Source organism: Ruditapes philippinarum, unplaced genomic scaffold, assembly GCF_026571515.1.
Source record: "Ruditapes philippinarum isolate M1 unplaced genomic scaffold, ASM2657151v2 ctg2618_1_1_1_1, whole genome shotgun sequence".
Taxonomy (NCBI): Eukaryota; Metazoa; Mollusca; class Bivalvia; order Venerida; family Veneridae; genus Ruditapes; species Ruditapes philippinarum.
Genome location: NW_026856738.1, coordinates 50402 through 122490, shown reverse-complemented (window position 1 = coordinate 122490; position 72089 = coordinate 50402). Strand labels below are relative to the sequence as shown.

Here is a 72089-nt window from a genome sequence, read left to right as displayed (position 1 = left end):
GAAAGCTCCCTCATGTTGCCTTCAGACTGCAAAAAACTTTAACCTTTACTACAAGTAGGAACATTTATTATACAAACATTTACAGTAAAATCTTTGTAAAAGTATTGACAATGAGTGCTTGTTAACTGAAAATGCACAGTGAAGCTTTAACAGTAAAAAATTGTATGAATGCTAGAATTAGATGGAAAACACAGGCTTCCATCTAGTTTTGTGTGTGTCTATATGGTTGTGATAATCTTTGCTTGTTAAAAGTGACATTTCATATTGTCCAGAAACGATACAGTTAACTGTTCAAAGATTATATATTATGTAACGCAAAAGTAACTTCATTGGAAAATTAAGAAGTGAAACCTAAATAATGTTATTCTAAATGAGGAATATGAAAGTATGTCACACACAAAAGTAACACATAAATTTGTAAAATACAAAACCACATTATAGTACCTTATATTCCAACTCCTCTTTGAACTTTGACCTATAGTCCGAGAAAGCTCGCTGGAAGAAGCCATGAGGCTGTAGTAGGAATACCACCTGTATATGACTAGGAAAGAAACTCTGAAATATAGACAAAATATTAACTAACACCTGCAGTCCATTCTAAAATATACGGATATCAAGATGAAAATTTGAAGTGAGTGAGCCAACAATATAGAGCCTGGTCAAACTGCATAGACTTTCAGACTCGCCTGGCTCATTACCGGTGTGACAGTCCTATCACTTTCCCTTCCAGCTAGGCACGGGTTAATTATTGTACACAGACTATGTTTTATAGATCCTATTACATAATATTAATCAATCACTGATCTAATTTTGTTTTAGTATTGAATTTCACACCCACATCAAAATTATTCTATATATAATATACCATAACATAGTACCATCTGTGTATAATATAGGCATATAATAGTAATATGTGAGAAAAAAAAATTCATTTGTAGACAACATTTGATATGCTTAATCTCAGGATTCACATTCTCATAACAATTAGACATCATTTATGCAAGCTTTCATTTTTAACTCTTAGCCTGTTGGAAACAAGCAAATTTTACCCATGCAACTAGTGCAGACCAAGATCAGTGGTGCCATCTAATCATGGTTTGCACCCTATTCAGTTAGTTACACTATTTTGAAATTTCCTCCCAAATAATGATGAATGGTTTTGTCCAGATTTTAAGATGGACAAGTCTATTAAAGATGTACAGTGTAGAATGGATTGAATTTCAAATATCACAATTCAAAGGAAAAAACAAACAGCAATAAAGGAATCTTGATACTCTTTTTATATCTTTGAGTACATGATTATCAATTACAATGGGTCTAAATCACATTTATTGATTGAACCAGGCCAATCTCTACAGTAAGCTTGAGCTAAAAACTCAATTTTGTATAAATTTTTATCTTTAATTTTCTGATATATCATTAAACAATGCAATATTTCAAACATAACTAGTTTTAACCTGTTTTGAGAACTACTTTGTGTTGTTAGGTTCGTCGGGAAGCGCTGTTCCAGATATTAAATGTCAGCATTGTATTTCCTGTTCTGCGATCAGAAAATACAAAAACTGAAGAAGAAAAAATTAATCTAGAGCAACGGTGGGTAATGTCGACCCTCGTATAATATCGACCCCCTCCCGTTAAACTTCATTAATGAGTTTACAATTAAGGTTATGTTTGCTGTCGATCAATTATTATTGATGATGTCATCGATTACGTTTTACGCGGCCATTTTGAATGTTCTCTGAGCAAACAAGATTCACGACATTTTCCATTGTAGAATCGAACAAGTTTTAAACAGCTCCGTTAAGGTGAGGGAGTTATTATTTCATGCTTTTTATATTTGTAAAATGTTGTTTGTTTAGATATTTTTACATCCGGATAACTGTATATAGTCTTTAAATGTGATTTAAAATGATCTCAAGGTTATTGCTTTTACTTACAGAGGATCACGCGGGGGTCGAAATAAACAGAATATTATTTCAAAATCTAGTTATATCGACCCCATCGTAAAATATTACATAAACTTGTAATCGAAAAGATTCTTTGCTGGGGCAAGATGATATTTCTTAGTTGCATGACTAGATCTAAACATGTTTAAAATATACACATTGTGACATACAATTTATATACTGCATTGACAAAATATAGATTTTTTTCTATTTTCTTTTTTTCTCATTTTCAGGTATATGTTTGAAAAAGAATGTCATCGCAGATTTTTGCTAAGAAAAGGGTGCAGTACAAGCCCGAGGCAATGGCTTTAGCTATACAGATGGTTAGAAGTGGCCAAATGAGTAGGAAGGGGGCGGCAAAGGCTTACGGCATACCTAAGACAACGCTATTGGACAAACTTTCTGGTCGAGTACCTGAGTCTACTTCTCTTGGACGGAAAACTGTACTCACGCCGGCAGAGGAAAACGTACTTGTAGCTTACGCTAATTTGATGTGTGATATTGGTTACCCGCTTACAAAGAAGGAGTTTGTTTATGAAGTCCAGCATATTTTAAACCTCGACGGACGTGAAACACCTTTCCGTGATAATCTAACGGGTAAGGACTGGTTTGTTGGCTTTCAAAGGGGTCATCCTGAGATGGCATTTAGAAAGCCTATGTCTCTCGGGCATGAGCGCGCGGCAGTTACAATAGAAAAAGTAAATAATTGGTATACTGGTGTATATATGTATTTACAAAAGGAGTTTCCTGACACTTATGATGCATTATTAAAAGACCCGCGCCGTCTTTATAATGCTGATGAAAGCGGTTTCCCGCTGTCAGTAAAACCTGGCAAAGTTTTGGCTCCGTCTGGTGCAAAACATGTATATAATATTGTAGCTAGCACTAAAATGCAAATTACTGTTATGGCTGGCTTCAATGGCTTTGGGGAATACCTGCCACCAATGATTCTTTTTCCTGGGGAAAGACTCCGTGATGTTGGTTTAGCAGGTTTCCCGGAAGCCATTTATACGACAACCCCTAATGGTTGGATGACTTCGGACACTTTTGTTGAGTTTCTAAAAGTCCTTGACCAGTCCTTAATTAAAACAAATATTGCACGTCCTGTACTCCTCTTTGTGGACGGACATTCCACCCACATGACACTAGAGGCTGCTCAATTTTGTAAAGATCATCAAATTATATTGTATTGTCTTTTGCCAAATGCTACACATGTCATGCAGGCAGCCGATGTAGGACTCTTCTCACCCTTGAAGTCCGCCTGGCAAGCGGCTGTGAAAACCTGGCAAATGTCAAACATTGGCCAGGCGGTCACAAAGAAAGACTTTCCAGGCATATTTAAGCAAGCTTGGAGTAAGGTAGCTACCTTCCAAAATGCTGCAAATGGCTTTCGTAGATCAGGTTTGTTCCCCTTTAGTCCCGAAGGTATAGACAAGAAAAAACTTGGTCCTGCAAGATTAGTTTCCAACACTCAAACAGTAACTCAAAACACTGTTACTGATTCTGAATCAAACTCTGTTGAAGCTGCAAATTCAAGCCATGTATCCGATGTGATTGTCAATGTAGTAGGCTCTTTATCAAGCACGGTTCCCCTTTCTACTGTCAACAATGATATTTCAATTACGTCAAGTAACACGTATGTAAAACCCGACGTAAATTCCCGATTTGTTGACACTGCACAACAACTGCCTGTAAGCACTCATTCAGTAGTCTTTCCTGCCAGTTCTATTTCTGCTATAATACAATCAAACACCCTTGTGTCCCCTGAGGTTAATACTTCAGATGCTGTATCATCAGTCGTTTGTCCTTTACTGCCTATTCCACAACCTTCTTCATCCAAAGGTCTATCAAAAAACCCGGCAACGGTATCTTCTGCATTTCAATACTTACGTGTGCCAGAAGTAAAACCAAAAAAGAAAATTGTTCAGCTCCGGCATAAGTTGCCGAAAGCGTTATCAGGGGATGAAGCATTAAGTATGTTGAAAGAAAGAGAAGATCATAAGAAAGAATTAGCGAGGTTTAAGGAAGAAAGAAAGTGTCAGAGAGAACTTAAAAGAAAACAGAAAGAAGAAGAGAAAGAAAGACGCAAGCGAGATAAACAGGAAAACCTTAAAAAGAAATTATCATCAAAACCAAAGAAGCAAAACTCAAAGAGTAAAAAGGTAACTTATAGCTCTGAATCTGATACAGATATGTCAGATAATGATATTCCATACATGGATCACGACAGTGATGATTTTGAGGAGAGCTTTGTCGATGTTTGTCCTGTATGCAAAACCTGGAGATCTTCTGAAGAATTACAAGAAGGATGGATTTCTTGTGAATCATGTTGTCGGCAATGGCATGTAGTGTGTGCCGGCTACACAGATTAAGAGGTCAATGAAAGCACGTTTGTCTTTGTGTGCAATGCGTGTGAGTGAAATGTACTCGTGCATATGCAACTGTTGTTTTTGTTGTTGTTGCTTGAAACTGTTATATTTAAGATAAATTGAAATTGAAAAGAAAAAAAGAGAATGAAATAGATATCTTCAAGTGTAATTTGCGTTTGTATTCTAATTTTTTAAAAAAAAGTTATTCATCATGTTTTAGAGGTTTATATTTAAACTGCCTGATATGTGTTAAGGCCTTGTTTATATTTAATAAACATAAATTATGTACATGTAGTATAATTATAATGAAATAGTTGGGTTGATAATCGCACTGTGTTATTAACGATACATTTTCTTTTAAATCTTATAGCCTTGAATTATGTTTATTTTTAAAAAATCGAAAGGGGGTCGATATTAGCCGAAAGGGGTCGATACTGACAGTGTCACGTGTATATTGGAAACATATGCCACTGACATTAAGAAGGTAAAACGGGCGACCGTATTGGTTGGAAACAACCAATAGAAAAAGCTGGTTCATATGCTTAGGTCATATGCTACTAAATTCTTAAATCAACATTTCATTGAATAGTATCGCGTTAAAGGGTCGATATTACCCACCGTTGCTCTATTTAAAAAAAAATCTGAGGAGATTTTTAAATTGGATAAAGATAAGATGCTTCATTTTTCTATACAATTTACACACAATCTGATATTTTCTTCACACATAGACAAACATTTTACGATACTTACTGAGAATCTCATGAGGATTGTCTTGACCGAGCCCCAGCCACTTTGTCTACGATCTACCAACAAAACAAACCCCATCTGTGTCTCATGTAACCTAAAATAGTATTAAATATAATCATTTATACTCCTTAGTGTTGTCTGGCTAAAAAGGATAAAAAAAAAACAATCTGCCTATAGGAAATATTGTATACGATAAATTATTTCATTTTATATTGAAGAAATATGATTTGGAAGTGTAATGAAAATGTTACAAGTTATAGAAAGAGCATCAAAACACAATTTAAGGCTATCTGATTTGTACAAGGTGTGTAGCCCCTGAGCATAAATTAGACTGCTGAGTGTTTTGATGTTCTTTCTCTTTTGTATCATAGGCAAAAATAACAAGAGCTGTCAGAAGGACAGCGCGCTCGACTTTTTTAGTGCTTGCCTATAAAACAAAACTTTGACAGTTAAGGGCACACAAGACTTTAACTAGGAATTTCTAAGTACAAATCAAGAAACATTTTCACAGAGTTATCTTCTCTTGCTTACAGATAGGTCTCATGATGGCACATAAGAACTCCAACTTCCAAAGTAATATCTCAAATGGTTAAGTCAACAAGTGGACAAGAATGAAAATCTTAACTGAGTTTCTAAGTCAAAAAGGGCCATAATTCAAATAAAATCCTTAACAGAATTACCTTCTCCTGCCCATGTTTTGGGACCATGATGGTAAACAAGTATTCCAACTTTCAAATTAATATCTCAAACAGTTCAGTCAAAAAGTGGACTGGTACTAAAAAACTTAACCAAGATTCTAAGTCGATAAAAGGCCTTAATTTTTAAAACAAATCCTTGACAGAGTTACCTTCTCTTGCGTACAGATGGGGGTAATGATGTGAAATAGCATTAAAAGTTTCAAAGCAATATCTCAAAGGGTTAAGGCAATAAGTGGATTTTACCCATATTCAATGTATTTTCTAAGTCAAAAAGGGGCATAATTCTGTCAAAAACCTTGACAGAGTTATGTCCTCTTGTCTGTTGATGAAGGTCGTGATGGTAAAGAAGTATGGTCAGTTTCAAAGCAATACCTCCAATGGTTTTGAAATAAAGTGAGGTGGTACAAAAAACTTAACCAAGCTCAATACACTTTCTAAGTCAAAAAAGGGCCATAATTCTGTCAAAAACCTTGACAGAGTTATGTACTCTTGTCTGTAGATGGAGGTTATGATGGTGAACAAGTATGGTAAGTTTCAAAGCCATACTTGTAATACTTCTGAAATAAAGTGGGGTGGTACGAAAAACTTAACCAAGGTGTGACGCCAACGCTAACGCCGACGCCGGGGCGAGTAGGATAGCTCCCCTTTTCATAGAAAAGTCGAGCTAAAAACCAATTCTCTGCCGTCAAAATTTGAAACTCCAGAAAAAGTAAGCAACGTACAAGCATCTGAACATGTCACTTTTCTATCTTATCCCTTTCCCTGTTGTCCCCAGAAAAAACTAGAACTGCCACTGTCATGGCATGAATACCCCCAGCATACCACTTTGTAAGAATCAACAGTGGCCATTTAGAGCTCAAGGACAACCTCCCTGCCAAATCTGAGGTTACTAAGCCATTGCATTGCTAAGTTATGTATTCTACATGCTTCAAATGTGGAAATGTCAAAATCAATACACTGTGGACAGGCATTCTTAAGCAATTGAGGAGAAAAGCTTTTTTTAAGTCATGGTCCCTGTGACCTTCACCTTTGACCCAGTGACCTCAAAATCAATAGGGGTCACCTTTATGGTCAAGATCAACCTCCATGCCAAATATGAAGACTGTGGGTCAAAGGAATCTTAAGTTATTGGGAGGACAAACTTTTTGAAGTCAAAGTCCATGTGACCTTGACCTTTGACCCTTGAACTTAAAATCAATAGGGGTCTTCTACTACTCATGACTAACCTCCATGCCAAATATGAAGACTGTGGGTCAAAGGAATCTTAAGTTATTGGGCGGACAAGCTTTTTATAGTCAAGGCCCCTGTGACCTTTGACCCAGTGACCTCAAAATCAATAGGGGTCTTCTACTACTCATGACTAACCTCCATGCCAAATATGAAGACTGTGGGTCAAAGGAATCTTAAGTTATTGGGCGGACAAGGAAAAACCGACGGACGGCCAGACGGACGGACGTCCGGCCGAAATGGAATAAGGGGCCATTTCTTTTGTTATTTTCTATTGTTTAATAGAGGGCCAATGGCCCCTTACTCTATTGTTACGGAATGAACTCTATTGTTCTCTTTTGTTCTATTTACAGTTAGATGGCCCCCTATCCCTATTCGGTAGTGCGGACGGACAGCCGGACAGACAAGCTGATTCCAGTATACCCCCCTTACAACTTTCAGCCAATCGATGAGCACGCTCTATATTTGTCCTGATACACAGCGCAGTAACTGTAGTGCAGGTAACGCACTGTGCATATACGGGTATACGATTTTGACTCTGACACATTTTCAATAAAAAGGTCTTCAAACTATGATACAAATACATGTACATGTAACTGCATCACAAAACATTGACAATAATTTATGGCACTCAGATATTGTGACTATGAAGAAATCTGATTGTAAATTTAATAAGTTGAAAATGATAAAACATAATCATTCAATACTAAGAATATTTAAATAACAGTTAATGTTATTGTTGATAACTCTAAAGTAATTGTGACCATTTTCAGTAATTAGTGATGGTGATAACATTATCGGTAAGAGCCGTTGGCCGGTTTTCACAATTTTTAGTTTTAAACTTTTTTTTATAACATTTACATCATAATGAAAGGAATGATGCTAATTCAAATTACATTTTGATAATATCTTTAAATTAATTATTCTTACAACTCAGAATATAAAATTTAGGTTCTAAAATTGGTAAAAATGGGAGAATTTCTTTTAATCTGAATACAAATTTTGCATTAATACTAAAATTGTTAAACACCAAAAATTTAATACCAAACGAGAAGGCCTGACTTTCCTTCATAGAGGAAACTTTTTAGAACTATTAACCCTGTTTCAGTTTGTCAATGCACCAATAATTTGCTAGTAAACTATGCAGATTATGCCAGAAATAATTACACATCATGAAAACTTAGGTGCCCGTATAATTGGTAGTTTTATTCTATGGGAGGAAAATATTAGACTAATAACCGAAAGCCATTGTAAAAGATTACAGACTTATGACATTGGCTCCCACTGAAAGCATTCAAGTCTGTGTCCACTAATAATACATAGGAATTTTTAGCAGACATAAAATCGGCTTATGTATCGTACATAATGTGTTCCTTCTTTATTCATATTAGTGTCAGCGGGCCTTTATATAATAATCAACACGAAGCCAGCATGTTGGCCAAAAATGTATAGTGACTTTCTGAGCAGGCTTTTTCGTATTCTTATGGTAGTCCACTAAAACTTAGTCGGGTGTAACCTCTAAGAAAATATTGGCTTTGTTATAATACCCAAAAAGTGCAGATAAAGCGCTTCACTCAAATTGGGTTTGAAAATTTTTTTAAAAAAACAGAGACGAATACCCAGGTCTATAACTCTAGCATCTAATTAGTTGATTATGAAACATTTTTAAATTTTGATAACTTATAAACTTACGGGGGTATACTACAGAGGTAGGTAACAATTTTCCGGTACTCATCTTCATTAGGTTCCGGTGTGTTTGGTCTGTCCGGAAATGTCATTATTGGTGCACCATTCTTTGCCTTGGCTCCTGTTGATATACAAATATCCTTCAATGTGTTTACCATATCTATATTCACTTATAATCATGCAAAAACTTGTCTTTGAATATAAAAAGACAGTTTCAAAAAAAGAAATTTCAGTTTAATGTTTATTAATTCATTAGACATTGAATTAGGTTGAAATCAGCAAATATCCTTAAAAATCTATTATACATTTCCAAAATTTTCTTACTTGCATTCATATTGATATTCTCTAAGTATCAATAGTGTGACTGCTTCACAGATTATGGTGAGTTTGGTGACCCTTGTTTGTTTTTTATATTATTTCAAGAACTAACCACATGGACATCTTGATCTTCAGTAAGATTGCTGTTAAAATCCTCCTACCATTTTCATTTTTAACTATGTCGTAAAAATTCCAAATAAAAAAGGGCTAGAAATACTATCCTGTGCAGCCTGAAACATTCGGTTACCTATAACCTTATAATAATGTATGATTATGTGGTACATTTAAAGTAGCCTGGGTTCCAGTCTGTCGATTTTTTTTTTATGTGCTTCCGTTCGGCAAATACTATCAAAACCAGAGATGTGGTGTTATCTATGACGATCGAGTATGAAATAGCGTGTAAGTTATGAATAAGCAAAAAAAATATCAACGCCTGAATCCCAGGCTACATTTAAAGTATTTCTGTTACTAACTGACCTGACATAAAAGCAAACTTTGTCTGAAGCAGCTGTGCTACATCCAGCACACTGTACGGACATGATTCCATACCCATACCATCTCCTGAAAATATATACAAAAAATTTATTCCATCCTGAAAATATACCCAAATAATGATTCCATACCATTTCCTGAAAATATACAACATTTTAACTTATTATTACCAATGGAAATATTAAATCTTACCATGTAAGCAAAATATACTGTACATGTAATTATGCCAATTTGATAAATTCTGTATGTACGCAAACTTCGTTGTTTCACAATACTTTACTTATTTGACTATTATGCACGTAACAGGAAATGATGTTGTCAATACAACTTTCAATAGTGGAAATTAACAAAGCTTTATTATAAATGGCAAATAATATATATGGCATGCAGTATAAGCTAGTTAACTATATATTTATGGCAATAGGATCAATTTATGTTTGACCAGATCACAATTTGCTGAAAATTGAACAGTTTACCTATATAAGATGAAAAGAAAAATGCATCTTAATTACAGCATACAGATTTCAGTCGGAGAAATTGTTATCAGTATCAGCCCTGTGATGATGATTGTACCAGGGGGGAATTACCATTAACACACAGAGCTGTATTGGGTATATGATTTAATAATCCTAAAACACCTTTCCAACAATGAAGGTCTCTAATCTATGATACAATTTCTATAATTGTTTTACTAAGTAATACAGTGGACTTAAATCCAACAATATAAACAACATGCTATTCATTTCGCTGTAACTGAACTTAGTTTAGTTTATACTTAATTTATTTTAGCTCGATTGTGTTTGAAGCTATATTTTTAAGCTAATTGAAACACTCTCAAATCTGTAACCAACAAGTGCTAAGCAATGAGTGTAAAGTTCCTTGCTCATGCACAGAAACAACAGGTTGCCCCTGACAGAATTTAAACCCATGAAGCCAGCAATCCCTAGATTACTAATAGTCTGATATGTAAACCAATTGGTCACACCACCAATAAAATTTTTTATTACCTAATGCCTTCCAGAAATACTAATTCCATATTTACAACTGTTTAACTGAACCGCTGAAATCCTTAGCATGAGCAATGATGAAATAAACTGTTGACCAGTCAAGTCATTTTCAACTATTACACCCCTGTCGACATTATCGGTTATTCCGTTTATGCCATTTGCCACCATTCTGTCTTCGAACATCGCTCATCTCAATGTACTCTAGTGGTTTGTCAGTAGGATTCAGTTGTAAACAATTAAAACAGTTGCAAAAATGTTATTATAGTATGTTGTTGCAATATATATTGTAGTTTGATTGCAAAGTATTTATAGGTAATAAAACAGTTATTTCATGGGTGTTTGTGAAACAGTAAACTGTTGTCCCTCGGTATCAAGGATGACATTTGGAACTGTTCCCTTGGTCTTTGGCAACAGTTCCAAATGTCATCCCTGATAGTCGGCACAAAGTTTTGACTGTTCTTCAAAAACCCATGAAAAAACAGTATACTAAACTTAGTTTTAGAAATAGTAATTTGTCTATACCAACAGTATAAAACCAAGTCAGCTGCCTGTAATTATCTGCTGCCAATGACTATAAAAACTATAATTATATAATAGTAATAATATGTAATAAAATAATCAGTTTATGATTCAAAGCAGGGCAAGTCCAATATTCAAATTCAGAAGGTCAAGGGTTAATAATAAATGCTACTAAGCCAATAGAATCACCTGATTTATACTTCCATATTTTGTAAATGACCTCCGCCTCATCACAACTTATTAAATGCTTCATTGATGACCTTAGTTTCCACGATTTTCTTGCACGACGTACACTATCGCGAATATCTGACATATCATTTTGCATGTGTCGTATGAACGAATCCAACCAACACATCTTGTGTGTGCGCTGTTTTGATTTTGATAATTGCTCAATACTGTATACACTTTTCTCATTGGTCTATTCATTGACCTATTGTCCTATTTTTAAGTGGTTGTCCTATTATTCATAATGTTAAAAGACTAAATAATCTTAATGTTGTATTATGTTGACTGATTTGTTACACTTTTGTGCGTTGCGATGTCGCTACAACACGCAAAGCACATTATCGCCTTGTTGTCTTTTCGTCCTGTCGCAAGCAAAACACACCAAACAGCATGTTGTCTTGTGGCGTGTTATTATTGTTGCGTTGCTCAAATGGAAGAATTTGCGTTTGATGCTCGACAACAAGCCATGTCACAGCACGATAAGAAGCCAACCCTTTGATATAAGCCAAGCGACAGGGTGCCATGGAGAAAGCGCATCACATGATAACAAACTTTGTGGTGCATTTGCAGCAACAAGACAGGACGAAAAGGCAATAATGATGTTTGTTGTGTTGTCGCTAGCGGCACTGCAACACCCAATAGTGTAACAAATCAGCCACCATATTGTAATGATGGTTATATAAGCATGTATTTCAGTATATAATTACTTGGCATAATTATTTCATGTGAAGCAAATCGCTTCAATTTAACTTCCGTGTCAACACTGTATAGGCTTTGTTTCTAACAATAGTTCTAGAATAATTTCGTCTATTACTAATTTGCACATGCTTCTATTATGAGAATAATTTTTCTCTCTCTCTTTCTGATGAAATTAAAGATTATAATGGCATACTGGGAAAGAACATACTAAATGTCAAATAATTTCTTAATATCCTGGGAATTTACTAAATATCAATCTGTAGACGAGGAAACAAAGTTTTGAAATAATGGATAAATGGATAAAAGTTGTAATATTATTATTATTCTATTTCTCATCAGTCAGTTCTAGTTTCATTATGTTCTGATAAAAGTTCTGACCAAGTTTTAAATAATATTAATCAATTTTCTTCTCGACAGAGCTTACAAGGTTTTTTCCTGGGATATAATCTGGTGACATTAATTGCTTTCAAACAAAGTATAAGGATGTTAATTAAAACTTAACAAGTTTACAATGTACAATAATTATGTATCCTACTTCCGGCTTTATATTTTATACAAGACCTAGTTTTATTAAACAAAACTGAACAGATTATGATCATAATGTTACATTTTACATTAACAAGGAAAAATAACACCAATCTTCCTTGTTTTTTTAATTTAAAAGTTCACTTTAAAAGTACTGTTGTGATATCAAGTATTGATATTGTGTTCTCATTAGGGGAATGCATCCAGCAATTATAAAAATCTGATGTAAGATTATACGATATTCTTAATTTTCCAATTTAAATGTTGAATCATGATTCTACTTTTAGAGCTTTGACAACTTCTGGACTGTACCTTTCAGTCTATGTAGGCAAACCATTAACTTTATCTTTATCTTTCAATTTGTTAATGGTATCTGGAAATTAGAGGACTTTAATTTATTTATCTTTGGAAATTCCAGAATTTAGGTATATATCTGGGAATTAAGGTATAACTGAACAGATTTGCACTGCTTAAGATGATATTTTTGAGTGTTGACAATCTATGGTCAATCTTTCTGATCATGAATGTTTTCCCTGACATATTATACCTTGAAAATTTCTTAACATAACTATTTAGCTATTTTCTTTGACATATCAACTCAGTTTTTTTTTTTCAATAAATCACAACTGGGCCGTCAATAATACTGATTAGAAATGAAAATTGTATAATTTTTTGTCATTTATACACCTTAAAGCTATCAGAATGTATACAAACTTGCAGTTGAAGCAAAATTTCTTAACATCTGCATTTCCACTTTAATTTAAAAATTGACCTATCAATCTCAGGAATTTAGCAGTAAAAACATAATAAGTGGCAAACTTAATAATTTACATGTCTAACAGGAGTTTTTAGAATAACAACTTTGTAAACCTACTTGAGAAACAGCCACATACAACTGATAAAATGTGTTATATAATCAAATTAATATCTCAACTGTTAAATTTTTTCTCCATTATTTCAAAATGAATTATTGGCATACCGTTTAATACCATCTGTAAAAATTAGAACAGCAGAGCTAGCAAGAATCATAATTACACTGATTTATTTTATCATTATTCCCAAAAACAGAACAATCTTAACATACATGTACATAATATTATATTCTGAGAGAGAGTCTCTGAAGCAAATTGGGGCTAAACGGTTGTAACTCCATTATCACATAAAGATAAAGAATAAGATACATCAGTTTTGCACCAAACCCTTAAAATACTATTCATTTTGTTTTTTGTTAAACCCAAACATCCCCCCTTGAAACATAAAAGCATCAAGGTCCTGTTGAAACATTTGTTTCTTTAAGAATTCTTGCACTTCTTTAAATAAACTAAATACAAAATATATTAACTCGCACAATTTCTTTCCTTTAGCCGTATTAAACGGATTTTGATTCATTAAACCTTATTACTTCCCAAGAACATATTTTTTTCCATAAAGAATGTCTCCAATAACACCATAGCAGAACAAAATCGTTTAGAACTTCTGTGTCCCCAGTTAGTTATGATTTGTTCATGTAGATAATGTGACAGCTGGTGTTTCAGTTTCAGACAAAAACATGGCGATAATAACTAACCAATCTGTTACCTCAAAATGGCTTCCGATCAATACATTTTAATTAAAATTCTGAATAATATTATCAAATAAGTTATAAACATCAAATTTTCAATCATATCTTACATGTCTTACATATACATACATGTATCTTATACATATATAAATGAGGGGCGTACAATAAAAATTGTTGAAAAAATAGTTTAGCTACATTGTACCATACTGGTATAACAATCGTACATGTAAATATCACCTAAAAACTACCAAGAAAGAAACCCTTCCTTCTTTTTTTAAAATAAGTATTAGTCTCTTAAAATACTCAGTGAAAATATTTTTGACATTTTTCCAATCACTGTATACCCCTGGTACACCATTTACAGATTAAAGCTGTACCTACCTAGATTTACTGCAATCAAATTCTATAATTTTATCATTAACCAGTCCTTGTTTTTTTTCTTTCAGAAACAAAACAGAGTTGAGATACCTTGACTGAACTTGCATTGCTGTTAAATTTGTTTTGTGAGACAACAAATCATTTTTTTCGGTCATAATTATAAAATAAACGTGACAATATGCAATGGAAACCAAATCCTTCTATCATGCTAATTACCTGCATATCCATCTGGACCTTCTGTATTTGAGCTTGTTATTGAGTCTACATTTGACCTGCGACCTGATGTATGTAAGCTTGAATTTGACGCATGGCCAGACGCATGAACGCCAGTGTGTTTCTTACTGTCTTTATATGCTAACAAAAGTCTCCTAAAATCCTCCTCGCCAGCGTCAGAATCACTTGTTGTTGTTGTTACTGTATCGATATCTCCGAACTATTTCTGGCATCAAGTAACCGGTTTTCTCCGGACTCTCGTCAGTGTAATCAGACGAGTATAGTGAACTTGACGGTCTTGATGACCTAGATAAAGATGAACTGCACGATTCTAAACTTGGTGGTCGTTCTAGCGACAGTGGCTGATCTAGTGCCGAGCCTTTTTTCTTGAAATTTTCAACAAAATTCTCAATCTCTTTTTCAATTTTACATGCCTCTAGACCACTATATCTCTGACCTCGAACTCTATGGGGCCGGTTTCCACTTGTGCACATTGCTGATTGTCACATTTTTAGAGATATTCCAGTTAATTCAGACGTTTAAATAAAGGACACCATGTACAAATCTTGCCATGATTTTTAAACAAATCTAATACATGTTACTGCTGTTATACTTTACTCCTTCGGTTAAATGTTTAATATTCTGCAGCATGATTTTACTTATATTGTCAATTAACTAAACTTTATTTTATATTTATCTATCTGCTCCTTTCTTCAGAGGTACAAAATAAATGCAAATAATATAAAATTTGGAAGAATTTCATATATACTTACAAATACTACTAGAGACACAAGGTTTTCTTACTATTAAATATTTCAACAGTGAAAGTTAAAACAATTTCATCTCAACAGACAAAACTAACAAGCCTGAAATTCAATTTAACAACTATGTTTTCAACCTATGCTACACCAAGAAACAACCCCTTAACAATTAATTAAAACTACAATATTTTCAAGAATAAAAAATTAGGACAAAAGTCTAAACTGCTAGTAAAACCTCAGCTGTCATAAAATAACAATCTATTGCACCTACCTCAACAGTCAAAATTGCTAATACTCAATTTTTACAGTTAAAACAGCTATTAATTAGAAACCACAAAAAGTAAAAACTACATTACATTTCACCTCAGCTGGCAAAACTGCAACACATTCCATCTCATTATTCAAAACTGCAACACCTTCCATCTCAACATTCAAAACTGCAACACATTCCATCTCATTATTCAAAACTGCAACACCTTCCATCTCAACAATCAAAACTGCAACACATTCCATCTCATTATTCAAAACTGCAACACCTTCCATCTCAACATTCAAAACTGCAACACATTCCATCTCATTATTCAAAACTGCAACACCTTCCATCTCAACATTCAAAACTGCAACACATTCCATCTCATTATTCAAAACTGCAACGCCTTCCATCTCAACATTCAAAACTGCAACAACATTCCATCTCATTATTCAAAACTGCAACACCTTCCATCTCAACATTCAAAACTGCAACACCTTCAATCTCAACATCCAAAACTGCAACACATTCCATCTCAACATTCAAAACTGCAACACCTTCAATCTCAACATCCAAAACTGCAACACCTTCCATATCAACATTCAAAACTGCAACACCTTCAATCTCAACATCCAAAACTGCAACACCTTCCATATCAACATTCAAAACTGCAACACATTCCATCTCAACATTCAAAACTGCAACACCTTCAATCTCAACATCCAAAACTGCAACACCTTCCATATCAACATTCAAAACTGCAACATTTTAACTCAACATTCAAAACTGCAATACATTTCACCTAAACATTTGAAATTGCAAAACATTCCATCTCAACATTCAAAACTGCAACACCTTCCATCTCAACATTCAAAACTGCAACACCTTCCATCTCAACATTCAAAACTGCAATACATTCCATCTTAACATTCAAAACTGCAACACCTTCCATCTCAACATTAAAAACTGCAATACATTCCATCTCAACATTCAAAACTGCAATACATTCCATCTCAACATTCAAAACTGCAACACATTCCATCTCAACATTCAAAACTGCAACACATACCATCTCAACATTCAAAACTGCAATACATTTTACCTAAACATTCGAAATTGCAAAACATTTCACCTCAACATTCAAAACTGCAATACATTTCACCTAAACATTCGAAATTGCAAAACATTTCACCTCAACCGTCAAAATAATGTTCTGTCAAAATTACAATAAATTATAGCTAGAGAGTAAAACTTGAGCTTCAACTCAGACAGCAATCTTTAATTGCCAGTACTGAAACAAAAAAAAACTAAATGAAAAGAAGAAGATACTGCTTATTCTTTTTATGACCTATCCTATACATTAAACATATACTGCAGTCCAAACTCAACTTTTAAATGCACGCCAAAATGTTCTTCAAAAATAAAACACCAAAAAAAAGATTTGCATATATTCATCCTAAAGTGCCATTCTAACTAACCCAATTGTCATTGTAAAAGAAATCAAAGTACTACTTGTTTAAATCCCTACAATACTTCAAGAGAAAACCCATCAAAACCCATCGGAAATTACAGCTGAAAGTTCTTAAACATAAAATACTTACAAATAATATCAGATCTGACATGGGATATATATACTGCCAGATTTATCCTGACATTATCAACTATCCATTTATCAAAACTACTTAGTACCAGAGTTTTATAGTTACGGACATCATTTGCAGAGAAATATTGGTATTGCAAAACAAATAAACAAATATGAATTCAATTAATTTTGACTGGGCAACACAAAGATTTCCACAAAAAACAATTACTAAAACAATAAAAACATAGACTTGAAAAATGACTAGAGACTTTCATAGAATGCAAGCAGATGGAAGAGGGGGGGGGGGTGGGGGGGGGGGTGGGGGGTCAATGTTTGGCAGAGATCGATAAAACATGTCTCCAGTAAGACCAGTTTTATCTCAGCAATTTTCCATCCACAATGATTTCTCCCCAAATCTGTCTGATATTAATTCAAGAAAAACAAAATTTTGATGGAATTCTCAAATAACTTCTTCTTTAAATCATACAAAAAAATATAAAAATAGTTTAATGCGTGAAGGTATATGCAAGAACAATAAATTTTGGCAGAAGAAAATATCAAATGTTTAAAATTGCCTTTAAACATGTCATTAAACAACATGACCTTAATATTAAGACCACCTTTGTATAAAGATTATAAGGTTTACTTCAGGACAGCCATCTTAGCTCAGAGATCGCTGATTTCAAACCACTTGCCCTTTACTACTGTGGGTTCGAAACCCACCAGGGACTTTGTATTTTTGCTCTGTGAGGAAGCTATCAAACTTTATGCTTACCGTGCTAAATATCTTAAATGGGCATTACAATCTTTCAATTTGGAGGAAACCATTAATCATTAAAAGGTGAAAATTTCAAATTAAGTTGTGACTGATAATTGTGAATAATGCAATATATGATCAGAAGGAACGATGGATGTGCCAGCTCAGATCTTGGTCAGCACAGTGGTCACATTGGTAGAACAAGCTGTTGCCAGCAAGCTAAGTGATATAAAAGGTCAGTTCTTCTACTTGGGTGCCTGCTTAAGAATAAATTAATGAATGGGACAGGTCTTTGGTCTTCCTTTTATCAATATGTCATAATATAAAACATTTTCATTTCTTGTATATATTTTTTGTAAAATGAATGAAAAACTTAAGTATGTTCTTCTTTAGTCATGCAATAGTAGTTAAGGATAATTTGTAGCAAGAAAAAAAATCAAGAAGTAATTGAAAACATTCCTTTTTGGGGCATTATAAGCAAAATAAACATATTTTTTCCAAAAAAAAAAAGTTTCAAGAAGATACGTTTCAAGAAGATAAATATTTAAGCAAAGAGCTTTCCAAGAAAGAACACACTAAACAAGAAATCTTCCAACAAAAGAAAAACAAACAGCAAACAAGAAAAAACAGTTTTCCATTTATCAAAATTGCAATCTAATCCATCATTACATGAATGACCAAACATTCATTTCTTACAAAACTATTTCCATGACAACGCCACTTTTTTGGGCCACTTCCGAGATCAATCATCATGGTAAAGAAACATTAAATAGTGTACCACTTACGTATAGAACCGTCCTTACAAAGCAACCAAGCACATAGGCTAGATTATAATCAGTTTCCCTAAAGACATATAAAAATCGTGGAAAATTCTACGACCATCATTGATAGCAACATTATTCAATCTTCTATTCTGGTGATTGGTGATATAGATGTCTGGCCAAGCTTGTCTACAATGGGACATTCTTATAGTATAATGTAAGAAATTTAACTTATAGTGTATAATGTAACAAATTAAAACCCCAAGTTACAAAAACATGCACTTTTAAATTATACTTGAATACGGTATGGAATTATTTGAATAAATATGGATTGGTACCAGGTTTAACATGCACTCACTGTCAAGTACATTTGCCAACTATTTATTATTTTTTGACATAATCACTTTAAGGCACATCTAATTTTAAATCAGTAACAAATTATAATTTTCATTCTTAACAATGAGCAAACACGAGTTTCATAACATTTAAATAATGGTTTTAGAGCAATTTAGATGCTTTATCAGCTTGATAAAGTAATGGTGAATATGAAATTATTGTCATACAAGGCATGCCCACAGACAAAATGTCAAGCCCCCTCGTCTTAACCCAAACCGAACCTATAAGCTTCAGATTAAGGAGAGATGTGTACATATGTGTGATGTGCAAAATCTTAACATTGCATCATCTTAGATGACTCTGACCTTTGACCTGGTGACCTTGGTTTTGCATATGACACACCACCCCATCATGGTGAACATTTGTACCAAATTATTTTGTAATCCTTCAAGGAATGAGCAAGAAACAGCGCCAACAAACAGAATTTAGTATTTTTATTTGACCTTTGACCTCTTGTGACCTTGACCTTCATTTTGCGACAACTCAACTCAACATGGAGAATATTTGTGCTAAGTTATATTAAAATCCATCCATGTATATAGAAGTTATACTCGCAAATGAATGTTTTATTTTGTTATTTGACCTTTGACCCCTAAGTGTGACCTTGACCTTTACCACAGAAACCTGAATCTTTTGGGCGACACTTTGACTCACTATGGAGAACATTTGACAAGAGTTATATTAAAATCCCTCCATGCATGTGGAAGTGACACTACGGACACAGGTTTTGCCCTGACCCCCAAGTGTGACCTTGACCTTTGAATGGCGGACCTTGGTTTTGTGTGCGACACACTACCCTATCATAATGAACATTTGTACCAAATTATTTTTTAATCCTTCAAGGAATGAGCAAGATATAGACCAGACAAATCCGGAGAGACACTGATCGGACGATTACACACAGACGCACATACACTAAACTATACGCCAAAAGTGGCGACCGCAAGTGGCTCGACAAAAATTAGCAAATTTTGTTAACAACTAGTAGTTTGACTTCCTTACAAAATACTAAATCATTATTAATGTACTAATTGCCAAAAATGCAACAGAAGCAAAGGATTTAGATGATTGGCTAGTGAGTATTTTTTAAAACTGTAACAGAACACCAAAAATAAAAGGTTTTGAAATCAAAGCATTTGTGGGGCATTATGGTCCTTTAAATATGGGGGAAAAAAAGTCATTTAAAACTTCTTCCCTAGCTCCAGCATTGACATTTAATCTTGTAACATTCAGAACAATATTGATCAACAAACAATTTGTTTATAATAAGCTGTTTTTATAAACAATAAATTAATGTGCAATGTGGGAAAAATATTTTCAAAATGCTACTTTATTATAACATTTAGCCAAATAAAAAAAATTGTATTATCAAAATGCTATCAATGGTATTATCAGTAAAGTTTGTTTTAGAAAAAATTGGTGATTACTCAGGTTTTCCAAAACAAAACTTCTAACTACATGTACCTGAATGTATTACATAAATATAACACAAAAGTTTGTGAGTAACAGTAAAAATATCATCTTGAGGAAAAAATCTGTTGCCCAAGGAATTATAAAGTTGAGGGTAACAGTATTTTTCACTAGGGAGGATATTTCTGTTGTAACACTGACAAACCCATGTCTTATTTATTTTATTACCCCAAACAAATACTGTTTAAAAAGGTTTATATTTTTCAGAATTTTTTTTGTGTGGAAAAGTAGAGTGAGTGTTACCTTAATGTTACAGTACAAGATTTTAAGTCACATGGTACACTTGAACTAACAGCAAGAATATTGTAACTCCTATATTGGCCATTAAGAAATTCCCATTACAAAAACAGTATGAGGTAATAAAAATGACTGTATGTATAAAATTTTGATAACTGGTAAAAAAACTATACAAATAAACTTTTTTATCTATAATTTTTTTTCAACACTGTTGTATCATTTACAAGATTTTGCAATGGGCTGAAAAAATCAACAACAATCAGTGTGACCTTCACTTGTGCATTCCAGGAAAAAAAACAAAAAAAAAACAAATGCACATGACATTCAGAGCAGTCGACTGTTTTTAAAGTCAGCAGAAAAATCCAATAAGCCAGCATGTATACTTTCCAATATGACTTTGTTTTGGTTCATTCACAAACATGCATTGCCTGATCTGCCTGGTAAAATCAATTCATTCAAATGGTTGAGAGACCATCACTTGTTTTTTCTCTGTTTCTTGTGTTCTTACTTACCATGCTAAATATCTGAGTGCATTGGCATCCGTAATTGTTTTTTTATATACAGTGACTGAATATTGAACAAAGTTGACCATAATAAGATGGCATGAATGTGTGTCCCCCTCCCACTACCGCCCCCCCCCTCCCCCATCTTTGTCTCCATCGGTCACTGGATCGATTCTGTCTATGTTGACATGTTAAAAGTGAACTGTATAAGTATAAATTGAGACATTTAGGAATGCTATACCAATATAAGCTTGAATGTCAGTATAATTATTATTAATATTAAAGTCATTACACCTAATTAAACAAAGAATTATAATTTGCATAATTTACTGAATATTCTTTGATCAAGGCAGCTGAACAGATGAATATTACTGTAAAGTGATGTCATTTGTGTGATGGTCCTAATGAAAAGTCAGGCTGCATAGAAAACTACATTTAAAAATCATGGTCCTTTAAAAAAAATAGAAGAGAAACAATGTTGTGGTACAGGTCTCTGACTACATATATAACAAATTCATGGTTCAAATAAATCCTTTGCAAATAAGACATAGTCATTGTTAATAAGAAAGTTACATGAGACAAATTCATGGTCAAATTTCTAAATAATGTCATGATCCTATTTATCTAATTATTCCAGCCAAGACAAGACAAAATCATGAAAATGTAAATGATCTTCGAAAAGAAATATAATTCATGGCAATCATTATAAGTATCAAAGCAATAGTCATTGAAAAAGTTGTGGTCACTTTATTAACAATAAGAACTGACTACATATATAAAGAATTACTAGTAGATATATTTGCAATTCAAAGTCAATTGTGTTTAACTAATGGCCAACTATCTACATGAAGTAGTCAAGGTCAACTATCAACATCATTATCAACATGAAGGAGTCAAAGTCATGGGCAACTATAAATATCATTATTTACATGTAGGAGTCAAATTCGTGGGCAACTATAAACATCATTATTTACATGTAGGAATCAAATTCATGGGCAACGATTATGAACATCATTATTAACATGTAGGAATCAAATTCATGGGCAACTATCAACATCATTATTTACATGTAGGAGTCAAATTCATGGCCAACTATAAACATAATTATCTAGATGTAGGAGTCAAATTCATGGCCAACTATAAACATCATTATTTACATGTAGGAGTCAAATTCATGGCCAACTATAAACATCATTATCTAGATGTAGGAGTCATATTAATGGCCAACTATAAACATCATTATTTACATGTAGGAGTCAAATTCATGGGAAACTATAAAGATCATTATTTACATGTAGGAGTCAAATTCATGGCCAACTATAATGAACATCATTATTTACATGTAGGAGTCAAATTCATGGGCAACTATAATGAACATCATTATTTACATGTAGGAGTCAAATTCATGGGCAACTATAATGAACATCATTATTTACATGTAGGAGTCAAATTCATGGCCAACTATAATGAACATCATTATCTACATGAAGGAGTCAAAGTCATGTCCAACTATAAATATCATTATTTATGTAGGAGCTTAGTTAAATTCATGGCCAACTACAACATTATTATTTACATGTAGCAGACAAATTCATGGCCAACTATAAATCATTATTAACTATAAATATTTATGTAGGAATTAAATTCATGGGCAACTATAACGTTATTATCTAGATGAAGGAGTCAAATTCATGGGCAACTATAAACATCATTATCTACATGTAGGAGTCAAATTCATGGCCAACTATAATGAACATCATTATTTACATGTAGGAGTCAAATTCATGGGCAACTATAAAGATCATTATTTACATGTAGGAGTCAAATTCATGGGCAACTATAATGAACATCATAATCTACATGTAGGAGTCAAATTCATGGCCAACTATAAAGATCATTATTTACATGTAGGAGTCAAATTCAAGGCCAACTATAATGAACATCATTATCTACATGTAGGAGTCAAATTCAAGGCCAACTATAATGAACATCATTATTTACATGTAGGAGTCAAATTCACTGGCAACTATAATGAACATCATTATCTACATGTAGGTGTCAAATTCATGGCCAACTTTAATGAACATCATTATTTACATGTAGGAGTCAAATTCATGGCCAACTATAATGAACATCATTATTTACATGTAGGAGTCAAATTCATGGGCAACTATAATGAACATCATTATCTACATGTAGGTGTCAAATTCATGGCCAACTTTAATGAACATCATTATTTACATGTAGGAGTCAAATTCGTGGACAACTATAATGAACATCATTATTTACATATAGGAGTCCAATTCATTGGAAACTATTAAGATCATTATTTACATGTAGGGGTCAAATTCATGGCCAACTATAATGAACATTATTATTTACATGTAGGAGTCAAATTCATGGGAAACTATGAACATCATTATTTACATATAGGAGTCAAATTCATGGGCAACTATAGCATCATTATCTACATGCCACAATCATGTTAAGAGTGAACAACATTATCTTATTCCATATTATTGAATTATTCACATCATTTTATATTTTAAGGACACCAAACAGGTTCAATGGTCAAGTTATTGAACAACATTAGATTAAAGTCATCGCCTATTTTGTCACATCCATTGTCAATTACAAACAATTCAGCATTTAGTTTTAGGTATCAATGTCATGGTCAACTATATGTACCATTTCATACTAAAAGGATGTTTAATTAATGGTCAACTTATATACATATACACACACAAATTTGTATGGTTAGATATGAAAGAACAATAATGGTCACTTTCCAAAACCTTAAATTTACAGACAAATTACACACATATAATTCATAAATGATGATGTTCCTGGACTATACCAATTTATAAAGCAGGTGCACTCACATAATTATATTTATTTGTCAACTTTGAATGAAATTTCATGGACATCAACTAGCATTATGAACTTAAGATTCATGCTCAACAACAATACTATATCAACTACTAATATTTATACTAACTTATAATTCTATGGTAAACCATAATAAAGTCATAATTAATCATTCATGACAAAATACTTACTATTTCATAAAACTAATGCTAGCTTAATTTTTTTACTTAATTCAACATAATATTATCTACAGAACCTATCACATACATATTTGGGTAAAATCTTTACTAAAAATACCTGCTTGGAATACCTAAACCATTTTCCAAACTTTAACCTTTTTAAGACCACTATCTCTTCCAATTACAAGACATTGGTTGTCACTTATACATCAAAATTTACTTTTCTCTCCACCTTAAAATCACCATGAAAAACACACACACTTCTTCATGTTTTAATCCTTTTAAGTATCAAAGTTATTGACAAAACAAGCCTACATAAACATCCATGGCTGTATAAGTGAATATCTATCCTCTATTCCACAACTTCCCGTCGATTGAACACATCACTTCAGAGAAATCGAAACTAACCATTAAAGACAAGACATAATTTCACCGAATGGAAAAAAACAAAACAAACATTAATAGGAAATTTAACCGATGTGAAAACATGAACAAAAATCAAGGTTGTATAACGTTATCAGTATAGCTGTTTGTCAGTGTTACGATCATATTCAAATTCCAATAAACGCTAGCAGCCATCTATCGGCTCAGTACAGCTTTCCTTTCATGTCTGAGTACGACGTCATCAATAATTACCAAACAGGCGCAGGCAAGCAGTCATCCCTATTGATTCCAGAGATCACATAAAACACAAACTTGATCAAGTCTGTTAGAGTTACGTCCCCTTTTCTTATCTCTATAAAAAAAGAGTCTGATCGAAGGTATGTACAGAAATCAGTGGTAATTTGTAAAGTACAGTAACTGTTTTACATTAATTTTTTTGAAAATAAAATACCGGTAACTGATGCATTCCATACACATGAAAACATAAAGGAAAATTATTTATCTGAAAATACAAATTTACTGCTTCTGTTAGAGTATAATATAATACCCCATTTTGCTCACAACCACAAAATCTTGCAATGAAACTACAGTATAATTAACTTTAATTTCAAAACAGCTTCAAATAAAACTAAATACCCCACAACAGGAAACAAGGAAGAAAATTAATATAATTGTAACCATTCTTTTCAATTAAGACTAAATTACTGATTTGATCCTTTACATTATGACATTATATTACAATCTATTATCATTTTATATTACATCACTCTAGTTCATTATTTTTTTAGATAAATATATTCTAGTCAGATCTAAGCGGATGAATGCATTAATGTGAAATGCATTTATTTTTTAATCATTTTCCTCTCTGAATTTTAACTTTATCATGTATACTATGTATACTTCTGTGCTATCCTGACAGGGATAATTTATCTGTCTTATACACATGTGGTGGTAGGTTCAAGGCCAAACCAGCACTACGGTAACAGAACACCACCAAAAATATATAATCATAAACAAAAATTGAGCCGTGTCATGACAAAACAAACATAGTGTGTTTTGTGACCAGCATGGATCCAGACCTGAGCCTGCGCATCTGTGTAGTCTGATCAGGATCCATGCTGTTGGCTTACAAATCCTTTTACAAGTAGAGAAACTGATAGCAAACAGCATCTTATCATCAGGTGTTCTTGATAAAAGAAATCTTTGACCTTTGATAATGACACTGCCAAAACTGTACAATCAACTTATGATGACTATTGACCGTACCATCAAACAGGACAATTACTACCATAGATAAGACAGGTCCCTGATGCTCAAAATTATTAAAATAGTATTTGTAGGAATGGTCAGTCCATGACTCCAGCATCACTAAAATGGTTGGAAACCTGTTACTGGCAAAATATACTATAAAAATTTCAAATACTTTTCCGTTACTTTTTTTCTCATGGTGATATTTGGAATGAATTCTTGCAAAATATGTCTCTGTCGTTTCTAGGGGTGTCACAGTTAGAAAAAATGTTAACTGTTTAAACAGTGACGTAATAAACGTGTTAAACGTTTAACCAACCATACTAATAAAATCCTTAGATTTTCAACATTAACTTTGTTTCTTAATGACAAGATATGACATTTTGTTCATTTTTTGTTGTACTCAAAAAGATAACAATACATATCCGAATATAGAGAAACTATAATTTTCCGCTAGGGTCCCTAAGGGTCGTACCATATTCGATAAGATTGGTAAATATACATTGTTGAGTACAACTAAAAAACAAACAATTGTCATATCCTGTCATAAAAAAACTAAGGTAATGTTTAGAATCAATTTAAAACTTTTCCGCCCTGTAGTGAAATTCTGTTACCTCGGATTACCGGTTATTGAATTTTCTAATCAATTTTTAGCTAAAAACCAACTGTACCCGTTTAAACCGATAAACGTGACACCCCTAGTTATTTCACCCAAAAGAATTATAAGACAATATAATCAACATTCACAAATTATCTTGCATATGAAAAATAAAACTAACATCAAAACATCATGTTACTATAATGCATCAATTACAAAAAGGTGTCTTATTTGCATGCAAACTGTTGCCATACATGACTCATAGTTTCATATAACTTAAAACCACAAATCCTACAAGATTTGTAGAAAAGGTCCAATTGTTTCAATATTTCAACACATTACAGTAATGAGTGTGGCTAAATGTTAGTAATAATTGAAATAAAAAAGAAAATTAATTCTTTCGAGATTTCATATGAATAGAATCTAAATTCCATTTGACTATATATACATGTATATAACTTATATTGGCAAGTCGTTGATGCTACTTGGTTTATATTGCATGATAGAAAGTGAAAAAAGATATAAATCCTTCAAGTCTATAAAAAATCATTAAAATTTTATTCCAAGTATTTGTGTTTCTTTATACAAACATACACTTTTATCTATTGATTATATACACCAGATTTTGGCTCTTTATTTAGCAAAGATAAACTCTGTCAAGTACAAGATCTCAGTCAAGTGCAGTTTTAACTCTACCAGGAAGAAAATGTGTGTGAATAAAATGAGCCGTGTCATGACAAAACCAACATAATGGGTTTGCGACCAGCATGGATCCAGACCAGCCTGTGCATCCGCGCAGTCTGATCAGGATCCATGCTGTTCGCTTACAGACCCTATTACAAGTAAAGAAACTGACAGCGAATTAACAGTATGGATCCTGATCAGACTGCGCGGATGCGCAGGCTGGTCTTGATCCATGCTGGTCGCAAACCCATTATGTTGGTTTTGTCGTGACGTGGCTCATATGTATTTCAGTTAAAAAATTGTATAACATTTTAACTGAACAGTTCAGTAATACTACACTTTTAACCATGTGATGAATTTACATAATTATATTATTCATACTTAAAAAAAACAAAACGTTTTCATTAATATATGTAATATTATATAATAATTTTCATGTAAATTATATAATTTTTATCATATTTGTTTTATTTATCCCATTCTTTAATTTAATTCATTCATTTTATAAAATGTACATGCAATTTTAAAACCACAATGGGAATATTAACATGGGGTTTACATAACTCAGACAAAATACCGTAATTGCATAATATTTTTTTTATCAAACCTTCATGAAAATGTAAAACCATATGTGACAGAATAGCAGTATTAACAAGGGAAAGGGAACTCTCAAAGTCTGACACCCCTCCCCCAACACACACACGTACACTGGAATCATGGTTTCTGCAAGGGTGTAAGATTTTCCTAATTGATGAGAAAATTTAATAAAAATACAAAATATATACAATTTTTATATGACAGAATATGCATGTATATTTTAATGAAAAAGCTTAGTGAAATTATCTGAGACATATACAGTGAAAGATACAGAATATATCTCACTCTCAAAACCATCTTATCAATTTCATTGGTAAAAAGTAAAATTAACAAACAAATTGGGGGGGAATAGTTTGATCTGTATTTAAATGTATAGGAATTTTATACACAATAATAGATTTAAGAAAACAATAAATAAACTTTCTCACCACACAACAATTGGCACATGGCAATTTAATGTACTAAAATTGATAATCCAAGCTTTTTTTGTATATTATTACACTGTAGAGTCTTCAATGAATCAACTTCATCTAAACAAATATTCTCATTTAATTTTCCCCTAGAGTTACTGGACCTTTATTATATATTCAATGTGTCACATTGATATAAAATAGTTATTATGTCAGACCACCTTTATGACTCACAATTAGCTTTACCTGTTTTGTTGGTCAATTAGTAATCAAAGTAAAATCAAGGTAAACTTTTCTATGATCAATAAAGTTATCATTCAAGTGGTTTATGAAAGTATTGTAAATATATACATGTATAATTATTACACCTTGACTGTGTTGTATTTTGTGGGAATCACCAATAGCTGATTTATGAGGAATATAATTATTGAGTAATTACATGGATATGCACATCAGCAATGAGTTTTTTATGCCCTATCGGGGAACTTTTAAAGCTGCATATCTCCAGATAAGCCAAAATATTTCAATAAAATCAAACCAGAAAAAATTGTACAAAGATTTTAGGAAAAGTAAAAAGATGCTAGATTTAAGTAATAATTTACAGTCATATTGTGTGCGATTATTGATTGATTTTACAGTATTTTTAACTACATTTCAACTGGCTTACTATGCAGTAAAGGCTATTTTTGAATATATATATAATGACCTCATTTTGATAATGAGTGTTATTTGTAATGTGTAAATTGCTTCCTATTAGGTCACTTCACAATAGTTTATTTTAAAATACATTAATTTTAATAATTTTTATGAATTTTTTCGTGAAAATAAGCATAAATCTGGAGGCATGCTGCTTTAAGACATATGAAATTAGGTAATCTCAAGAGCATGGGGATCATGACAACAGCCTGATTATGTATTTCTAAGATGTTAAGAAATTTTACGGCACTATTTTGTAGCATAAGTTGCTTTTTTTTACTTTAGCTATTCAGGGATCTGGTCCGATTCCCTGATATAAAAAGGAAATTTAAATTTCTAAATAAGGAAAAATACATTGAAAGGAAAAACACACTGATATACATAATTACATTCTGCAACTATTTGATTAAATTAACATTGTTTTTGTTTCATCCTCAACATAATGATCATACCTAGTGTATTCTCATTCATTTTTACTGAGCACATTTTTGTTTCAAGCTGATTACTTCTATACCTGCATACATAAAATAGGTTCCAACAATTTTAACATGGAAAGATCTTTAATGTTTAAAATCGAATTGTATTTCTGATTCTAAAATAAAGTACAGGTAAATGAATTTCCCCTTCCATATATTACCTTAAATAGTAATAAGCAGGAAAAATAAAAGACAGGGGAAACCTCTATTTTTTTCCTAAACCAGATAATGTTGCTATAAATAGACATGACTTGATGTGATACATATTGATCACTTCCCGAGGCTTTAATATTGCGCTGATAAAATACTGTTTACTCTTGATAAACTATTTATGACACTGCTTCTGATTATTACAGTACTATTTAACTATATTCAACCAACTTCAAGCTATATGAAATTAGAATGTACAATATCTAGTGATTTTGAAAATAAATAACTTAAACTGTTGTGTATTAATTAAAATTCCAAGGCAGGGATTTCTACTGAAAACATTAATTCAAGCTGAAATGGAAAATATTAAGATTATTTGACATCAAAACTACCTATTCCTATTTTGTGTTCATAGAACATGGATGCTCCTATATTCTACTGTTTTGACATGAAAACTACGAAAATTAGTTCCCGACAATTAATAATGATTTTGCAGTATTTATCTTTTAAAATTGGACGTGACACTTTCCAAGCTTAATCCTAACTCTTTGAAATTTTAACAAAGGTTTTGACACTTTCCCAATACTCATAAATGTATCAACAGACCTGTATTCATTATCAGCACTTTTTCTTTCTGTGCTGATAACAAGCACAAAAATTATGTCAAAGGCGTTATATTGCCTATTATAGACATATGAATGTATAATTTTCATGTCTAAACATTGTAAAATACCATATTAAACTGTGATTCTTCATATAGTGAGCTTTATAAGAAGTTATGTGTCTAAACAGTATTATACACTTTAAGATTTTACTTTATTTTTACAAACTGTGCTTTCCAGTAAATTAAATACACAATGAATGTAACAGTAAATGTTATAGAAAATGTGGTAGAGGATTGCCTATTAGAAGAGGGGCGCATTAATTTGAAATAAAAGAAAATAAATGGAAGTAATCAATCATTCAAAGGAAATTATTTTCAGGTTTTTGTACACATGCCATAAGTGCAAGTATGGTTAAAGTATTCAGAATACAAATGTATAATGATAATAATACTTAAACTATAGAGGTGATGACAACACAGTGATGTTTTAACACTTATTGGTGGCATGGGCGGGTGGCTGAAATGTTGGACTGTTTTCTTGAGCAAGATTCACTCATTTCTCACTAAAGGTTGGTTCCCGAGGAACAGATTTGAGAGTGTGTCTAAAAGCTTATATCTAATTCCAACAAAATCAAACTAAAAATGAATTCTGTATAATATTATCCTCTTTCAGTTTTACTGTTTATTTTAGCTTATTTTTAAGTTTGCACATTATTTGAAACACCCTCTAAAACTAATCAGCACTGATGTCATTATGAGGACTAGAGTTGAAGTCACATAAAATATCCCTGGTTGAGAGGTATTCACCTTAATTATAAGGTCACTTCTCTTTAGTAAACCAATTAAAAAGTCTTGTACTCTTTCAACTCAAAGCTCATTTTGTCCATATTTTAGGCTTTACAGGTTTATGGCATACCGTAAGTGAAGATTTTGAATTATATTGGTCTGATAGCTGATCGAGTCTGACACATTTTCAACAGAAAGGTCCCCAAACTATGATACAAAATGTAGCTAAATTATGGTATATTGATATTGAAATTCCTTAATTTTCATACAGACTGATCCAAATCAAAGAATGACAAATCTATTACATAAATTCAGCAAATTAAAGGTTTACCAGTGAAAAAATATAATGATTCTGTTATTTCTGTATACACATAGAATACGTGAGAACAAGACACTTCATCCCTCAAATTATGAAGACACTTAACCCCTCAAGACCCCTAATAATTAAGCATCGCCTTGATATGAGGCTGTGATTATTATGGCTATATCCTGTAACAGACCCCAGGGTATAAACCAGGAGTATACATAAGGTTCATTCCATTTTCTTTAAGTTTTTGTATATATATATATATATACAAGTTTTACTCCTCAAATTCACAGAGGGGTCTATTATCCAAGAGATCGCCATTATTAAATTTAATTGTCAACAATTCGAAACTGTCCTTAACCTGTTAACATGATCTTATTTCCTAGATTATTTACAGCTACAGACATCACGTCATCATGCACAGGTATGATGACAAAGAAACTATAAATGGCCTTAGAACTGAAACAGTCAAAATCTACTTTTACAAATAACAGAATAATTCAAACAAACTTTTCTTAACAGTATGATCTGTCAAGCAAATGTCATCAGTTCTCAAATATGAATTAACAATAAAAAACACACCTAACAGCTTACCTGAAAACACCCGAGCATAAAATCCTTCCTAATTCCAACAATTTTGTTACTTGGTTCCGTCTGTTTACTTTCCTCTATGGAATTCAAACAGGAACATCTCTCAGCTTCCGGTGACCTAATGAACCTGTCAAATCGCGAATACCTGTGACAGGTGATAATTGCAGGTAACTGTTTCAGATATAATGTTTCTTGAGTCAATAAAATGTTTCTTAAACGTGTATCTTATGTCGTTGCTTGATAATATTTTGTTTTGATTCGAACAATTTTAATTTTAACATCTAAAAGTGTTTATCGGTGGTTTGACAGGTGGGTGTGAATATCCAGGTCGGAGGTCAGGGGTTACGTTGACAATTATTCAATTACAAGAAATATATAAAACTAACCAAAGTATTAAAAACGTACAAAAAGAATTACAACTACCAAAAAGACGAATGCCGCGCATTTAGATTTTACAGAATTAAGATGAAATATTCTGCTTAACAAAAATATTAGGTTTTAAATGGTATGAACAATTTACCTAAATTGTAATTCAAACGATTAGGGAGAGAACTATAAGTATTTGATACGGAAGAAAAAGTATACCAGTATGTCTGGTTTTATTATTAATTTAAAAACTGGGACATCACCATTTAAAAATGAGTTGTGAACATTAGATAAAGATATAAAATTACCTTGTGAGTTATATATTAGCTATTATCCTGTTGGTATTATCTGCTTCTTTTATTTCGAACTAGTGTAGTTGTTAGGTTAATTGTCTTTTTTACCAGGGGTTGTAGGTTAGAAGAAAACTATTTGGGTTTCTATAAACTACACCAATACTGCTTAGTTTCAGAAAGAGAATATATATTCAATCATGATTTAAACAAGCCTTCAGCTTTCATTACATAATCTATATCTATATATTTATAAACACTAACATCTAAGTACACAAAATGAGCAGTTGAACAGAATAGAGCATTATATAAAGGTCAAACAGTACATTCATAATATAGGAGATAAATCATGCGTGAAACAAACTTTGGATCATCAAATCATTGGGTGATTAAAGGACACTGGTGAATATTCTGAACTGGTTAAAACAAAATTTTAACCAAGGGCGTCATGATGACCCTAAATCGCCAGCCTGAATATCCTTGTCCAAGTTTAATCTATTTTAGTTACCTAATCGAGTAATTGTGACACCATTACCATGATGCTTATGCAAACAATACCTTTTAAACTAATTGGAACTTTTTAGAGAATGTTTTATTAAAATGCAATTTAGGGCAGCCTTATGTAAGTGCATAAGGGAGGATAATCTAGTTAAATAACAGTTCTAAAGTTCAATGATCTTAAACACCATCCAAGGTCCAAACAAGATACTTAATATAGAAGGTTTTGTACTAAATGTTGTTGAAACAAACACTGTTGCACTATATGCACATTGTAAGCATATAGTGTCATTGTGATAATTATTTGGTCCAGCCTCTTTTAAAATTAAACCTTGGTTTTTGGAAGTTGCATTCTGCCTATTGTATTAGTGGTCATCACCTTTGCTTAATAATTTCAAAACCTTTTTAATACTTAAGAATAAACAGAGTGGACATTTATAACATCTCACCTGTAAAGTTCTGTGACTTTGGGATAATGACCTGGTTGTTGACTTCTGCACATCATGTCATCATTGTGATTTTTTGTGTCAAGTTATATCAAAACAATAGTGCAATTCAAATAGTTTACCTTTAAGTATGAACATGACCTTAACTGGAAGAAGCAACCTGGTTATGAGCTCTGCACATCATCTCATAATGTTAATCATTTGTGATAAGTAATTTTAAAAACTTTTCAGTATTTAAAAATTTATGAGAGAAAACAAAATCCGAACTTTTTATAATTGTGCGACCTTGACCTTAGGAGTCATGACAGAAATGTTGCACCTGCAAATAGTGTCTCCATGGTGATCATTTACTGCCAAATAATTCAAGAATTTAAGCAGTTTTAATGATATGGAGCAGATTAAAAACGTGGACTTCTTATGTATGACCTTTGACCTTAGGAGAGTCTGGCACCCTGGTTGTTTATGGTGGTAATCATTTGTGACAGGTAATTTTGAAAAAATTCCATTAGATTAGAAGTTATGGAGTACATGTAGGTATGAAATGTGGACTTTTTTTACTTGACCTATAATTGTAACCTTGAACTTGGGTTTAGTGACCTTGTAGTTTATGGTTGCATTGGTTCAATTCCTAATTGAGGCAAGCAATTATTTCTTAGAGCAAGGATCTTTACACTCATTGCTTAGTACTTGTAAGCTCCAGGAACAGATCTGACTGTTGCAATGATCAAACTATAATAAAACTCTGTAGATGAATACTTTGACAAGACTTCAGACAATTTCTTGCTGAGTTTTAGGCATTTGATAATAAACAAGCAATTATCATAGTATTGCAAGCAATCCATAAGTCCCCTACTGGTTAGAACCCCAGCAACATGAAGGGCCATTGGCCATTCACTTATGTTTCTATTTTAAGTAAATTTGTTGAAAAAGTTCTTTAAAAGTGATCACAGGAAACAGTTTTTATGTACAGACAGACAGACGACTGAAGGACACTCTAAAGTTATTTTTTTAAACATCCCTGTTATCAAAATATAACCTTTTTAAAAGCAAAATTCTTAAAAAGGAGATAACTCTTGAAATAAAGATGCAAGACGTCATACATGATGTGAGTGTAACAAAGAACAATTAGTAATGAAGGTATTGATAATGAATGTTTATTTTGAATTTGAAGTAAAAGAAAGTTAAAAGAACGAATAAGAAAAATTCAAAGTTTAAGGAGAAGATAATTCTGGAAATATGAATGCTAGATTTATAAACCTTGTCATATTATTATGATGTGGGAGTTTGAAGAAAATCCTATAATGATTGAAGCAGTTGGAGTAAAAATTACCAATTTCTCGAAAAAAGTCTAAGTTCAAAAGGGGCATAATTCTGGAAATAGTCTTGCTAGAGTATTGAACTTTCTCACAAATGTTGAGTGATAATAAGAAACATATATATGAAGTTTGAAGTAGATACATTCAGAAAAAAGAAGTTATTAAAAAATAATATTTTTTTCATGAAAATTTTAAGTTCAAGGGTGGAAATTCTGATAATTTTTGTGCTAGAGTTGTAAACCTTGTCACATATGATGTGGTTGATGACTAGAAACTTATATTTAAAGTTTGAAGAAAATACCTAGAGAAATAAAGAACTTATAGTGAAAAAACGTAAAAACTAGAATAAAAAATCTTGAAATTCAGTCTATTTGTTGCCATAGTAACCAGAATTTTCAACATAGGAAGAAAGGAAAAGGATGTGCATAATCTCCAGTCTGCCATCTAACCATATTTTAAGTTTCATAAAAATATTTTCAATACTTTTTGCGTTATCACTAGTTCCAGGTTATGTGTAAAATTTGCCATATTTTCAGTCTATTTGTTGCCATAGCAACCAGAATTTTCAACATAGGAAGAAAAGAAAAAGATGTGCATAATCTCCATACTGCCATCTATCCATATATCAAGTTTCATAAAAATATTTTCAGTACATTTTGCGTTATCACTGGATCCAGGTTATGTGTAAAATTTGCCATATTTTCAGTCTATTTGTTGCCATAGCAACCAGAATTTTCAACATAGGAAGAAAAAATAAGACGTGCATAATCTCCATACTGCCATCTATCCATATATCAAGTTTCATAAAAATATTTTCAGTACTTTTTGAGTTATAGTGGGATCCAGTTTTGTGGACGGACGAACAGACAGACGGAATGACGGACAGACAGACGGACGGACGGTAAATCTAAAGTCTAGGGGACTAAAAATCCTTTACACTTAACATGCAGTTTTTATCTCAGAGCAAATAAAGTCTATCTAAAACATTTGGCCAGGATTTCCGGTAAGTGAACATGCATACCCACAGATTTATAGTGAGCTCAAATGGCATTTATACAGTTTTATAATTAGCAATAAAGTCAAGTTAGAAATACAAATTAATCATTTGACCATCTTCTCTTAGGCCATCCATAAAAAAATGTTTGTTTGCAGTAACCCGACCCAGAATTTTCAAGGTGGGTAAGTAGGTCGATTTTTTTTTTATTATTGAACTATACTCCTAAATAAACATGGAACTTCAAAATGCTGGACAATATATGCTTTGATAATCTGGTAACAATTAATAAATTGATAACTGAATTCTAATTTAATAAGACCTACATTTTATTTCTTCTATTAACCTTTAAAAGAACGAAAACAAAGCACAAGGCATAATTTTCTGATTCCAAAAAAATAAATTTTTTATCCAGACCATGAAAAAAAATTTTGAGTAGGGGCAAATTTTGTGAGTCGGTCGCGTTACTGCAAACAAACATTTTTTTAAGGATGGCCTTATTATAAACGGAGTTTCTGTCTTTTTCAGTAGTTCTTTTCAATATATTACTTTAGTAATTAACGAGTCTCATTCAATCTTTGTTTATCTCCTGTATTGAAAAACAGTGCATGGGTGAAAGATGGAAATTTTAGAAGTCCTGAAAATCCTGAATTTAGCAATTTTTCTGTAGTTTTCAAAAGAAAAGTATTGTTTTTATGAGTCTGAAAATCCTGAACTTCATGTATACTCCTGAACACTTACACTCATGAGTGTATATTTGTCCTTCTTTTTTCAATCTTAATCAATTTTAATTTTTAACAAGAATGAAATAAAATAACATTAACAATCAATAAAACATAGCAACTTTATTAACATTATAGTTTTACAATAGAGTGAAAATAAACTCTTCCGGACATTTATGTGTTTTAGTAATGTTTTCAACCAGAACTAATATGTTTTCAACCAGAAGTAACAACAACATAAAAATCTGTAGTCTCTTATCATTCAATTCATTATGTACACATCATGATAATTTCTCTTATATTTATCCTCTTTATTGTTTTTTTTTTACGTCTGTCCAGTGTTAAGAGAATCACTTGCACTTTGTAAACGTTTTAATGTCTCTTGTTTTCCCAGCATCTCCATCATTTCAGCAACAGGTGGACCTTCCTACAAAAACACAGAAGAAATTTTTTCAGAATATTATCAATATATGGGAAACCCCTTTATAACATGTAATATGGTGCAACTACAATGCAGAAATCTTTAGCTTATATGATTTTATTTAACATTTCAAAACAGAATAAATTAAGATGTAATTGATTATTATAATATTTGTTTATATACAATTATTATTTAGTATAGTTTTGTTTGTTTTGGTTTTATGTCACACCAACACAGTAATGGTCATATGGTGGCTTTCCAGTTTAACTTGTGAAGGAAGACCTCAGGTATTCTCTGTGCATTATTTCAGGCATGGAGTGACAACTGTGTAGAACCAGGGACATTTTGTAAGACAGCTCAAGCTGGAAACTTCCTCACATGAAAGAATCCAAAGTCCCTGGTGGGATTCAAACCCACAGTAATAAGGGGGAAAGTGGTTTATAGTCAATGACCTTGACCATTGGCCAATGATGCCCAAAGTCATATTTACAAAACATGATATCAAATAACTGACAGAAGTTGTATTTTCTTCTCTTCAATATGGAATTACATTATCATATTATAGTTACAATTTATACAAGTTGCTGACTGGAAATTTGGTGGAGTACATATGTATAGCCTTGCTAACATATACAAAAACCCTCGGCTAGCTTCTTGGGTCATATTTATTTCATTCAGGCTATATTCTCAAGTATATCCCATCAGCAACCTTTATCAATAATACATGTACTACAAATATACTTTACCTTTTGTTCACTGAGGCAATTTCTCAATGCAGTCATGTAATGTTTAGTTTTAAAACCTTGTTCCTTGCAGAAACACATTAAAGTCTCTTTAAGTGGTGCTTCCTTGAATGTATGCACAATGTTTAATTTGTCGATGGTCCCTTTAATCATAGTTTCACTGTTTTTATCCTTAAAAAGTGCACTTTTAACTTTCTCTTGGTCAGGAATTACCCAGATAAAGTTTAGAGAATTTGAGAGCAAGTCCTCCAAATGTGATATTCTTGAAACCTGAAATGCAAAAATGACAAATAAACAGTTATTCTGTGAATGAAAAACATCTGTTATTTTAAGGTATGACCAACCTCATGCATTACCTCCACTTTAAAGAGTATTCAAACAGGCTAGAACTACTGTCAACTGCATTGATACTGAGGGGCGCGGGTTCAAACCCCAGAGGAGGCAATATTTTTTTTCTTCCTTTTTTTTTTCTTATCTACTTTTTTTTCACATTATTTTTGTCTCTCTGATCACTCTTGGAAAAAAACGTAATTAATACTTTAAGTATCTGGAAGGAAATGTTGTATTTTTTGGTACTTTTCAAATACCAAAATCCACTCCTTGATTTGTGTTTAAACAATATCTAAATGTCAGAATGCACCAAATCAAGGGAAGTAACTTCAAATTATAATAAAAGCTTTACTGAAATATGCCTCATGTATTTTCAACAGATTTATTGATATAACCTTAAAAAATTCAACAAATAGTAACACACCCTCCTGATTTATGTTCATGAGGTAATAAGTAACTTTCTAAACAGATAAACATACAGACAAATTTTCTTTCCAGACCTCATCGATACTAGGGAAATTGAGGTCTAATAATAACAATATACAACAGAGAGGTAAGGTGATAAGCGGCCAGCTAAATGGGCTTAAGTTCATAGGACATTATTTATCCTGGGTAAATTATCACTTTCTGGTCTGTCTCTGGTATTAATGCATAATAATTATGTATTATTCATTTTCAATATACATATACAATGTATTCATATTTCTGTTGTTTAAAATTCTGCTTTTAGAGAGCTTTTAAAGAGCATTTTTCAAAGTCAGTAACTATTATTAGCTGACTTGGTTTGAGGATGTTGCAAGGTGAGTTGAAAGTCCCTCTATTCTGGAAATGGCTGAATTAAAAAAGGATCACACTGAACTATGTAAATGGCAAAATAAATTGTAGCCCTTTATTTAAAAGTCACACAAGTATATTTGTTCATTGAAAAGAGATTTGTGTAAAAAAAAATGCACCAAAATCAAACTCAATTACTCTGGGAAGGTCTTCAGAACAGGTTTGTACATATTAAATATCAGTTTGTTTGACATTTATCACTACAGTAGTCATTGTTAAATGAAATTAAAAGAGTTTCAAAAGTTAAACTTACCAAAGCCCATGTAAGTATATGCTCTATATAACTTAAGTCTAAAACATGGCTGTTTGCTACTCTGAAATAGAAATCATTTCACATTTAATCTTTACTGGTCAGGGACGATCAAACAGACAATTTTTGAACATTTTCTTAAAGATTAATAACTTAATTGTAGAAGAAACATGCATTTATTGTTGATAATAAAGTAACTGATAGATCGAAAGAAAAAAGATTAATCAGGCATTTTCTGGGCCGTCCGGTTTTGGTGGCTGTCCGGTTTTGGTGGTCCCCAACCAGTAACCTTCTGCATTTAAAGGCACATTATGCCTCAGAAGTGCTTTTTTTTCTCAAAAACTTTTTAATACTGGTGTACTTTGATTGTATCAAAAAAGTTACTCATTGGCCAATATTACATGAAGCATCTTTTTCATCTGTTGCTTTTGGGCAATTAGTACAATTAAAGTGAACAAGTATTTTGTATGGAAGTCAAATTACTACTAAATGTTTACATTTTGCTACTTTCATGACAAATTATTTCACATTTATCTCTAATTTCTTCAAATAAAAAGCATCTAACATTCTCTTAAACCATTTTGTAAACATAATAAAATTCATGTTAGCCCTTTCTAAAGAAGTAAAAATCTATTTGGGTCTGAGGCATAATTTTCGACATTTTGGACTTTCTTTAAGGATTTATATTTTCTCTATTATAATGGAAACATCTTACATTGAATTTAAATTACCTATTGTTTATCTAAGGATATTCAATATAAACATGCTAAAATAATATAATCAACAGAATAGAAGTTAGGCCAGGCTGGGGAGATGCTAGTCTGGTCCTCATATACTTGCTTTGCAGATGAAAATTAGTAATTGCTGCTAGTGTTCTCAAAGATATACAGGATATTCAAGTTTTTATTTGTTTGGGTCGTCAGACCAAACAAATAATGGTAGCGAAATTTCAGAGTCTACTGCTGTTAATTGCAAATGCCGAAAGTAGTCCGCTTTTTTGAAGCGGTTACTTCCCTTTATATGTACACTAACGCCGAAAAATTCAGGGGAGATCACTGCGTAAAGATGGTCAAAGACAGGCGCATTAATTTTCAAGCAAAATAATTCCAGAATGGTCGAATATTTCTAATATTGTTTTATTGTATTTTCTGATCGAAGATAAGTTAATACAAAGCGGACATTCAATCTCTGACACAGAAGTTTCACGACAAACCTAACAACAAGTAGTTCTCAAAACGGCTTAAAACTAGCAATTTAACAGAAGGAAATATTTTTATTTTTTACAAGTATCCAACAAATTACAATGCATTCAAAGTTTAAAAGTAGCGTTGGCTTAAAGAATTGTCAATAAATGCACAATCACAAATTACGCGGATGAATATGATTTTATCAATGAAAATACTATTTTTAGCGATGTCGATTACCGAATACTACACAAACCGAGTAGTGGAATATATAGATTCTACACGTCGGACTGTTTTGGCGAGAAGATTTTCGCTAAATTATTTACTTCAGTTTTAAACAACAGGTTTATCCTGAACAAAATACCTCGAAATTAATAAGGATTACAAACCCGAAATGCAATGGAAGTTCTAAATTTAGAATGACTTGATGTTATTCAGTCATTGATTGTATAACTTCTTCATGGAGCAGGGGTAACACGCTCCCTTAGCGTGTGAGAGGTCTGGAGTTCAAATCCCATTCGAGGAAACTTTTTTTAAAATTCTTTTTTAAGTGTCTGTGTTAAGGAAGTAGCCATGATATGCAAGGATAAAGTGTGGCTGTCATAAAAAATGAACATAAATGATTTTTCTAAGCAACTCTAGTTATGCAAAATTCCGTATGTATCAAACTCTGGTGCCTTGCAAGATGAATAATAGTACATAAAAATAAACTTATACAGGAAAATACATACAGATATACAGTACGATTTAGATTGCAAAGATCAGAAAATACCACAGAGTTTGCAGCCCTTTGATTCTTTATAGATATACATGCTTATAGTAAGCTCCATGATTATTTACATTTGTGTTAAACAACAGTTTAAGTCGTTACAAGCCCTAATTTAGAATATTATGGTTTTCTTCAGGCCGTTCACATATAAATTCACCGTGGCTGAGGGGTTTACGCGCTCGCTTAGGAAGCGAGAGGTCTGGAGTTCAAATCCCAGTTAATGCAACTCATTTTTTTTCAAATTGTTTCAGTCAAATAAACATTGGATTGAATATCAGTGTTGCAATTAGTCTTAAAGCCAATTTACTACAATTAAAACGCTGGAAAGCATTGGTGGCACTATACATATAATCTCACAACCTGTACCTTTCTTACATTCTGAGACCCAAACAAATTCAGCACCTTCTGTGCTTTGATTTCTATACAGGAATTATACAGGATTTATTTTCATCGAGTGGTATGAAAATAAATATTTCATGAGAGAAATGTGATAATTTTCATACCACAAGATGAAAATCAATCCTATATATATAGAAAAAACTTGAATTTTCTGTGTATTATATACATTTTACTCTTTTTTTTGACAATTCAATTTGAAAGATTTTCCTTTAAATTTTGTATGTTGGCTAAATTTAGAAGAAAGTAGTCTGGCAAGACACCAGTGAAAATATGGAAAATATGTTTCGCTGCAGTGAAAAATAAATTTTAACTAGTGAAAATACCAAAAATGAAAATACCCATTTTATTTCATAAATATTTCTCAATATTTCATATATAAGTACATAAGAAAACTAAAATATAATTTGACTAACCTTTCCATATAATGTTTTTGAACCATTTCTTGTGTTTTATTTACAATTTGTTGTTTCTGTTCACCATGGAATTGTCTGCGTAAATGATGTCCGTTAAGAGGTTTTAACTTCTCAGGTTGTAGTCGGGCAGGATGGCTAGTGACATTGTCCAATGAAAACTGTAAAAATATTAAAATAAAAAAAGATAAAATTATAAAAATCTTACATATAACTTCATGTGTTATGTAAATTAAATACTGAAATATACATAATTATCATTTCAATGAAAAATGCTTATTATCTCTGATAAGTAAAGTAACATATATTACTATTAATAACATCTGTAATGTTACCAGAAGTCTATATGCTTAGGAAATATCTATAAATAGAACACACTGTTAATAGTCTATATTTTACTTGACTATTTATTGATTACTGCAGACCATTCCATAAATGCTGTATATGTATATTAATTGTTCTTTTATATCACTGTACATTAAATGTTCTTCATGGCATAATGCATGGTTGCTTGAGGAGGGGGTAACCTCCAGTGGTGTTTGGGTAGGACTTCTTAGAGAATCAGATAATGGTGACAATGGCGGTGGTATGTTGAAAACTAGTGTCAATATTCTGTCTCTACTTAAGATTATTTGGAAGTGGTACTTCTTTCTTAGAAGGTATGGTATTGACTTCTTTAAGAATAGGACTTCCCATTTATCCCCATCACTATCCTGAATTTTTGTTTCTTTAGTATTGTTTAGATGTTGCTGAATGTAGTGGAAGGTTGCTTTTGAGGTCATCTCTCCTCAATTTTGTTGAAGATTTCCTCTTCAAATCTGTCTATGATTTAGGAGTGTCGTTTAAAGTTGTCACATATTGTATATAATTTCTTTCTGTTTGATGGATTATTTTTACGTCAATATTTCTAACATCATGTTTCGTCATGCAAAAATGGAGGGAAATTGGCTTTACGTTGTTTTGTTTTTTTGATTTATCATATGTCAAATAGATGAATGTAAAAAAAGGTTCCCTAAATGCATTCCCAGTTTGTCCAACATATTTTTAATCGCATTTAGTATATGTTATTAAGTATATGATGCTCACCATTTCACAGTCCTGGTATCCCTTAATTTTAAACGTTTTATGAGTAACAGTGCTATTGAAATATTTTAAAACTGACACAAACAAACATAAAATGCAGTTCTGTTTACACGGGTAGCTCTTCCTTGTAAATAAACATTATTTAAGTGATCTGATTTTACTAGGCTGTCCATAATAATTCTTGGCCTATGGTGGACCGCAATGATTTTATTTTTCTATAATGAAACTTGTAGATGCATGGTTAGTAAGGAGATATACATGTGGACATACTTTCTTACCATACTGATCATCTCCCCTAGAGTTTTACCCTCTGTACTTTCTTTAAAAGCCCCGCTTACTGTTGTTAAATAGTTTAATATGGCATTTGGATCATAATTTTGTTCCTGCAAAAAAAAGATAAAAAAATTATTTATTATTATTTATTATTAATAATTTATAATTATTTATAATTACTATAATACTAATTCCTAATCACACAACTTAAAGAATTTCTTTCATGCCTCAAAAGTATTTTCACCCATATTTCTTTAAATGGCTTTTTTAAGACAGTCTAGAGAAAATCAAGTTATTGAAATTTCACTTTTATCTTCTTTTACATAATTTGCTTAAAATATCTTTGTAAATTATTTTAGCTAATGCCTTCCTTTTATTTAAACCATTAACTTCTTGGCCACTTAAAGTAAGTGGCCAAAAATAGGTTGTATAGAGATACAAATCTATTCATAGAAAAAATAATTATCAAAGTTTTTTTAAAGCATTTTAAATTCAGCATGTCTCTCAAAACTCTTTCAAAATATAAGCTGCAATGAATATTTAAATATTTCAACTCACCCTAAAATATTCAACAGTAATATCTCCTTGTCTTTTAGATAGCTTCGTTCCATCACTGTAAACGAAACATAACTTCTATAACTACAACAAATCTTCAAGTCAAAAATTGAAGCATAATCAAAGTGCTAAAAGTACTTGCCTCGGGATATAAAGCTTCCTCTGAACTCAGTACTTTCATTGGTCAATTTAAATTCTGTGCAAGTTACTGAACCAATCAAATACCTGAGATTTGAGTTTGAGCTTAGTAAAAAAATTTAAAACCTCAAACCCAGCTAGAGCAATTGTAACAGAGGAGAGGATATTACTCACAGAGTTAAGGGATGATTGAATTGTACTAAATCATTAAAGAAGTAGATCTTATACATGTATCAACTCTGAAAAATATTGTTTTGCATATAATAACTGATATTTCACATGAACTTTGATGTCTTTCTTTTAGATACTTTAATAAACTACTTTATATAACTAACAAGCAAATTCGTTGAATTTATATCCCCCGCCGAGTACTGGTTATTATTAACACAACAACTGAAGACATAAGGCTTTATTTATATATTAATCATGGCATAAACAGTAATATTCTTTGAACTTGATAAATATTCAGGGCAATAACAGAGCCATAACTTTGTGTTAAATAGTAAAATCTGGAAATGCCAATGAGATGTATGCATACTACATAACTAATCAAGGGCCATAAATCTGAGTTATAAGTATCTGACTGGAACAAGGCGACTATATGCACATCTCCTCTTAGTATCCCATAAAGTTTCACTGAATTCCAGCAAGTAGTAGCAGAGAAGTAGCGAGGAAACAAATATTTTTCTATATGGATACTGCATAACTAATCAAGGGCTATAACTCTGAGTAAAAGTGTCTGACCCAAACAAGCCGGCGATATGCTCATCTCCTCTTGGTATTGAAGGTTCCCATAAAGTTTCGTTGAATTCCAGCCAGTAGTTGCAGAGAAGTAGTGCAGAAACGATTTTTACTCTATATGCATACTACATAACTAATCAAGGGCCATAACTCTGAGTTAAAGGGTCTGACCAGAACAAGCCGACGATATGCACATCTCCTCTTGATATTGATGATTCCCATAAAGTTTCGTTGAATTCCAGCCAGTAGTTGCAGAGAACTACTCCGGAAACGATTTTTACTCCATATGCATATTGCATAACTAATCAAGGGCCATAACTCTGAGTTAAAGTGTCTGACCAAAACAAGCCGACGATATGCGCATCTCCTGCTGGTATTCCATCGGCGGGGGATAAAAAATGACAATGTTAACTTATTCACTGGAGCTATACATGAAGACTAATGAAAAATATGGAATATCTCAGTGGGATATATAAATACTTGTACCCTCTATATCACTTTAAGTCTTTGGAGAAAAATTAGATCTGCAGTCAAGCATTACCATTCTGGTTCATACAAATGTAAACGTTACCTGTTAACTATTAAAGGTAAATGGGCATAAGCAGGTGGCTCCCAACCAAAGGCTTTATACATCTGCAGATGTTTAGGTGTAGATATAGTCCATTCCTGTAATATAATAGTCTCAAATTGATTCATATGTAAGAACATTTATATGTTAACATTCACACCATGTGAGCTTAGTAGATACACTTTCATGAATGTAGTTTATCCCTGAGAAAACATAAGACTATACAATTAAACAAGATTGCATTTGTGAAAAATGCTATGCCACCACATTAATACAACACTAAATAGTAATGTAGGAACATATTTTTTTTTGTTTCTATACATTTGAAGATTGTCATAATGCATAGATCCCTGACTTATCTAATTCTTATTATCAGATTAGTGGTTAAATCTATTGTAAATCAAGTAAAAGATCAGAGTAGGAATATATCAATGCACTTGAGTCTAGTGAATTTGGTGGTGAAGGACATATATCACACAGCCTAAATTTCATGACTTCATCAAAGGACAACACAGTAAGACACTTTGACAAAATCTAGATCAGCTGATATCAAAGTTCACTTTACATCTTAATCTGTACACATGGTTCAAATATCATAGCTGTACCAGTACATGTACATCAAAGGACAAGAAAGTACGTCACATCATCAAAATCTAGGTCACCTGATATCTTGATACAGGTCCACCAAACAACATTTCAAGTCAAATATCTAAGCTGTAGCTTTCTCCAATTCAGAAAACATTTGTTTTATTTACTGTTTTTACTACAGTCGACTCTCGTTATCTCGAAATCATCGGCACCGTCCAAAAAATATCGAGATACCGAAATGTCGAGATAAACATATTAGGGTTTGAATAAGGCAAAAACTGATTTTTACAAAAGACATGTGCAAACCTTATGTCAAATAAACTATGATATCCCCATGTCTTGTTTTCGGGGCGTCCGTGGCCGAGTGGTTAAGGTCATTTACTTCAAACCACTTGCCCCTCACCGCTGTGGGTTCGAATCCCGACAGGGACTTTGGATTCTTTCATGTGAGGAAGCTATCCAGCTAGCTTACGGAACGTCGGTGGTTCTACTCAGATGCCCGTTCGTGCCTGAAATAATGCACGGAAGGGCACCTGAGGTCTTCCTCCACCAGTAAAGCTGGAACATCGCCATATGACCTATACTGTGTCGATGTGACGTAAACCCCCCCCCCCCCAAAAAAAATGTCTTGTTTTCATAGGCCTAGTCAATATTTAACAAAATAACATTAGCGGATGTTTACCAGCGGAAATACGGGTTTCTGTAATAAAAACACATAGTGAGGTTTACTCAGTAATACACCAATATAGTGAAAACATTGTTTTCAGGGTGGTTGATCCAGATTGCCTCCAGGGTTATTTATCCGGTCTTTCTCGATGTTGTTAGACCGCTGATTGATTTGGTGGTGATGTTGTGAAACAATATTGCAACGATAGCGTTTCTATACTTTCACTATTTCATTTACATTTAAAGTCATAATGAATTGATACAGTGTTCTAATATTTATAAAGAATGTAAAATATACAATTTTGGACATTAGTCAATCAACACGCTAAATAGATTAACTTTTATAAAAACAGCTAAATATGTTACAAACATAATCATCATTATTATCGTCTAGTTTGTGTTTTTCACACGTCTGAAGGGAACAGACAAAAGAAAACTATTAGTCGAGATAAACAAAGGATAATAGTGTGAAAATAACTGTTGGGGCTGAAATTGTACATCGAGATACTGAAAATATCGAGATACTGAAAATATCGAGATAAACAAATATTTCCAATATAGATAAAGAATGAAGAAAATCAGGACTTTCAAAATTTCAGCGAGATAACGAAATATTGAGAAAAGCGATGTCGAGATAACGATAGTTGACTGTACATGTACATAATGAGAATCACTGCCCCCGGGCAGGGCCAATTTTGACACCAAGGGAAAAATTTGAACAATTTTGGCAGAGGACCTATAGATGATATTATATAGCAAGCATCAAAGCTCTATGTCTATTTTTTTACTATATGTACATAATGAAAATCAATGACCCCCGGGGCGGAACCAATTTTGACCCCAGGGCTATAATTTGAACAATCTTGGTAGAGGTTCACTTCGCAAAGTCCCATAACAAATATTTAACCTCTAGCGTTTGTCAATTCAGAAAAGAAGATTTTTCAAGTTTTTACTTAATACATAAAAGGAAAACTATCGCCTCTGGGGCAGGGCAATTTTAAAACTAGGGGCATAATTAAAACAACTTTAGTAGAGTACCTATAGATGATATCATATAACAAATATTAAAGCTCTAAGCTGCATGGAATGAAATTCTTTGAACAACTTTGGAAGCCCTTCACCCAAGGATCAATCCTGCCAAGTTTGGTTGAAATTGGACTGGTGGATTTTCACAAGAAGATTTTTTAAGTTCACTATATAATCTATAGAACACAGATGCTGTGGTGGCATAAAAACCTTATCAATTTAACACTAAGCCTGAAATCATGCGAAGAGGGGCACCTGGGATCTTCCTCCACCAGCAAAGTTGGACAGTTGTCATATCACCTTTACATTGATTGTACCATGTAAAACCTAGCAAAAAATATCAATTCAATTACTTATTGATTTGCCTTTGAATTGCAATTTGCATTTTTACATTTTAGAATAATGAACTGGTTTCATTATAATGGATTATTTCTTAAATCTATATTCTTCTTCAAGTGCTGACTGTTTGCAACCAGTACAGACCTAGGCAAGCCTAAAGATCCATGTGACTGGCCTGGCAGTATAGTGTTGGTATCTCATTGTTTGTATTTTGATAATTTTGACACAGCATAAATCACCCTTACACAAATAAACATCATCTCCCTCCCCCAGTTACACAAGTATCTAATTTTCATGTTCTGACATAAATAATCAAATTGCTCCTTTTGACGCATGAAATAAGTAACTCCTATCTTCTCCACACATCATACACTCTTACCTCCTTTCTCAATACTCCTTCCTTCTCCACACGTAATGCTGTCTCACCACCTTCCTTCTCCACACATCATGTTGTCTGACCTCCTTTCAGAATACTCCTTCTCCACACATTATGCTCTTACCTCCTTTCTCAATTTTCCTTCTCCACACATCATACTGTCTTACCTCCTTCCTTCTCCGAACATCATGCAGTCTTACCTCCTTTCTCAATACTCCTTCCTTCTCCACACATCATGCAGTCTTACCTCCTTTCTCAATACTCCTTCCTTCTCCAAACATCATGCTGTCTTACCTCCTTTCTCAATACTCCTTCCATCTCCACACATCATGCAGTCTTACCTCCTTTCTCAATACTCCTTCCTTCTCCACACATCATGCAGTCTTACCTCCTTTCTCAATACTCCTTCCTTCTCCACACATCATGCAGTCTTACCTCCTTTCTCAATACTCCTTCCTTCTCCACACATCATGCAGTCTAACCTCCTTTCTCAATACTCCTTCCTTCTCCACACATAATGCTGTCTCACCTCCTTCCTTCTCCAAACATCATGTTGTCTCACCTCCTTCCTTCTCCAAACATCATGTTGTCTCACCTCCTTCCTTCTCCACACATCATGTTGTCTCACCTCCTTCCTTCTCCAAACATCATGTTGTCTCACCTCCTTCCTTCTCCAAACATCATGTTGTCTCACCTCCTTCCTTCTCCAAACATCATGTTGTCTCACCTCCTTCCTTCTCCACACATCATGTTGTCTGACCTCCTTTCAGAATACTCCTTCTCCACACATTATGCTCTTACCTCCTTTCTCAATTTTCCTTCTCCATACATCATGCAGTCTTACCTCCTTTCTCAATTTTCCTTCTCCATACATCATACTGTCTTACCTCCTTTCTCAATACTCCTTCCTTCTCCAAACATCATGCAGTCTTACCTCCTTTCTCAATACTCCTTCCTTCTCCACACATCATGCTGTCTCACCTCCTTTCTCAATACTCCTTCCTTCTCCACACATCATGCAGTCTTACCTCCTTTCTCAATACTCCTTCCTTCTCCAAACATCATGTTGTCTCACCTCTTTCCTTCTCCACACATCATGTTGTCTGACCTCCTTTCAGAATACTCCTTCTCCACACATTATGCTCTTACCTCCTTTCTCAATTTTCCTTCTCCATACATCATACTGTCTTACCTCCTTTCTCAATTTTCCTTCTCCATACATCATGCAGTCTTACCTCCTTTCTCAATTTTCCTTCTCCATACATCATACTGTCTTACCTCCTTTCTCAATACTCCTTCCTTCTCCACACATCATGCTCTCTTATCTCAAGATATTAAATAATCTTACCTCGCCTCTTAAAACATGAGAAATCTTCATATAATGATCATCTACAACATTAGCAAAATGGTATGTCGGAAAGCCATCCGTCTTCATCACTATCTAACAATATCAAAAAGAGGCACATGTAAATTTTCAGAAAAATACAGCCATCCGTCTTCATCACTATCTAACAATATCAAAAAGAGGCACATGTAAATTTTCAGAAAAATACAGCCATCCGTCTTCATCACTATCTAACAATATCAAAAAGAGGCACATGTAAATTTTCAGAAAAATACAAACGCCAATGGCAATGTCATGGCAATTAAATGTGATGTACTGATTTAAGGCAACAGATAATTCTAACTTGGACCAAAAGAAGCAACAGGGATTTTTGCAGTGTAAAATTTAAGATTCTTGTCTTAAAAGAGGCTGTAAACATTTAACCTGCTGATTTTCTTCAATGAACTTGTCCAGCTTACATTTTTGGAACTGTTCACTATCAATTTTGGGGAAGTCAAATTAAAAACTTAGAATCGGGTCAGCCAACAGTATAAGGCGGCATTTTAAGGCCTGGTTAGACTGCACAAATGTCTCTTTACCAGTGGCAATGGCTAATCACCTCCAGAAGGATAAATGTTATAATATTTCAAACCAGCATCTTTGCTTTATCTCTTAAACATATACAACTTAAACTTTACCCTGCAAAAAATATGAACTCAAAATGCTTTGAAAACTAGATCTGTATATTTTCAGTATCAGAGACAACTTTGTTCAAAGGCCAATATTATTCGTGCCAACCTGTCCTAGAATCACAGACTGGCATGACGGTTTACTCTTAGACTGCTTGGCAGCAACAGAATCTTCTCATGCAACTATTGCAGGCAAAAATTAGTCATCTAATCTGTGCTGTGCCATCTAATCAAGGTCTTACTGATCGCTATTTAGTCAGTAGATATTTCAAATTTTTTTCCCTAAAAGTATGAATGGTTTAATCCATATCTGAAAATGGACAAGTCTATTTACAATATTTGGTGTGATAAGGATTTTATTGTCTACTTGTACTCAGAGGACAGGGAGAAATTTAACTGATTAATAAAGCACCTATGAACATAAATTGTACTTACAAAATCACCTTCCAGAGATTCACCCACAGATTTCTCGTGCATTAAACCATACACGAGATCTGTCCAAGCACTTTCTAATGGCTCATACTACAATAGAGAAAATTTAAATTTTAAGTCTTAATCAATGTATCAACAATAACAAATCATACAGTATGATCCAAACTGTATTAAAGTATGAATCCATGTGATTTTATTGTCACAAAATGGTAAAATAGGCATAAACTCAACAAAAATATCATGACAATACAAAGTGTCATCATCTTACTAACAATATTATTTACACAGGTTTATCTCCCGTCATAATAAGCCATTGATTGTAGGGAGTATCCAAGTTTATGTAGGTAATACACAATGTATAACAATAACGTCAATTATAAAAATTAAATAAATTCTCTAATGAGCCAAAATATTTCAAAAATATCGTATTTGAGAAAAATGTACTAAGATTTTAAGAAAAGTAAAAAGATTAAAGATTTAAATAATACTTTACAGGCTATGAGCGATTAATCACTGATTTTGTAGTATTTATCACCATATTTCAATTGTATGACTAACCCAGCAAGGGCTACTTTGGGATATTTTGACTTCATTTTGGTAATTCACCTAGACTTTGAGTGGCGTTTGCAATGCGTTATTTTCTATGTTCACTTCAAAATTTATTTTTTTAAAATAAATTTTCAAAATAATCATGTAAATTAGATGAATCTGAAGGCATGCTGCTTTTAAACTAGTCCAGTGTTCATTATTCATTCTACTTGATTCATTATCTTCAGTACACCAATTTTTATTAAAAATACATGATTTGATCGCAAACAGCCCTCCAATGACTTTATATTTTATGAATTATGATAAAAATTGTCTAAATCTGAGATTCAGCTATTAAACCAAGCACTTTTTTTTTACATCAAACAAAAAGATTGAGAAGTAAAAATACCTTAAATCTGATCACTGACTGAATATTTTGTTCCAAGTTTTCGTTTACTTCCTCCTCAGTTAGATATCTACACTTGTTGTCATATCGTGGAGGTTCTCCTCGTTTTGCCGCATCTTTTCGCAACATTTCTAACCTTCTCTCTGTACAAAAACAATGGTAGCAGTGCCCACTCTGTAAAATAAATAAGAGGATAGAATGATGTTTGTTTAAAGCAGCACGCCTCCAGATTAATGCAAATGAAAGTTTTGAAAATGTATTTCAATGTGTAATATTGTGAAGTAACCAAAAGGAAGCAATTAACACATAATCAATGGCACTTGTAAACCATGTAAATTATCGAAAAGTGGTCAAAATATGCATAAATAGCCTTTACTGCGTAAGTAACTCAGTAAAAGAATGGATGTAAATACTGAAAAATCAGTCATTAATCGCACATATTATGTAAAATATAACTTGAATCTTGAAACCTTTTACTTTTCCTTAGTACATTTTTCTCAAGTTTGATTTTATTGAAATATTTTGACTCATCTGGAGGCATGTAGCTTTAAAGGAACTCCACTAAGCTTCATATTTGTGTACTATTCTTATCCCAATTTGAGTCCCTGTGTAAAATCAAAACACATTCTACGAAATGAACATCAGGCATAACATTTTCATAACTGGCATACATGTAGCTGAAAATGTAACAACTGGTGCTCAAAAGTGACATGAAATGAATCAAACACTTACATGTAAAACATTAATGCTTTTTCTATGCTTTTAATTCATCTTTATTAATTTTTACCACACAACTTCAAGCACTATACTTCATGGTGACATAAATTTCTGCATAGTATATACAGGATATTGAATGAGTGTAAGTTTTATACTGAATTTATTGAACAAGTTTTATGCCAGCCTCTGGCCACTATTATATTATTTTATTCAAATAGTTCAATAAATTTAGTAATGATCTTACAAAAATTTAATATTCTATTTATCACATACCAAAAATAAAGACAGTTTAAAGTGAAATAAGAGTCATTTTTCATTGACGCGCCTATAGTATAACACTAACATTTAGCGGGTCTTAACCCTTTGTTAATATAATGCAAATGACGTCACGTCAAAATATATACACAACAGTGCAATACCATTTTTAGGGAAGCGGCATAGGTATGTGATAAAATATTTTTCTAAAGACATTGTACATGCCAGCCACATTAAACAATGAAATGCCCAAAATTGCAGCAATCATGTACATTTCTTATGATGCTTAAACAAAACGAAACCCTATAATGCTAAAACAAAACCAAAAATCTATGATGTTTAAACAAAGGTGAAAACTAGACCATACTATGATGTAAAGTATGAAAACCCATTTTAAGCCTCAGTGACTTATCAATGACACACTAAAACCCACAAAAAGCTATGTATTTGTAACATACTAACACAGCAAATATGTAACATATTGGTCAATAATTGAACATGGGTTTTTTTTAATGAAAAAGAGTAAATAAATGTGACACAAAGACAAACTACAATGTATAATGCTCCACACTAAAGTCATGGGCAGTATAAAATTTGAACATGCATTGCCCCATTATCAATTTATTATATTAGAATCAATAATTATGAGTCTTACCTTCAAAAGAGTCTCAACACTTTTTTCATACAATGAACGCCTTTCTGACTGAAAAACATTAACAACATTTCATTTTTATAATGGCCGAACAAATTTTTTTTCTTCAAAACTTTACAAATAAATGAAAAACTTGGTTACAGCTGAATGCATTTTTTTTTATAAAGCAGGCCCTCAGTAAAACCAGTGACCTTCTAGAAGCTAAATGGATCCAATACATGTAGCTTCCAACATGAAACACGAGCACTGCATGTAATATTAATTCTCGTCTGTTTAAATAACCACTTTTGACAAAAATTTCAAGTTAAAAAGGGGCATCGCTAAAACAATACAGTTTTCAGAATTACACCCCTTATCTAATAACTGCACCTTGTCCAGATAAGCATGTGATCCCAGTTTAACGTTGATCACTTTTAAAATGTTTGAAAAATGGGCTACACATAGGTTTAGTCAAATAAATCTAAGCATTATTGAGTAAAATAACCTTAAATACTGTCCCATCCTAAATTACCTCTAACTGCAATAATAAATAACACTGAAAAATATATATATAACCTTTGCCTACCTGTAAGTATGGCCCATATGGTCCACCAACAGTGGGACCTATCAATAAATGAAAACGTACATGTATACATTAATACATATGTAATATGACACAATATAAACTTTGTGTACAGAAATAGAGTTAATCTAAGAGTACAAGCAAATATTTTACAATTAAAACCTTGTGAAGTTGCAATAAGTAATAGTAAATATATTGAAAATAAGTGCAATACATTTATCACTCCATTATAAATAAGCTTTAACTTAAAAAGTTAATTAGCAACTAGAATAATAGTGAAGGTTTATAAACAACCAGAATAAAATGGGAATAACCTACATTTGCCAAGTTTAAGATAACATCTACAATTATTCTGTAAAAACAAAACTGATAAAACATAGCCTATTTCAGATTTTTCAGTTAATATTAGTCATAATTTCTATTTATTCTATTCTTATCTTTATTGTTTACTCATTTGAACAATTTTTTAACTTTCATATAACTTGCAAAAAAACAGTTCTGGAGATGTGCTGATTTAATTAATAACATCCCTAGTTCTACTGATACTGATGATAAAAAAATTTACTTTCATCTGGTACTATTCCTGTCCACTGTAATACGTCTTCTAGCTTCTCCACTGCCTTCGGAACTTTTCTTGTCTGTATAAAAAAATAAAGTCAAACATTTTCAATTCTTTATACAGTATTTAATAATAATAAATATTTTTGAAATATCTTTTATACAGTTCTAGACATTTATTACCAATTCTAAATTCTTTTACAACTCTTTTTATGACATAGTCGGAGTTGGCTGACTGGGAGCCGACTTTGTATTCCTGATTAAGATATTAATCAGGCAAATAGAGTAATAACAGTTAAATTATGAATATTTAATAGTGGAATATATATTTGGAAATTTGGGGCATTTTTCTGCTACTTGAAACGTGTCTGTTTAACAAACTGTTTAAACATGGAAACGAATCTTAATTTACATTACATTTCTAAAAAGAGCCACAGTCTGATGGGGACACGCTCTCCTATTACCTTATTGCCAAAGGCAAATGCACCAAAAGAAAAATATTATGGTACAGGGTTTTCAAAAACACAATACAGAATTGAATTATGATTTCATATTTGACCTTATGAGTTAAACTCATTTACAGAACAAGGTCATACTTGAATTATTCAACATGTTAATCTCCATGGTAATCATTATTGGAGGTGCTTTTTACAAAGTAATAATAAAATCTGTTCATTAATAACAAAGAAAGGGCAAAAGAACAAAATTAAATTCAACAACTCAACAATGACAATTTAAGGTCAACATCAACCTTTAATAATTCAGTATGTTGGTGATAAGTTTTGTTTTGATCAAGAAGGAATTAACTCCTAGACAACAACAAAAAATAATAATAAATTCAAGTTATATCGATTTAAGAAATATTCAATAATTTGACCTTGATCGTCAAGGTCTACTAATGGTCAATGTCAATCTTGCACAATTCAGTTTCAACACATTAAAGTGGTGTTTTGTTCAAGTATAAGTCAAATGCTTAATTGCAACTCTATGACAAATGGCTAGTTAATCTGATAACTGACCAAGCCTAATTATAATCGCCTAGTTTTAAAATGGAAGTGGTGCATAAAATAGTGAATTACACTTTTAAAACGAAAAATGTAATAAAAAAAATTAAAGAGCAATTATTTACTTCCCAGTTCAGAGGCTTTGCCTACTTTCATATTGCAGGGAAGTCAAAAGGACCGGTCCGCGAAGCGGGCCCGGGCTTTGGCTTGCCTCGCTATAGACTACATGTGTATATTTAAAAGAAAATCAAATAAAAAACAAATAAAGAATACATAGAATTCTATACCTATCAATGAAATTTTCAGTGTCAGTTCTAGTCTGGCGGCGACATTTTCAATGTAATTCAATGATAATAGGCGGGATATTCCGATAACGGCCAATGGCAACTTTTCGGATAAATAATAATCGTCGAGTATTACAAGTGAAAACGGAAGCGGTGCATATAATACCGAATGACACCTTTAAAACGGAATAATTAACTATTTTTTTAACCGACTTCCCCGTTCATAGGCTTTGCCTAATTTCATATTATTTATCAATATCAAAAGATATAAAAAATGTGACAAAAACATGTAAAAATTTGACATTAATTAAAATAACCGTCCATCTTCTCTGGAGACACGGTCCCGTCCTATCATACTCGCTGCCTGTCCCAATCTATGGTCCACATTAGTCAAGACTGCCTTGTCTCACTGTCCTTGAACACCAGAACCCACCCTTTCAGAGAAACCAGACAGTGTTGCATCTATGCAGATCGCGCATTTTAATGAAGTCAATGCGCGCCATGTCGCGCATCTGACGATCTTCTCAACTTAATTCAGTTTATCTTCAGTGTATCTTGAACGCTTTAGCCATGTTTGTTTTCACTCGTGGTTATGACTAAAATACATACTAAATGGCGTGTAGCAGCAGACTGGGTCATCTTGCGTGTGTTTTGTAGTATTTGTCAATATTTTATTTTTTCTACTTCTGTTGTTGAGCGGACAATAGCTGTCAAAAATGCCTGAACGTAAAATAATTTTTTTTTTTTCGGTAAGTCATATTGTAAGGTTAATGTATGTCCCCCACATTTTTTTCAAATCCCCACATTTTTCAGTTGAATGGGGGACAATCCCCCATAATTTTGGAATTCTAGATGCAACACTGCCAGAACTTTGATATATCAACAGATCAAGTAAAGCCAAAAATCATATGATAGCCTTTGCTCTCTTTGTCAAGTTGCTACAAGATAACACTAACAGCCTATTCTCTCACTAACCAGTTCCTTCCCGGACAGTTCCCCCCAAAATTTGAAATATGCAGACATTTCTCCCCCAAATTAGGGAGAGCACAGTCAGGGTAACATCAGGAGAGGAACTGGTAAGGGGTAGAATAGTCTTGACTACATGTACCTTGTTGCAATATGCTTGAAATGTTACCATTTGTTAGACAAAATTCAAAGTTTTCGACCTAACAACGTCTATCTATTTATCGTTATATACTGCAACACCTTCTTTCGAGTATTATGTGCAGGTCATTTCATTTCATATTGTAGAATATACCTGATCAGTGTCTTCTATCCTTAAAACAAAATTTCCATTCTTCGACTTGGCAAATAAATAGTTAAATAAGGCTGTTCTAAGTCCTCCTAAATGCAACATGCCTGTAGGGCTTGGTGCAAACCTTACACGAACAGAATCATGATATGACACACGTAATTTTAGATGAAATTTAAAATAAATGCCTAAACTGTAAAACAATCGTGACTTTCTCATGGGCAGCGCCATTTTACTTTGCTAAATACCGTTGTGCCGTACTATAATAGGATATACTTTGTAGCAAAGAGTTTTAGATTTTGCAAAACAATATAGATTATATACAGATTGTTGAAAATTGTACACAACCTGAATGAATCATAAAATGCCAATTGAGAAATGTAGATTCCTAAATATAGATAGAAACTTGCGAATACGTACGTACCTTATGCGAGTCAAACTACATGTAACTTGGTGACGAATTTTACCATATCTTTTATTGTTCCCACTTTGCATTACTGTAAAGAAGACGCAAATTTATTAAACTGTTTTACTATAGTTATCCTGATGCATTGAAATTTGAAAATCTTATATACATATGTAAATAGTAAAAATAAACCACATTTTAAAAAACAAAACCTTGCTTTGTTTTGTAAAGAAATAAAAACAACATGCAAATAATAAGTATAATGTATCATTAGTCTCCTAGAAAAATTTGTTAATGAAGCATCAATTTCGGTCAATATTAAGAATAAAGTCTTATGCTTGGCCTTGCATCCTGTTCTGTTTTCTTTGGGGTCCTCCTGAGCTCCTTGCCACTGGTTCTTGTTGCCGAGTCATGTTGGGTTTGCGTTTATTGCAAAGGGATCCGACACAGTGTTGGGATAGTGTAAAAAAAGTAATTCTAGAAAAAATACTTTATTATACTTTATATATAATATTTAGTCTACACATTATATATAAAGTATATCTTTTTTTATAGAATTACTTTTTTACACTATCCCAACATTGTGCCAGTCCCTTTGGTTTATTGAACACCACCTTAATTTCCTTTTTGATCTTGTTAATCATATTTTATCTTTATCTTTTTTTACGGGTACAATATAATTATCACTCATTCTCCTGTTTAAATATGTATGTTTTTCTGTGTTCTGGTTGTTATATATTTACAATTTTGTATTTTATGTCACATAATCTTATGAACCATGACAGTATTAGTCTACTAGAAAATTTTGTTAATGAAGCATCAATTTCGATCAATATTAAGAATAAAGTCTTATGCTTGGTCTTGCACCCTGTCCTGTTTTCTTTGGGGTCCTCCTGAGCTCCTTGCCACTGGTTCTTGTTGCCGAGTCATGTTGGGTTTGCGTTTATTGCAAAGGGATCCGGCACAGTGTTGGGATAGTGTAAAAAAAAGTAAATCTAGAAAAAATACTTTATTATACTTTATATATAATATTTAGTCTACACATTATATATAAAGTATATCTTTTTTTATAGAATTACTTTTTTACACTATCCCAACATTGTGCCAGTCCCTTTGGTTTATTGAACACCACCTTAATTTCCTTTTTGATCTTGTTAATCATATTTTATCTTTATCTTATTTTACGGGTACACTATAATTATCACTCATTCTCCTGTTTAAATATGTATGTTTTTCTGTGTTCTGGTTGTCATATATTTACAATTTTGTATTTTATGTCACATAATCTTATGAACCATGACACTATTAGTCTACTAGAAAATTTTGTTAAAGAAGCATCAATTTCGGTCAATATTTAGAATAAAGTCTTATGCTTGGCCTTGCACCATGTCCTGTTCTCTTTGGTGTCCTCCTAGCTAGGCTCCTTGCCACTGGTTCTTGTTGCCGAGACATGTTGGATTTGCGTTTATTGCAAAGGGACACGGCATATAATGTTGGGATAGTGTAAAAAAGTAATTCTAGAAAAAAATACTTTATTATACTTTATATATAATATATAGTCTACACTATCCCAACACTGTGCCGGATCCCTTTGGTTTATTGAACGCCACCTTAATTTCCTTTTTAATCTTGTTTATCATATTTTATCTTTATCTTATTTTACGGGAACAATAAGTGTTTTGTTTTGTTGAGTATTTTTCTCAATGCCTTCTCTTTAGTTACTGCCCTCATGTATGTAAAATTTCATGCTTAATGTAGCTGCATGCTTCTTTTGGTTTTTTTTCTGTATTTGGTATGCCATAAAGAAATGCTGTATAAGGCCTGTATTTTTGTTTTATATTATCCTTTATATGTTTTTCATGTGCTTCTTGTGTACTCCATATGTGCTTATTACTGTTCTGTATATTTGTAGAGTCATTTGTCAGTGTGTTAGTGTTTGAGTGTGTGGCAGCTGCTGATCAGCTTTTCACATATCCCATTATGGGGACAATAGCTTTTTACAGTTTTTTTTGTTTATCTTTTTATTTCTACTTTTAATTTAATTCGGTATTAATTAAGTATGCACATATATATATATATATATATATATATATATATATATATATATATATATATATATATATATATATATATATATATATATATATATATATATATATATATATATATATATATATATATATATATATATATGTTTTTTTTCTTTTCAAATAAGCTTTCCCCGCATGACTTTGTCTAGGCCAGCTCAGATGAGCAACTGTTACACAAACATTTCAAATTTTTATTTTGATGCTTGTACATGTATATTTTAGTTACACCCATATTTTCATGATTGAGTATATATATCAGATGCTGCTATTGATATATGGTCAAGCATCATGCTGGACTTAAGGTCAACTATATTGAAATAAGATTGAATCATTATAATTTTAAATTTATTTTGATTTTTTTTTAATTTCTAATTCTGATTAGTGGGGTGTGTACATATTTTAAATGGAATTCTTGTATGATGTAATATTCTGTGATGTTTGATTGTAGTGTTATATTAGCTTTTAATTAATTAATATTATCTTATCCATAATTATATGTGCTTATAAATCTTATTTGTTTTACAGAGTCACTCATAAATGTACATTGATCTTCTTGATCCTTTTATATATTTTCTTTTGTTTGCATTAATTGTTATAAAGGATAGTCTGTTATGTCGGAAAATAGCTTATATAGCTAATGTTTATATTTTTATGTAACCGACTATAAATAAAGATTATCTTATCTTAATACAATGATCAATATAATGATATATATGATTCTCCTGTATATTTTTCTGTCTTCTGGTTGTTATATATTTACAATTTTGTATTTTATGTCACATAATTATCTTATGAACCATGACAGTATTGAATAAATCTTGAAATCTTCAAAATATACAATAGATGATACAAGACAGTTTATGTTCAATAGTTATGAAACATAATCTTAATTAAATAAAATGTCCAGAATGATAATCTCAAAATGAATAATTAGCAAGAAGTATCAATATCGGTGTATTAATGGGAATAAAATTGTGAGGAACTGTCTGCAAATATTGCACAAGTGAAAAAAGTTCTCCCAAAAAATAGGAGAACAATCAGAAGGAACTGGAGGGAGAGACAAGAGACGAAACTTTCTATTACGGCACGGCACAGAAATTAGCATAGAAAACGTTTCGCACTTTATCAATAAAATATTTCGTAAGATTTTAAGGACAAACTAACAAAAGTTTACATAAAATTTCTATATCAATATAGCGAAAATAAAAATTTAATATACATTGGTGTAAGCATTTACTTGTGAATAAGATATTGTCAACTTAAGAAATACCTGACATTTATCAAATATGGTAAGTTTTGATTGACTCGTCCTCAAAAGTATTCGTACTAAGAAAATGCATGGGCACGGAACGGTAATTTTTGTGGGTTCTCAAATTCGTGAATTTTCATTTTCTTGTTATAAAATTAATAACCAAATGCAAAGTTAACTTTACTTATGACATTATTATTAATATCAAAGACACCTTTAAAGTCAATTAGATAGACATTTAACAGTGTTATCCTGGAATTCTTTTCGGCGCTTGATATTAATGCACTGGGTCCCAATATTTACTTGATTATGTCAAGTATTCTGGTTAACACAATCAAGTAGCCTACAATGATCAAGTACATTGTAGTCCCAACGATGTGTATATGCAATGATCATTTGTGACAACAAATTGAAGACATATAGTTGACTTTTCTTTTAAGTTCCTCAAATACATGTATGGCAAACCTAAACTATTTATGGATTTAATCCGTTACTAATCTGATTATCTGTATACCTTCAAAACACAATAATTGGTCAGAATAGCGCCGATATGTAGGTTTGTTTTAATAAGAATAGAGACATGATTATAAGTAGCCTACATGTATTTGTTAGGATAAAATTTCGATGGTTCTTGAATTTGTAGATTGACCTGCGCACGAAAATTCGTGCTCAGCGATTAATAATGATTTTGCAGTAATTGAAAACATCCAGCTCTTCTTTAAGTGTTTCATTAATAATAAAATGCAACACTGTTCTGAATAAATCAATGTTTATAGATCTTTCAGCATAATTTATTTTATTTTAAACCAGTCAGAGTGTGATATTAAATTATTAAAACCATTCTCTGGACAGTTGGCAAATGTATTACAAAATTATATTTAATTTTTGAATAAGAAAAAAATAGTATTACATTTTTTTAAATTACACACCTGTTCGGACAATCATTTTTAAAATGATTTCCAAGTTTTTGTGGTATTAAACTCAGTTGAGTTTTTGTTATGATTTTTATATCCATTGGTACCCAATCTGAACCCTTAAATCAGTGAAATGAAATATGTTATACATCAGTTGATTATCAGAAACTTGCAAAGTGACTTAAAACCTTATCAGAGTTTTAAAAAAAAACAACTTGGAAACAATCATGAATATGATACTAAATTACTAATGTACCTTTGTGTATTTTCAGCCTGGAACTGGATTGATATTGGCAGGGCTTGGACTTGCAGCAATTGGATATGGAGGTATGCTTGTTTTATTTTTATTTTCAGCGTTTCAGACCTAATATTTGAGTCTTGTATAAAAGTCAAATATTTGAAAGCTATCAAGAGGGTTCTGAGTCTCTTCTTTTTCTCATTCTTTTCTAGCTCCCTGAGCATTAAATAGAGAATAGCATGCTTAGAATTGTCTTTTCATATCAATGTTATCAGGTGAGGCTGATATGGACTGGAAGGGACGAGGCTTGCAGATCCTTTTCTACCTATATTAGCCAAGCCAGATAACATTGTGATGAAAAAATAGTTACATGTTTTTCTATTTATCATGTTACATTTATATAAGAACTGCCAAAATTACTAAATAAACTGCTTTTAATTGGTGATTTATGTAGAAGGTACATTTTTTCATTCAAGGAAATAAGTCTTAATTTGTTTGTACATGTAATTGAAAACAAAATGAAAATAAATATTACAACTTGATTTAAGATTTGCTAGGATATTACATAAAATTGTAGAATTCAAAGGCTGATATGTAAGAATGAGAATTGAAACTATTTAAAGAAGTCCATTGAAATAGGCTGGGCTTATTTTGTTATCAAGTTACTAACCCAGTGGTTTTTCTCTCTTAATTGGGAAGAGACCTCCTGACATTTTGGAAAAATTATCGCTAATATTGCTAATTTGGGAAGTAAAAATGCTAATTTAAGTTCAGATGTTTGGGAAAACCGCTTGATTTTAAGGAAAATATCCAGTGGGAAGAAGCCTTCAATAAGGTGAAACATCACTGTGAACTGGTATCAAAAATAATTATCAGGCAAGTGTTACTGGGCAGTTGCATGATAAATGCATAGAGGTAAGCTTTTGTGATGGCATGATGTCAAATGTCTGTTCAACGAGGGTTACACAACATTGCCACAGATTGACAGAAGATAAAAAACAAGGGGAGGGTGGATTGCTAATGTTGTAAGGACTTAGGGCCCACCTGTTTTGCTTTTTGTTATTTCGAAATGAATTTGTTGCTGTGTAGATTTACATGTATCTATTAGCAATAAAATACAATTAGACAAAAAGAAGATAAAAATAGATATTTTTTTCTAATATTTACTAATATCAACTCAAATATCAATTATTTCAGAACATACACAATACATGATATTAAGATTCAGTTATATATATGTTGTGGAAATGGTTTAGAATGAAAGATATCGAATGATATAAAGTTCCTTTTACCATTTTCATTTATTGATAAAACTGATACTAGTGTTATGCTACTAATGCAATAAATGTTTCTGTATTTTTCAGGTCGCTTTTTAAAAAGATATGCCAAAAATGCTGAGAATCTTTACAAGAAAGTAGAAACTCTTCAGTCTGGGGTAAAAATATGTGTTTATAATTGATATCTGTTTATAATTGACTTGCCTATAGCCTTAAAGAAATCTTTCCATACAAAATTTGGCATATATCAAAATATTTTGCTAATTTTTGCCCAGATGACATTTGAAGTACTGACAAAAATAATTTACAACTTTTACTGATTTTGTAATGCCTTGTAATTTATCATTTGCTTAGTATTTGGGTATTAGCTTCATTTCAAGGTATGGCAGCAGAAAAGTACCAAGTTAGCATGTACATGTATGTCTGTTAACTATACCCCCACCTCACAATGTGGGATGGCTATGCTGGAATCACATTGTCCCGACACTTGGTCCATCTGTCTGTCTATAAAAGTCCCAGGTGACAGTATACAATACCACTTGTCCTTGAAGGAATCCTTTCTCAAATATTCACCCTAAAAAGACAATGTGAAGAACACATGACATTACTGTGCCAGCTCATGGTCAGCCTATTAAATATTAAACAATTTTGTGGTAGTATTTTAAATTACATGCATTTACATGTACATCACTTTATAGTGATTATTACTGCTCAGAGAACATGAGCAAAATATAACTCGAAAACTCGTGCAATATCTCATGGATTTGGGCCAAGTTTAAGCCCTTTGTGAACTGAAATATTCCTGTTAAAATGGTACATATATGCTTTTAATGAACTTCTCACATATCTTCCGGATTGTAATTGATGGTAAATTGCCAAGACGTATTACTCAGACATGAATTTAAGTTTATATGATGTCAGAATTGATTTGTATTTATGTATCTTATTGCAGGCCTTAAGTGGGTATTACCGTGGTGGTTTTGAACAGAAGATGACCAAAAGAGAAGCATGTCTTATTCTTGGAGTAAGGTAGGAATTCAGGAGAAAATGAAGTGATGTTATGTTTAATAACTTTCAATAGGACTAATTGATCTAATATCATGATTATCTCCCTTATTAAAAATCTGTTGTTTTTTTAAACATATTTATTTAAGCTTGATTGCAAAACGAGTTCTTGCAACTTATATTTATCACTTTCGAGTTCACTTCCTGGAACCAATAGTACTGGTGTTGTATGAAGAAACCTGGTTGTGACCCAATTAGGGTTTAAACCCATAATTCATGCGTTGAAAGGCAGAAACCTTTACCACTAGGCCATCACTCCCCTAGATGCATTTGTTTTGTGTTGCATTCTGTATTGAAAAAAAGAATTTGATAAATATTGTTAAAGGCAGTGAACTTTTGTATGTGAGAGAATTAGGATTATTTTCCCCCGCCGATGGAATCGGGAGGGGGATATAGTTTTGGCATTGATTGTCCGTCCATCCGTCCGTCCTAATTTCGTTTCCGGAGTAGTTCTCTGCAACTACTGGCTGGAATTCAACAAAACTTTATGGGAATCATCACTATCAAGAGGAGAGGCGCATATCGACGGCTTGTTCCGGTCCGATACTTTAACTCAGAGTTATGGCCCTTGATTAGTTATGCAGTATGCATATAGAGTAAAAATCGTTTCCGCGCTACTTCTCTGCAACTACTGGCTGGAATTCAACGAAACTTTATGGGAACCTTCAATATCAAGAGGGGATGCGCATATCGTCGGCTTGTTCCGGTCCGACACTTTAACTCAATGTTTGAAATCATGCATGTACTTACTTTGATTAAAATTTACTTTATTCTTTCAGCCCATCCTCTTCACAAGCAAAAATTAAGCAGGCTCATAAAAGAATTATGCTTTTAAATCATCCTGATAGAGGTAAGCAAATGTATAGTGTAATCTTTCTTTTTGAAAGTCTAATTTGATGATCTATTTTGAAATATTACAGAATTATCTGTATTTGACTTGAAAATAGTATACTGGTGCCTCATATTTCTGTGGTACCCATAATTCCAAGGTATTGGTCATAAACAACCTCAAGTGCCTCCCTAGACGTTATGCACCTGCCAGGAGTTTTACTTCTTTTACTTTTTTATTGTATTTTTATAAAAATGTTACATATACGACTGAGAAAACATATATTTATTCAGATTAAGAGCAAAGTAAATTATTACTCCATTTAAATTTTACTTTTCATACCTTTCAAGACAATTGTCTTTGTTAAACAACCATTGAGATATTTGATAAATGCTATAGAGAAAATCCCCACTTTCAGACAAGGCTAGGTATTGATATACTAAAGAAAAAAAGATTACTAGGGGTTTTGCTTTTGAAACTTTTAAAATGTAATTTGCCTTGGAATATGAGAACACAACTTTACTCACTAGGCAGCAGATGGGTGTTAATTGCCATGGTGTGTACATAATTGCTTATATGCAAACACTAAATGGAATAAACTAATTAAACTATAATGAAATTGATATGTCTTTCCTACAATTAACAACATATTTTCCATTATTTTATTCTTTTTAGCTCACCTGTCACAAAGTGACAGGGTGAGCTTTTGTGATCGCTTTTCGTCCGGCGTCCGTCCGTCGTCCGTCCGTCCGTAAACTTTTGCTTTAAATGACATCTCCTCAGAAACCACTGAGCCAATTTCATCCAAACTTCACAGGAATGTTCCTTTGGTGGTCACCTTTAAAAATTGTTCAAAGAATTTAATTCCATGCAGAACTCTGGTTGCCATGGCAACCAAAAGAAAAAACTTTAAATATCTTCTTTTAAAAAACCATAAGAGCTAGAGCTTAGATATTTGGCATGAAACATCTTCTAGTGAGTGTCTACCAAGTTTGTTCAAATAAAAGCCCTGGGGTCAAAATTGGCCCCGCCCCTGGGGGTCATTGATTTTCCCTATATGCATATAGTAAAAACTTAAAAAATCTTCTTTTAAAGAACCGTAAGAGCTAGAGCTTAGATATTTGGCATGAAACATCTTCTAGTGAATGTCTACCAAGTTTGTTCAAATAAAAGCCCTGGGTTCAAAATTGGCCCCGACCCAGGGGGTCATTGATTTTCCCAATATGCATATAGTAAAAACTTAAAAATCTTCTTTTAAAGAACCCAAAGAGCTAGAGCTAAGATATTAAGCATGAAACATCTTCTAGTGAGTGTCTACCAAGTTTGTTCAAATTAAAGCCCTGGGGTCAAAATTGGCCCCGCCCCGGGGGTCATTGATTTTCCCTATATGCATATGGTAAAAACTTAAAAAAATCTTCTTTTAAAGAACCATAAGAGCTAGAGCTTAGATATTTGGCATGAAACATCTTCTAGTGTGTGTCTACCAAGTTTGTTCAAATAAAAGCCCTGGGGTCAAAATTGGCCCCGCCCCAGGGGGTCATTGATTTTCCCTATATGCATATAGTAAAAACTTAAAAAATCTTCTTTTAAAGAACTCAAAGAGCTAGAGCTTAGATATTTAGCATGAAACATGTTCTAGTGAGTGTCTACCAAGTTTGTTCAAATAAAAGCCCTGGGGTCAAAATTGGCCCCGCCCCTGGGGGTCATTGATTTTCCCTATATGCATATAGTAAAAACTTAAAAAATCTTCTTTTAAAGAACCGTAAGAGCTAGAGCTTAGATATTTGGCATGAAACATCTTCTAGTGAATGTCTACCAAGTTTGTTCAAATAAAAGCCCTGGGGTCAAAATTGGCCCCGACCCAGGGGGTCATTGATTTTCCCAATATGCATATAGTAAAAAACTTAAAAATCTTCTTTTAAAGAACCCAAAGAGCTAGAGCTAAGATATTAAGCATGAAACATCTTCTAGTGAGTGTCTACCAAGTTTGTTCAAATTAAAGCCCTGGGGTCAAAATTGGCCCCGCCCCGGGGGTCATTGATTTTCCCTATATGCATATGGTAAAAAACTTAAAAAAATCTTCTTTTAAAGAACCATAAGAGCTAGAGCTTAGATATTTGGCATGAAACATCTTCTAGTGAATGTCTACCAAGTTTGTTCAAATAAAAAGCCCTGGGGTCAAAATTGACCCTGCCCCCAGGGGGTCATAGATTTTCCCTATATGCATATAGTAAAAACTTAAAAAATCTTCTTTTAAAGAACCCAAAGAGCTAGAGCTAAGATATTTAGCATGAAACATCTTCTAATGAGTGTCTACCAAGTTTGTTCAAATAAAAGCTCTGGGGTCAAAATTGGCCCCGCCCCAGGGGGTCATTGATTTTCCCCTATAAGCATATAGTAAAAAACTTAAAAAATCTTCTTTTAAAGAACTCAAAGAGCTAGAGCTTAGATATTTAGCATGAAACATGTTCTAATGGGTGTCTACCAAGTATGTTCAAATAAAAGCCCTGGGGTCAAAACTGGCCCCGCCCGGGGGGGGGGGTCATTGATTTTCCTTATATGTGTATAGCAAAAACTTAAAAATCTTCTTTGGAAAAACCCAAATAGCTAGAGTTTAGATATTAAGCATGAAACATCTTTTAGTAAATATCTACAAAGTTTGTTCAAATAAACACCCGGGGGTCAAAACTGGCCCTGCCCCAGGGGTGACATTGTTTTTAACTATATGTGTATAGTAAAAACTTTAAAAATCTTCTTTTAAAAAAGCCAATGAGCTAGAACTTAGATGTTTAGCATGAAATATCTTCTTATGGGTGTCTACCAAGTTTGTTCAAATAAACAAATAAAAGCCCTTGGGTAAAAATTGGCCCGGGGTAGGGGGGCCTATATACAGGTGAGCGACCTCAGGGCCATCATGGCCCTCTTGTTACTTTTGTTGTCTGTGTTAAACAGTTAAGTACCACGGAAATATGAGGCACCGATATATATTGCCATTCTCCCTTACTTGATAATTCATGTATTGAATAGGATATGATGATCTTATTTAATGTTATCTATTATTGAAAGTCTTGTTTGGAAATAGCCATAATTGAAAATCATACTTTTTTCACTGCTACTTATTATACCTTTTCTATCAGTCCGTCAAATTGGTCAAACAAGAGGATATGCTCTGAGTACCTAACAATAAATTCTGTTCATAACCACAAGTGCATATTTTCTCCCACAAGTGCATATTTTCTGATTGGTACTTTAAATATCCTCAATGGTTAAATTTTAACAAAGAAGATACCAAAATGGGCAATAAATGTCCATTCGTAGAAATGTCTGTCCTGCTCATTGCTGCCTTGCTGTCTGTTAGTGGAATGTGGGAGCATCCATGTCCTAAAGGCATTTTCCTAGCAGCAGATACTTACTGTGATCTCTTTTAAACTATATTATTCATGAACATACTATAAGCAAAGTTTGTTTTGATAAAATACTTCAGATATAAGAATATAAAAACAACTTGATTGTACTTTTTTTTTTAAAAAGTTGTGTTGTTAAATTTTGCCAGTTAGTGCTAAATACATCCTTTAAATTCATAGTCTTCAGTTGGCATGCTGATGTCAAGGAAGATATTGAGTAGATTGGCAAAACTCAGTTTGGAAATTAGGATGATTATTTTATAAAAAATAGAAAATATTATGATAATGTTGTCTTCTTTTTCAGGTGGTTCGCCACTAATTGCAACAAAAATAAATGAGGCCAAAGATTACTTGGAAAGTAAAAAGCCATGAAAGTAGACCTATGTGTATATCACCAGACTGTGATATGTCTTCCATATAAAGAAAATACTGAGAAAAAGCAGAGAACAATTAGCGCAAAAAAAATAAAAATAGAACAATACGCCCAAAAATGGTGAATATGTAATGAATGGTGGGCTTTTAGTTTTCTATTTTTTTTTAATTTTTATTTTTTGACTGAACATGAAAGTCACACTAATCCGTAATTTATGCCATTTGTTATACATGTAGTCTCATAGAAATATAAGAAACATGGAGTTTATAGTTATCTGTATGCTGTTATGTCATTAGGCTATAACCACTCTTATCATTCCCCTATACCATTTTCATTTATTAACTGACATCTGACCATATTATCACTGTCATAGTAGTTGTTGATCTTACAGCTTTCAACGATAAGTAAAATAAATTCTGTATAAACTTTGCCTGCCTGTTTCCAAGGAAACGTCTCAGCTGTCATGATCACTGTGGGGTCTTCATTGTTGTTGTTGTTGTGCAAAGACTTTAATATTGCCCATTATTCAAGCACTTTTAAAGGTATTAATATAAAACTCGGAGAATACTTGCTTATCATGACTAGAGGCAGTTGTAAGAAAAGGGGCATAATTTTGAGAGCTATATTTTTTTAGTTGTGTCCCTTTTTAGCTCACCTGAGCACAACGTGCTCATGCATGGTGAGCTATTGTGATCCCCAACCATCAGTTGACGTGCGTCGTCAACAATTTCTTTAAACATCTCCTCAGAAACCAATGACTGTACAGTAACCAAACTTTACAGGAATGATCCTTGGGTGGTCCCCTGCCAATGTTGTTCAAATGGTTCTGGTCTGTTGCATGAGTAGGTCGCGGGGCCAGAGAAGTAGTTTAAAAAATGCAAATTTAAAAAATCTTATTGTCTGAAAGTACAAGGTCTATTTGGTATATGATATCACCAATAGGTCCTCTACTAAAGTTGTTCAAATAATAGCCTTGGGGTCAAAAGTGGCCCAGCTCCAAGGGGTCATAGGTTTTCCTTATATGTATAGAGTAAACACTTAAAAGATCTTCTTGTTTGAAGGTACAAGGCTTAGAGCTTAGATATTTGGTATTTAATATTATCTATAAGTCCTCTACCAAAGTTGTTCAAATTATAGCCCTGGGGTCAAATTTGGCTCTGCCCTGGGGGCCACCGGTTTTCTTTATAAGTTTCAAGTAAAAACTTCTGAATTGACCAAGGCTAGATATTTGGCATGAGGCATTGTGTAGTGGAACTCTACCAAGATTGTTCAAATCATAGTCCTAGGGTCAAAATTGAATTGAAGACCTGTTAACTTCACTTTTGTATATCAATTGCATTTAGTACTCAGGTGAGGGCATTGGGGCCAATGGCCCCTTGTGTACCTAGAATTTTTGTCAAAAGTTGGTATTTTAACAGACAAACATTAACATCGCATATGGTGCTCCTGTTTTCTTACTGGATTGGGTTGAATGCCATTAGGTGAAGATAGCCAAGGCTTAAAAATTAAATTAAAATAGCATTTCCTCATTGTAAGGCGGTAATACTAGCATTTTCAAAGCATCCATCTTCATAACCAATATACTTATATACTTTAAAAGTGGCTAGAATTAGAATCAAATGCTAGAGAAAGATATAGAATAATATAATGATCATTTGTTATCATCAATGCATGTACATCAGTGATTTTATTTCTGCACATATTTTTGCCCAAAATTATGATATGGATGTATTGCTGCATTTTTTTTTCATTTTTAGCTCACCTGTCACAAAATGACAGGGTGAGCTTTTGTGATCGCTTTTCGTCCGGCGTCCGTCCGTCCGTAAACTTTTGCTTTAAATGACATCTCCTCATAAACCACTGAGCCAATTTCATCCAAACTTCACAGGAATGTTCCTTTGGTGGTCACCTTTAAAAATTGTTCCAAGAATTTAATTCCATGCAGAACTCTGAACGGGGGTGGGGGGGGCCTATATACAGGTGAGCGACCTCAGGGCCATCATGGCCCTCTTGTGTTAAATTAAGGGCCCTGGGGTTAAAAAATTGGCCCGGCCCCGGGATCATTGATTTTCCTTTTATGTATATAGTAAAAACTGAAAAAATGTTCTGTTAAAAAGCCCAAAGAGATAGAGTTTAGATATTAAGCATGAATTATCTTCTAGTGAGTGTTTACCAAGTTTGTTCAAATAAAAGCCCTGGGGACAAAATTGGCCCGCACAGAGGGTGTGGGTCATTGTTTTTCACTATATGTGTTTAGTAAAAACTTAAAGATTTTCTTAGAGCTAGAGCTTAGATATTTATCATGAAACATCTTCAAATGGGGATCTACCAAGTTTGTTCAAATAAAAGCCCCTGGGTTAAAATTAGCCCCGCCCCGGGGGCCTATATACAGGTGAGCGATTTCAGGGCCATCATGGCCCTCTTGTTTGTTGTTGTAATGAAGTGTTTTGAAACAAACAAAAATGATGTTTTGAAATAAAAAAAGTTTTTGAAATATCTTTGATTTTTTTTTTGGTTGCAGATATATATTCCAAAGTAACATCCATGGATCAATGAATAAAGTTTGTTTTTTTAGCTCACCTGTCACAAAGTGACATGGTGAGCTTTATTGATTGCTTTTCGTCTGGCCTCCGGCCGTAATCGTTTACTTTAAATGACATCTCCTCATAAACCGCTAAGCCTGTTTCATCCAAACTTCACAGAAAAGTTCCTTAGGTAGTCAACTTTAAAAATTGTTCAAAGAATTTAATTCCATGCAGAACTCTACCAAAAGAAAAAAACTTAAAGATCTTCTTTAAAAGAAAAAGAGCTAGAGCTTAAATAATTGGCATGAAACATTGTCTAGTCAGTGTCTTCCAAGTTTGTTGCAATAAAGGTCCTAGGGTCAATATTTGCCCCGCCCCTATGGGTCATTGATTTTCCTCATTTGTATATAGTAAAAACTTTCTTATAAAAAACCCAAAGAACTAGAGCTAAGGCATTAAGCATGAAAAATCTTCTTGGGTGTCTACCAAGTTTGTTCAAATAAGGGCCCTAGGGTAAAAAATTGCCCTGCCCCGGGGTCATTGATTTTCCTTATATGTGTATAGTAAAATCTTAAAAAATCTTCTTTAAAAAACCTCAAAGAGCAAGAGCTTAGATATTTATCATGAAACATCTTCTAATGGGTGTCTACCAAGATTGTTCAAATAAAAGCCCATGGATTAAAGTTGGCCCAGCCCCGGGGCCTATATACAGGTGAGCAATTTCAGGGCCATCGTGGCCCTCTTGTTTCAAATTTTTGTGAACAGAATTGAATTAAAATTTCATATTTGACCTTGATGGTTACAGTTTTTAAGGTCAAAGTTATTT

The 72089-nt window shown here is 32.7% G+C and overlaps 3 protein-coding genes across 3 annotated transcripts in view; 1 reads left to right on the top strand and 2 right to left on the bottom strand.

Moving 5' to 3' along the window:
* LOC132747555 (guanine nucleotide exchange factor DBS-like) overlaps positions 1-29477 on the bottom strand; it is a gene marked incomplete at its 3' end in the record, with an annotated part of 72617 nt that extends 43140 nt beyond the window's left edge. Inside the window, 5 exon segments of the mRNA XM_060736965.1 lie at positions 445-555; positions 5066-5156; positions 8680-8794; positions 9469-9552; positions 29444-29477. Coding sequence (XP_060592948.1) covers positions 445-555; positions 5066-5156; positions 8680-8794; positions 9469-9552; positions 29444-29477 — 435 coding nt within the window.
* A 7168-nt stretch (positions 29478-36645) lies between these two features.
* On the bottom strand, positions 36646-57138 carry LOC132747554 (probable glutamate--tRNA ligase, mitochondrial). The gene is made up of 14 exons (XM_060736964.1): positions 56900-57138; positions 54361-54433; positions 53799-53836; positions 53237-53284; positions 51613-51783; positions 50679-50765; positions 49579-49671; positions 45239-45333; positions 43792-43846; positions 43239-43343; positions 41881-42038; positions 39119-39179; positions 37705-37971; positions 36646-36964 (listed from the first exon to the last, which is right to left on the bottom strand). Exons 1-14 carry the CDS (start codon positions 57122-57124, stop codon positions 36863-36865), a joined length of 1578 nt encoding a protein of 525 aa, XP_060592947.1. The 5' UTR covers positions 57125-57138; the 3' UTR covers positions 36646-36862.
* A 3331-nt stretch (positions 57139-60469) lies between these two features.
* On the top strand, positions 60470-68991 carry LOC132747553 (mitochondrial import inner membrane translocase subunit TIM14-like). Its single transcript, XM_060736963.1, has 6 exons — positions 60470-60678; positions 61825-61879; positions 63155-63225; positions 64020-64096; positions 64912-64982; positions 68670-68991. Exons 1-6 carry the CDS (start codon positions 60676-60678, stop codon positions 68735-68737), a joined length of 345 nt encoding a protein of 114 aa, XP_060592946.1. The 5' UTR covers positions 60470-60675; the 3' UTR covers positions 68738-68991.
* Positions 68992-72089: the final 3098 nt, after the last annotated feature.

Bases quoted from the DNA above. Each gene is read 5' to 3' on its own strand.
- LOC132747554 (XM_060736964.1), bottom strand. From the start codon at position 57,124: ATGGCGCTGCCCATGAGAAAGTCACGATTGTTTTACAGTTTAGGCATT. The intron at 53,285-53,798 runs GTAGGCAAAGGT...AATGTTTTTCAG, and splicing joins CATATGGGCCATACTTACAG to TCAGAAAGGCGTTCATTGTA. The intron at 49,672-50,678 runs GTAAGTACAATT...TGATATTGTTAG, and splicing joins AATCTCTGGAAGGTGATTTT to ATAGTGATGAAGACGGATGG.
- LOC132747553 (XM_060736963.1), top strand. The intron at 63,226-64,019 runs GTAAAAATATGT...ATCTTATTGCAG, and splicing joins TAGAAACTCTTCAGTCTGGG to GCCTTAAGTGGGTATTACCG. The intron at 64,983-68,669 runs GTAAGCAAATGT...CTTCTTTTTCAG, and splicing joins TTTAAATCATCCTGATAGAG to GTGGTTCGCCACTAATTGCA.